This window comes from Melanotaenia boesemani, chromosome 6, assembly GCF_017639745.1.
Source record: "Melanotaenia boesemani isolate fMelBoe1 chromosome 6, fMelBoe1.pri, whole genome shotgun sequence".
Lineage (NCBI taxonomy): Eukaryota > Metazoa > Chordata > Actinopteri > Atheriniformes > Melanotaeniidae > Melanotaenia > Melanotaenia boesemani.
In genome coordinates this window covers 38864322-38936044 of record NC_055687.1, presented here as the reverse complement: position 1 = coordinate 38936044, position 71723 = coordinate 38864322, and the positions used below count along the sequence as shown (strand labels likewise).

At 45.8% G+C, this 71723-nt stretch overlaps 3 protein-coding genes across 10 annotated transcripts in view; 1 reads left to right on the top strand and 2 right to left on the bottom strand.

The window, feature by feature from the left end:
• Positions 1 to 14210: 14210 nt before the first annotated feature.
• rrp15 (ribosomal RNA processing 15 homolog) lies at positions 14211 to 30545 on the bottom strand. The gene is made up of 5 exons (XM_041988199.1): positions 30414 to 30545; positions 27755 to 28026; positions 24147 to 24244; positions 22845 to 23034; positions 14211 to 14867 (listed from the first exon to the last, which is right to left on the bottom strand). The coding sequence occupies exons 1-5, from the start codon at positions 30448 to 30450 to the stop codon at positions 14730 to 14732; spliced, it is 735 nt and encodes a 244-aa protein (XP_041844133.1). The 5' UTR covers positions 30451 to 30545; the 3' UTR covers positions 14211 to 14729.
• A 3443-nt stretch (positions 30546 to 33988) lies between these two features.
• cnot10 (CCR4-NOT transcription complex, subunit 10) lies at positions 33989 to 44483 on the top strand. Of its 3 annotated transcripts, none has more exons than XM_041988159.1 (19): positions 33989 to 34188; positions 34673 to 34761; positions 34845 to 35006; positions 35083 to 35233; positions 37351 to 37490; positions 37615 to 37698; positions 37767 to 37850; positions 40033 to 40150; positions 40248 to 40397; positions 40609 to 40811; positions 40996 to 41117; positions 41267 to 41446; positions 41529 to 41609; positions 41737 to 41850; positions 41931 to 42061; positions 42147 to 42179; positions 42265 to 42389; positions 42588 to 42663; positions 44117 to 44483. In XM_041988159.1, the coding sequence occupies exons 1-19, from the start codon at positions 34173 to 34175 to the stop codon at positions 44275 to 44277; spliced, it is 2220 nt and encodes a 739-aa protein (XP_041844093.1). In that variant the 5' UTR covers positions 33989 to 34172; the 3' UTR covers positions 44278 to 44483. The 3 variants fall into 3 exon arrangements, with proteins under 3 accessions (XP_041844093.1, XP_041844092.1, XP_041844091.1); XM_041988158.1 differs by having other exon boundaries at positions 33990 to 34188; positions 37354 to 37490; positions 42262 to 42389; XM_041988157.1 differs by having other exon boundaries at positions 33990 to 34188; positions 42262 to 42389.
• Positions 44484 to 49588: 5105 nt separating this feature from the next.
• tcaim (T cell activation inhibitor, mitochondrial) overlaps positions 49589 to 71723 on the bottom strand; it is a 48615-nt gene continuing 26480 nt past the window's right edge. For 3 of the 6 annotated variants that reach the window (XM_041988174.1, XM_041988172.1, XM_041988175.1), the window contains exons 7-11: positions 69256 to 69353; positions 69070 to 69161; positions 59363 to 59595; positions 59120 to 59251; positions 49589 to 51681 (exon numbers count right to left, since the gene is read on the bottom strand). In XM_041988174.1, coding sequence (XP_041844108.1) covers positions 51456 to 51681; positions 59120 to 59251; positions 59363 to 59595; positions 69070 to 69161; positions 69256 to 69353 — 781 coding nt within the window. In that variant the 3' untranslated portion in view covers positions 49589 to 51455. Of the gene's footprint in view, positions 51682 to 55795; positions 55906 to 58597; positions 59252 to 59362; positions 59596 to 69069; positions 69162 to 69255; positions 69354 to 71723 lie in introns of those variants that run through there. The other 3 variants (XR_006010799.1, XM_041988177.1, XM_041988176.1) reach the window with 3 other exon arrangements.

Below are 71723 nucleotides of genomic sequence, written 5' to 3'. Positions count from 1 at the left end.
AGAGATGAAAAGTTCAAGGAGCGCTGCCACATTTCAGTCAGAAGCAGGAAATCAAGATTTTTAAAAAGAATGAAATCGTTCAACAAAAAAGTTTTTTAGATGCAGATCGGGCATTAAGGAGAGCCATGTTCAGAGGGGCAGAAGCCTGAATTTTTACAGAGACAGCCCGAGTCAAGGGCTGCAAGAACTGTGGATTAGATCCTTGATTCTCTGGTAATCCACTCACAACGGTAAAACAAGCCCAAGCAAATGAAGAGTTTGGATGAAAACTCTGATAGTAGCAAGGTCTCAGAAATCCAGGCCCTGCATGTCCAGGCAGGAACACGGAAGAAAAACTCTCACCCATGGAAAACGACCGAGCACAGCTGACCATGAATGCATGACGTCGTTTACCGGACACCAGCTCACCTGATCATCACCTAGACACCAGCTCTTTTTCCTCTCCTCCGCGGTCTACGTGGTCCCGAGACGCCAGATGAGAAACCAGGCTCTGGTAGTAGAGAATGGAGAACACCAGCGCATGGAGATGAGGTATCCTTTCAGATCATATAAGATCCAATAGGTAAAAGTGTCAGTTGGTCGTAAACTATAGCAGCAAAAAGCAACTTAGTGGAACTAAGCAATAACAGTAGTGCAGAAAAACAGCAGTACTGCAGTTCTGCAAGACAGAAAGCTGCCGGTAGCGGCAAAGGCGCCATAAATGTCTAGAAGCGACAACAGGTGAGGCATGTTCTAGAGGCGACAACAGGAAGATGTTCTAGAGGCAACAACAGGTGAGAGACGTTCTAGAGGCGACGACAGGTAAGACGTTTTAGAGGCGACAACAGGTGAGAGACATTCTAGAGGCGACGACAGGTAAGACGTTTTAGAGGCGACAACAGGTAAGGCGTTTTAGAGGCGACGACAGATGAGACACGTTCTAGAGTTGACGATATGTGAGACACGTTCTAGAGGTAACAACAGGTAAGACATGTTCTACAGGTGACGACAGGTGAGACACGTTCTTAGACGGCAGGTGAGACATTCTAGATGCGACAACTGGTAAGACATGTTCTAGAGGCGATGACAGGTGAGACCAGTTCTTAGGCGGCAGGTGAGACAAGTTCTAGAGGCGACAACAGGTGAGACAATTTCTTCAGGCGATGACAGGTGAGACACCTTCTAGAGGCAACGATGGGTAAGACGTTTTAGAGGCGACAACAGGTGAGAACATTTCTAGAGGCGACGACAGGTGAGACACGTTCTACAGGTGACAACATGTGAGACACGTTCGAGAGGCAACAACAGGTAAGACGTTTTAGAGGCGACGACAGGTGAGACATTCTGGAGGCGACGACAGGTGAGATGTTTTAGAGGCGACAACAGGTGAGAGACATTCTAGAGGCGACGACAGGTAAGACGTTTTAGAGGTGACAACAGGTAAGGCGTTTTAGAGGCGACGACAGATGAGACACGTTCTAGAGGTAACAACAGGTAAGGTTTTTTTTAACTTGTCCTGTCCAGCATCATAGCAAGCAAAATGATAATCTGGTTGCTGTATCGTGCTGAACAAATTTGCTCTGCCAAGGGGAGGCCTATGGGTAAGGCTCCTCTTGATAATGTGATTCATTTATTTATTTATTTACTTTGAATCACAGAATCTATGTAATCTTGCTGGACCTGACCGGAGGGGACAGAAAAAGATGGAAAATAGCAAAAAAAGAGCAAAAGGGAAAGAAGAAAGGAGACAAAAAGATCACAGACAGAAGGAAAACGACCCTACAATCCACACCATCACCAGACAACAAATTGTTACACCTGCACATGAACACACCAGAAAATTTCCTACAACTTTTACAAAAGCAGAAACACACACACAGAAAAAAAAAATAAATAAATAAAACAACAAAAAAAAAACAGGGCTGCCAGTCATTAAGAGTTTTTAAATAATAACCAAATCAAATCAAAAAGACATAACAGCAACCAGATACTAACTTACAGGAAAAATACAATTTTTTTTTTTTTTTTTTTCCTCTTTTTCCTTTTTTAATAATTATCGCTTAATATTAAAAACCCACTAGACAACACAGTGACTGTGTCAGCATGCAGAGCATGAGAAACAAGGAGTGATCAGTGATGAAGAGTGGTGGGTGAGATCATGCAAATGCGACCTCGCCTCCACGGAGGCCAGAGGCAGACCAGGGCCTGGGCCGGGCCCTCAGCAGCAGACCCGGAGCACCAACTCATGCCACCCCACCACAAAGACGACTCCAGCCCCACCCGAAGGGCAGCAGAGGAGAGCCCCAGCAAGAGCCCCCCACGGTCCCGGGGCACAGGCCCCAGTGGGCCAAGATCAGCAGCCGCCGGCCCCGCCAGGGACCGGCCCACCCAGGACAGCCCAAGCGAAGGGCCCAGGACCCCGGGAGCCCAGAGGTGGCCGTCCCACCCCCCAAAGGCAGAGGGCCCGCAACATGCCTAGGAGGACCAGGCCCCCCCAGACAGCCACCCGGCGTAGGCCAGCACACACCCCGATGTTCCAGCCGCACACCCCGGGAACCAGGGTGCTATCGGCCCAGGTGAGATGTTCTAGAGGCAACAGCAGGTGTGACCATTTCCAGAGGGACACCAGGTGAGACAGGTTCGAGAGGCGATGACAAGTGAGATGTTCTAGAGGCGATGACAGGTACGACGTTCTAGAGGTGACGACAGGTAGGATGTTTTAGAGGTGACGACAGGTAAGGCGTTTTAGAGGCGACAACAGGTGAGAACATTTCTAGAGGCGACAACAGGTGAGGCGTGTTCTAGAGGCGATGACAGGTGAGACTTGTGCTAGAGGTGACGACAGGTAAGACGTTCTAGAGGCGACAACAGGTAAGACGTTTTAGAGGTGACGACAGGTAAGGTGTTTTAGAGGCAAAAACAAGTGAGAACATTTCTAGACGTGACGATAATTGAGACACATTCTACAGGCGACAACATGTGAGACATGTTCGAGAGGCGACAACAGGTAAGACACGTTGTAGAGGCAACGATAGGTGAGATGTTCTAGAGGCGATGACAGCTGAGAGACGTTCTAGAAGCGACGACAGGTGAGATGTTCTAGAGGCGACGACAGCTGAGAGACGTTCTAGAGGCGACGACAGGTAGACGTTCTAGAGGCGACGACAGGTGAGACACGTTCTAGAGGCAACAACAGGTGAGATGTTCTGGAGGCAACAACAGGTAAGACACATTCTAGAGGCAACAACAGGTGAGATGTCTTGAAGCGACAACAGGTGAGACAATTTCTAGAGGCGACAACAGGTGAGGCATGTTCTAGAGGCGACAACAGGTAAGATGTTCTAGAGGCAACAACAGGTGAGAGACGTTCTAGAGGCGACGACAGGTAAGACGTTTTTGAGAGCGACAACAGGTGAGGCAAATTCTAGAGGCGACGACAGATGAGATGTGCTAGAGGTGACAACAGGTAAGACGTTCTAGAGGCGACGACAGGTAAGACGTTTTAGAGGTGACGACAGGTAAGGTGTTCTAGAGGCAACAGCAGGTAAGAACATTTCCAGAGGCGACACCAGGTGAAACAGGTTTGAGAGGCGATGACAAGTGAGATGTTCTAGAGGCGATGACAGGTACGACGTTCTAGAGGTGACGACAGGTAGGATGTTTTAGAGGTGACGACAGGTAAGGCGTTTTAGAGGCGACAACAGGTGAGAACATTTCTAGAGGCGACAACAGGTGAGGCATGTTCTAGAGACGATGACAGGTGAGACTTGTGCTAGAGGTGACGACAGGTAAGACGTTCTAGAGGCGACGACAGGTAAGACGTTTTAGAGGTGACGACAGGTAAGGTGTTTTAGAGGCAAAAACAAGTGAGAACATTTCTAGACGCGACGATAGGTGAGACACATTCTACAGGCGACAACTTGTGAGACACGTTCGAGAGGCGACAACAGGTAAGACACGTTGTAGAGGCAACGATAGGTGAGATGTTCTAGAGGCGATGACAGCTGAGAGACGTTCTAGAAGCGACGACAGGTGAGATGTTCTAGAGGCGACGACAGCTGAGAGACGTTCTAGAGGCGATGACAGGTGAGACACGTTCTAGAGGCTACAACAGGTGAGATGTCTTGAAGCGACAATAGGTGAGACAATTTCTAGAGGCGACAACAGGTGAGGCATGTTGTAGAGGCGACAACAGGTAAGATGTTCTAGAGGCAACAACAGGTGAGAGACGTTCTAGAGGCGACGACAGGTAAGACGTTTTTGAGAGCGACAACAGGTGAGGCAAATTCTAGAGGCAACAACAGATGAGATGTGCTAGAGGTGACAACAGGTAAGACGTTTTAGAGGCGACGACAGGTAAGACGTTTTAGAGGTGACGACAGGTAAGGTGTTTTAGAGGCAACAACAGGTGAGAACATTTCTAGAGGTGACGACAGGTGAGACACATTCTAGAGGCGAAAACAGATGAGACGTTCTAAAGGTAATGACAGGTGAGACACGTTTTAGAGGCGAAAACAGATGAGATGTTCTAAAGGTGATGACAGGCGAGACACGTTCTAGAGGCGACGACAGGTAAGACGTTCTAAAGGCGACAACAGGTGCAACCATTTCTAGAGGTAATGACAGGTGAGACAGATTCTAAAGGCAACGACTGGTGAGACAATTTCCAGAGGCGACAACAGGTGAGACAATTTCCAGAGGCGATGACAGGTGAGATGTTCTAGAGGTGGCGACAGATGAGACACATTCTAGAGGCAACAACAGATGAGACATTCTAAAGGTAATGACAGGCGAGACACGTTCTAGAGGCGACGACAGATAAGACGTTCTAAAGGCGACAACAGGTGCGACCATTTCTAGAGGCAATGACAGGTGAGACAGGTTCTAGAGGCGACGACAGGTGAGACAGGTTCTAAAGGCGACGACTGGTGAGATAAGTTCTAGAGGCGACAACAGGTGAGACAATTTCCAGAGGCGACGACAGGTGAGACGTTTTAGAGGCGATGACAGGTGAGACATTTTAGAGGTGACGACAGGTGGGACATTTTAGAGGCAACAGCAGGTGCGACCATTTCTAGAGGCGACAACAGGTGAGACAGGTTCGAGAGGTGACGACAGGTGAGATGTTCTGGGAATTGATGAAGATAGAGAAAGGACAATTGATAGACTTTTGCGGCTCCTCTTTTCAGAGTAGTCTTGCAAGCTTCTACCTCAGGGTAGACTGCCCTGAGATCAGATCTCCTCACCAAGGATTATTCTGCCTATCGGTAGGAGTGTCTTCATCCGACGATCCCGACTCCCTTGTCTCCTTATTCTGTCGCAAGATATCCTCCAGATTTCTCCCTGCTTCCTCATTAGGAGCACACTGGCTCCAGTGATACCATGTAGAGCCCTTGCCCTGAAGTCTAAAAGCATGAGATGTTCTCTCCAGGACCTTGAAGGGTCCCGGCCACCTGGGTTCTGACCACTTTCTTTTGATGATGCGTAACAACACCCACTCTGCAGGGATGGGTTTGGTTCCTTCCTTAGTTGTTTTCCAGTCTCTCACCTGGCATCCAAACCCTGTAACCAAAGCTCTGAGATTGATACATTGACCTCAGAACTTTCTAACCTTGAGGGCTCCCCTTTGTTGCCACAGTGCTACTTTCTGTGGGGCGTCCCCCTTTTGTGATTCAACAATTGTCTCCTCCAATATAACTGGCCCCATACTCCCTTAATTTACCAACAAACTGATGTATTTTTCTATGTATTTAAATATTTTACATTATCCCAGGTAAGAGTAAAATTATTCATAAAACAGTCAACTTCTGGTACGACTGAACCTTGGAGTTGACTGCTTTGGTATCACCCCTGTGAAAGCAATCATCATCAGTAGTGTGATAACATAAATTAAACAACACAAGCACATATATACTGATAATTCTCTCCACCTGTAAAAGTTTATCCCAAAATGTCATAAGGATCAATATCATGTTTAATTTTGAAATGCACATACATTTTTTTTTTTTATTGATTTGTAATACAAGAAAATAAACACAATTACATGTACTGAACATACATATTTAACCAGTCCCTTACCCCATCTGATGTTACAGTTCTTGATTGGGGATCAGGTTAAAGGTTTAAACTCCATCTTAGTCAATCAAATATACATAGTACATATTTAAAAAGAAACAAAGTGAGCACTGCAGAGGGCTTCTCTTGATACATCTCAGTCTCCTCCATCATACCTGCCAAGTCTGTTCCTGTTACATAGATAATAAATGGGTCCCAGATCTGATGAAAATTGTGTTGCCGATGTTTTATTGTGTAAGTAATTTTCACCAGAGGAAGTGTTGTTGATAACTCAGATATCCATCTGCTCACTGTTGGTCTTTTGACATCTTTCCATGTTAGGGCTATTACTCTTTTGGCCAATAATATACTTAAATCTACAAATATCCGTTGATTCTTTTTCACCCTCAAATTATCTGGATATAAGCCCAAAATAACTAGCTGTGGGATTAAAGGTAGTTGAATGTGTAAGATATTTTGAATGTTTTGTTTCACCTCTTGCCAGAATTTCTGTATTTCTGTGCACTGCCAGATACAATGGAAAAGAGTTCCTTTTTCCTTACCACACTTAGTACCGGTGTCGGGTATGGCTCTGTTATATCTATTAAGTTTTTCAGGGGTAATATACGTTCATATGAGCCAGTTATACTGCAGCAATTTCAGACAGGTATTAGTAGTTCTTAATTGTGACTTACAGACATGGACAAAATTGCTGGTACCCTTCGGTTAATGAAAGTAAAATTCACAATGGTCACAGAAATAACTTGAATCTAACAAAAGTAATAATAAATAAAAATTCTATGAAATTTAACCAATGAAAGTCAGACATTGCTTTTCACCCATGCTTCAACAGAATTATTTAAAAAAATAAATTCATGAAACAGGCCTGGACAAAAATGATGGTACCCCTAGAAAAGACTGAAAATAATGTGACCAAAGGGACATGTTAACTCAAGGTGTGTCCACTAATAAGCATCACAGGTGTGTACAATCTTGTAATCAGTCAGTGGGTCTATATATAGGGCTACAGGTAGTCACTGTGCTGTTCCGTGACAGTGTGTGTATCACACTCAACATGGACCAGAGGAAGCAAAGGAAGGAGTTGTCTCTGGAGATTAGAAAGAAAATTATAGACAAGCATGTTAAAGGTAAAGGCTATAAGAACATTTCCAAGCAGCTTCATGTTCCTGAGACTACAGTTGCACATATTATTCAGAAATTTAAGATCCATTGGACTGTAGCCAACCTCCCTGGACGTGGTCGCAGGAGGAAAATTGATGACAAATCAAAGAGACGGATAATACGAATGGTAACAAAAGAGCCCAGAAAAACTTCTAAAGAGATTAAAGATGCGCTTCAAGCTAAAGGAACATCAGTGTCAGATCGCATCATCTGTCGTTGTTTGAGCCAAAGTGAACTTAATGGGAGACGACCAAGGAGGACACCATTGTTAAAAACAAATCATAAAAAAAGCCAGATTGGAGTTTGCCAAACTACATGTTGACAAGCCACAAAGCTTCTGGGAGAATGTCCTATGGACAGATGAGACAAAAATGGAACTTTTTGCCAAGGCACATCAGCTCTATGTTTCCAGATGGAAAAATGAAGCATATGAAGAAAAGAACACCGTCCCTACTGTGAAACATGGAGGAGGCTCTGTTATGTTCTGGGGCTGCTTTGCTGCATCTGGCACAGGGTGTCTTGAATCTGTGCCGGTACAATGAAATCTCAAGACTATCAAGGGATTCTAGAGAGAAATGTGCTGGCCAGTGTCAGAAAGCTTGGTCTCTGTTGCAGGTCATAGGTCTTGCAACAGGACAATGACCCAAAACACAACTAAAAACACCCAAGAATGGCTAAGAGGAAAACACTGGACTATCCTAAGGTGGTCTTCTTTAAGCTGTGACCTAAATCCTATTGAGCATCTTTGGAAGGAGCTGAAACATGCCGTCTGGAAAAGGCTCCTTCAAACCTGCGACAACTGGAGCAGTTTGCTTATGAGGAGTGGGCCAAAATACCTGCTGAGAGGTGCAGAAGTCTCACTGACAGTTACAGGAATCGTTTGATTGCAGTGGTTGCCTCAAAAGGTTGTGCAACAAAATATTAAGTTAAAGGTACCATCATTTTTGTCCAGGCCTGTTTCATGAGTTTATTTTTTAAAATATTTCTGTTAAAGTGTGGTTAAAAAGCAATGTCTGACTTTCATTGGTTAAATTTAATAAAATTTTTATTTAGTATTACTTTTGTCAGACTGAAGTTATTTTTGTGAACATTGTGAATTTTTCTTTCATTTATTAAAGGGTACCAACAATTTTATCCACATCTGTAGTACATGCCTCCTCCCATTCTTCCATTGAAATGTCCTCATTCAGGTCACTTTTCCACGCCTCCAGTCGCTCTGCAGATGTTTCTGTACATTCACCTACCAAGCATTTATATATTTTGGATATCAGGCCCCTCCCCACACAATTCATATCCATTAGTTTTTCTGTAGTAGAGAGTGAGAGAATGCACAAAGTTTGATTTTGCTGTGTTCTAATAAAGTTTCTCAATTGTAGATACTTAAAAAATGTTTGCGAGGTATGTTAAATTCATCAATTAATTCTTCAAATGTCATTAGCGCCTTCTGTGTGTTGTATAGATCTCCTATTTTTCCCAATCCCTTTTTGGCCCATGATTTAAATCCCCCATCTTCTTTACCTGGAGAGAAGGAGTAATTCCCCCATATTGGGCTGAAGACCGATAGAGAAGAGGTTTCTCTCAGATATTTTTTAACCCCATCCCACACAACAATCATGTTTTTAACTGTAGGATTTTTTTGTTTTCTTTTTAAGATGCTTGGTTTCTGCTGAATACAAATATACAGGAAGAGGTAAATTTAGTCGGAGTTCTTCCATCTTCTTCCAAAGAGGAGTTTCTTTTCCAGTGAAGTAAAACAACAATGTTCTCAACTGTGTTGCCCATGATGTATCTTGATAAGGAGATGTGGAAAAGTTGAACCTCAGGCAAAAATGTCTCTGGACGCTGATTTGAATAATAAAAAGAAGTTTATTACAAAAGTTCAGACATCAAAACAGATTTCTGCAGAAAAATCTGGAGGTCCCAAAACCAGAACGAAGACCCAAAGACCTGATGTAAAGTTCTGTCTTATATATGATTTAAACGAAGAAAATTCCTCAGTCCTGTATCCTCCAATCATAGAGTTTGTATATAGGATGTTCGTGTGCGTAGAAGACATGTTCGTGTGTGAATCCAGTCTATAGGACAGAGAACCTTATATGGTAAATCTTGAGTGTGTATCATAAAATGCTATGCTTAGATCCCTCACCCAGTAGTACAAAGATGGATTGGGACACTTAAGTTCCCCTGTGTCAAAGGGCAAGTACAATAAAGACAATCATGTTCTGGGACGCCTATTATTCCATAAAAATCTAACAAACTGTTTTTTGAGTTGAGCAAACAGGTTACTTGGAGGAGGAAGTGGAAGATTTTGGAACAGGTACAGCAGTTTGGGCATTATGTTCATTTTAAGAACATTTATTTTTCCTATGAGAGACATCGGTATAGATCTCCATCTATAGAGCGACTTTGAGATTTCTTCCATTAAAGGGTCATAATTACTGGTCACAATACATTTAAGTTTCCGGACAGTTTGAATACCCAGATATGGAAAATGTACAGTTTTAAACTGAGTGGCTATTGCAGGGGGACAATTGCTTTCCGATTCGGTTATAAACATTATGGATGATTTAGATCTATTTAACTTATAGCCTGAGATTTTTCTGTATACATGAATAACTTCTAATAGTTCAGGAATGGATTTTTCCACATTTTTGAGAAATATTATGACATCATCTACAAATAAAGCCAGACGGTGTTCCCGTTGTCCAATTGTTATACCTGTAATGTTTTGATGTAAATGGTAAATGGCCTGTACTTATATAACGCTTTTATCCAAAGCGCTTTACATGTACGTCACATTCACCCATTCACACACACATTCACACACTGATGGCGGAAGCTACCATGCAAGGCGCTCAACCATGTGTTCTTATAGCAACTGCCAGTGGTTCTAGTGCCATAATAAACAACAGAGGAGATAAAGGATCTCCTTGTCTACATCCTCTTTGTATCTTAATGGTCTTTGAAATATTACAATTTGTTATTATTTCAGCATAGGGTTGTGTATAAAGTAGTTTTATCCACTTATTAAAATTTTCTCCAAAGCCCAAACGTGTTAGGATCTCAAACAAATAGGACCACTCAACCCTGTCGAATGCTTTCTCAGCGTCTAGCAGCAGAAGAGCAGTATCTGGTGTCCTTCTTTCAAAATTAAGAATATTTAAGACTCTCCTGACGTTATGGTAGCCTTGCCTACCTTGTATGAAGCCATTCTGATCTTTATCAATAATATTCACAATTCACAATTATTCAGTCTCTTGGCTAATATTTTGCTCAAAATTTTTAAATCTACATTCAAGAGACTAATTGGCCTAAGATTTTCGCACTTATTATTTGGCAATAAAGTAATTAGTGCTCCTCTTAAGGATGGTGGAAAGATTCCATTGTTAAAGGACTCTTTGAACATTTCTAATAAAGGTACAATCAGTTTATGTTTGTACATTTTGTAAAACTCAGCAGGTATCCCATCGGCCCCGGAGTTTTCCCTCCTTTAATATTGTCAATGGCCACAGATACTTCCATTACAGTCATATCTTTTTCCAATTCCCTTTTAATTGTATCCGATATTCTGGGAATCTGAATATTGTCTATAAAATGGTCTAAGTCAGATGTGTTTGAGTCCATTTCAGAATTATATAGTTTTTTGTAAAATTTCTTTGGGTCAACTATATTTTCATTATTGTTGTCTAGTAGTGAAGTAATAAGTTTCTCATTCTGCATTTTTTTGATGCGCCATGCCAGCACTTTGCCATGTTTTTCACCTTGGCCGTAGGTCTGTTTTAATCGTAATAGACGTGACACTGCTTTTGTTGCTGATATTTCATTATATTGTGTTCTTGGTAGAAGTATTTCTTGGTGAGTATCTGGAGAGCCTGACTGAAAATATTCTTTGATGGAGATGGTTGTGATAGATTTTCTTTTTTTTAATTGGTGGGTCTCTGCTGACTGTTCTTACGGAGGAGCTGAGTCGAATCAGAGGTGCAGTCTGTAAGGAGTTTTAGGTGTCTCAGCTCAAACAGAGACAGTTGAGAGATGGGCAGAAAAAAGGAGAAAGAGATGGGGTTAATAGTTATCCCACAGAAAGTGTCTGAGAAAGACTGCAAGTGTTTTTTATGTATGTGTGTATCAATCAATCAATCAAAACTTTATTTATAAAGCGCCTTTCGTACAAGATTGTGGCTCAAAGCGCCTTACATTTAAAAACATTCCCGTCCAATCACCCTCACCCCCCAACCCCCATACAGGCACACACACTCCTTCAGCCTAGGATAATTCAAAGTACATGATGCCAGGTGCAGATGGACAAATGAGGAAACCTCATCAGTAGGGGATCCATCTGCACCAAGGGTGGGACAGTATTCTGCCAAGTTTCTGCAACTGCAGGGACACAGGAGCACGGCGGCCCGGGGAGACCTGGCTGAGACACCAGCCCCCACCGCCAAGACGTACGTCCCACCGCATCGATCAGCCACAGCCGGACACCACCCCCAGTACAGACGGACCCCCGTAGAGGAAACACTGGAAGGATCCAGAAACAATAAAAGGCAGTAAAAGAGCATTCAGTGTATAAAACGTCAGAAGTAATAAAACCAAATATTACGAAGCTAATTAAGACTTAAATAACTGAATATCAACTAAAAGCTAAGCTGAATAGATGGGTCTTCAACCGAGTCTTAAAAACATGAATGTATAAGCAAAAAGCGTTCTTCATTGCAAGCAAGTGTCAATTTTTAGAGAAACTTCCCTTTTTTATCACCATGACGAGATGTTCTGATTGACATATCTCATTTCTTTTGAAGTACAAAATCGTTCACTTTTGACAAGTAAAAAAAAAAAACTAAACATATATATATTGTGAGCTTGTGTGTGTGTGTGTGTGTAATTGTCTCCCAACCCGGCCAGTCAGATATCCAGTCATTTTTTTAGTGCTCCAGAACACAAATTAATTAAAAAGCATCCAGTAAAATCAGAGCATTGTGATGAAGGTGTCCATAAGAAAGGAATGAAATGCTTATGAAAATATTTTATAAAGGTTTCATTAGGCAGATTCAACTCAGCTGAGACTCAACAACTATAGTTTTTCACAGACAGACATGGATAACATTTTTTATTTTTATTTTTATAAGTGGACAAGCAGCCTTTACAGCCAGAGAGTGTGTCCTTGTGTATGTATTCAGCATTCTGGAACAAAACATTTCCTCAGATCAGATTATTTTATCTTATCTGGATCGTTTTATGCATAAATTTAGCATCTCCTTCTACTTTAGCCTTTACTGACACAGGTGCCTATTTTAACCTGTTCAACTTTCCAAGACAGCTTCATTAACACCAGCAAGGTGTCCACTCTGTCTCCAGCCACACTCACACTTCTGTTTATTTATCTATTTATTCTCTTTATCTCCTTTTTTACCATATTTTATAGTGCAGTTATTTTATTATTATTAGCATTACTTATTTCTACACTTTCTCACTGCAGTATCTCTTTTATTTTTCCTGATGTGTTTATTTGAGTCTTATGTAGTTTTTCTTATATAGCTTTGTTTTTTCGAGACTACTGATTTAAGTCTTGAAGGAGGAAAATGAAGTATCTTATTCTCAGCATTTCATTATTAGAGTTACTTAAAAATACATAGATTAGGTCTATACTTCATTGCAGCTGTAAGCAAACTGCTGTTTGCCTTAGGATCCGTGTACGGACAGACTTATTGGCTTCTAGGAGCATCTAAACATTGTGTAAAACACACAGTAGATTGTTTCCTTATAGCAGTCTGTCTTAAAGGACTGTACTCTGCACAGGATGTAAACATGAAGTTTGGAGAAGAACACACAAACATCCTATTTGTAAACTTGTGTCTGGTTTATGACGGGAGGATTCAGGACTGAGGAATGTTCTTTGTTTGAAAGCAGCTTAAGAGCGATGCATATCTGTTTACGATGTCACTTTTTCTAATAAACCATCATCATTTTTACATAAAGCTGATGTCCAGAGCTCTTCTTTTACCTCATGTGAGTATTTTTGTCACAACATAATCTTAAAGTAATTTACTACAAAATAGTATGATCCACAGGAGAAGATCTTCATATGATGAAGTCATATCACAGAAATGGCTATGAAGACACCAAAGACACTAAAGGGGAAACAACAGCACGGCACCGAGAAGAGACGAGAAGTTGTCAACCTGACGATGGCTTCACAAAACCACAAAAACACCTGCTTCCACAAAATAAACCCCACCATGGCATCAAGAGTCAGAAAGTACTCCACAACCAGATCAATTCCATTTTCAATCATTTTATTTAGAAGAAAAAATATTACATGAGCAGTTCCCCACAGATATATCTGGAGACTCTAGAAGCAGAAACAAGCGCTACAAGATCCAAGCAGATTCTGAACACTCAGGAAGTGCCATCTTATTTTATACTTCACGCTCTGCCCTAGAAAAACCGGTCTGGCTGTATGTGCTGTTGTGCTGCTTCAGGGCTGAGAGAGAAGTATTCTCACCTGCAGCTGTCCTACTAACTGAAAACAACCTTCATTCCTCCACTCATAAGCCATTATTTATGATTTATATATGAATCCCTCATGTTACCTGACTCCCGTACATGTCACCTGTCCACTGTTTTCCCATCCTCACAGTTTCCACCACCTGCTTCATCTATCACACCAGGATTAAAAAGGTCCGACCCGGTACTAGAAGGCGGACCTGATGAAGAGGACGACCCGGTACTAGAAGGCGGACCTGATGAAGAGGACGACCCGGTACTAGAAGGCGGTCCCGATGAAGAGGACGGCTGTTTTAACATCATCTTGTTAAAAATGTTATTACTGATTACAGATGACTGAATGATGATTAAAGCCGTAGCTCATGAATCTCTAGACAGTGAACACACATCAGGACACACACACACACACATATACACACACCAGTTCATTTAGACTGATGAGATCATTATGACATCACTGAACCATAAAAACTCTTCTTGTTTTTAGGAACTCGGATGAGAACTGAACTTTATTTAAACTGAGCAGACAACAAAAACGTGAAACATGTTTCTTCTTCGTGGGATCATCACTGAAAAAGTCTTCTGTGGTTCTTGTGGACGTTTCTGACTGACAGAGGAAACTGAGGACACTTTTAAAAAAGACGATGAAAAAAAGCTGTTTAAGTGAAAATCCGAGTCAAAGGAGCTCAGAGGAAAACAGAAGCAGGAAACAGGAAGCTCTACAGGAGGAAGGAACATCATCATCCAGGTTTTGAAAGCAGGTCTGGATGACTCAAATGCACCAGAATCCCTGCTGAAGATGCTCCGATAAAGATGGAAAATAAAAATCTGAGATTCACCACATGCCCACTGAACATTCTCAGTCCTGCTGGAACACCAGAACTGACCCATCTCCATGGTTTCATCCCTGGTTTGATCTCAAAACAGGAAGCATCAAGACAGACTGTCCTTCAGGGACAGTCTGGAAACGTGTCTGTTTCCAGACTGTCCCTGAAGGCAACGTGGCTCTGTCAGTCAGAATCGGACTCCAGTCTTCCTCCTCTGTGCTCGTTCCCGTCACTGTCTCTGTCCCAGTCTTTCATGGAGGCTCCCATCATGAAGTCGTCTCTGAGGACGCTCCAGGACGGCTTGTTCTCTGCTGCAGGAGTCTGCGCACACACACAGATACACACACCTATAAAACAGTGGTTTACAATGTGGGGGCCATCAGGGGGTGCTATGGGTTCCTCAGAAACTTAGAGGTAAGCTAAGAAAAAAAATCTAAAAAATAAAGTTCAGCATGATGTTGTCATAATCAGTGTAGACCTGGCGATTATCAGGCTCCTCAAGCTAGCATGTAGCTGCTAGCGCAGAATGGACAGGTTCATGACAACTGGGTCAAAGGAGCAGAGCAACTAAACCAAGACCTCATGGCCGACTAAACCCAGTACATGACAAAACCCAGTACATGACAAAACCCAGTACATGACTAAACCCAGTACATGCCTAAACCCGGTACATGATGACTAAACCCAGTACATGATGACTAAACCCAGTACATGACAAAACCCAGTATATGACAAAACCCAGTACATGCCTAAACCCAGTACATGATGACTAAACCCAGTACCTGACTAAACCCAGTACATGATGACTAAACCCAGTACATGATGACTAAACCCAGTACATGACAAAACCCAGTACATGACAAAACCCAGTACATGCCTAAACCCGGTACATGATGACTAAACCCAGTACATGATGACTAAACCCAGTACATGACAAAACCCAGTATATGACAAAACCCAGTACATGCCTAAACCCAGTACATGATGACTAAACCCAGTACCTGACTAAACCCAGTACATGATGACTAAACCCAGTACATGACTAAACCCAGTACATGACAAAACCCAGTACATGACAAAACCCAGTACATGCCTAAACCCAGTACATGATGACTAAACCCAGTACCTGACTAAACCCAGTACATGCCTAAACCCAGTACATGATGACTAAACCCAGTACCTGACTAAACCCAGTACATGATGACTAAACCCAGTACATGACAAAACCCAGTACATGCCTAAACCCAGTACATGCCTAAACCCAGTACATGATGACTAAACCCAGTACCTGACTAAACCCAGTACATGATGACTTAACCCAGTACATGATGACTAAACCCAGTACCTGACTAAACCCAGTACATGATGACTTAACCCAGTACATGATGACTAAACCCAGTACCTGACTAAACCCAGTACATGATGACTTAACCCAGTACATGATGACTAAACCCAGTACCTGACTGAACCCAGTACATGATGACTAAACCCAGTACATGACAAAACCCAGTACATGCCTAAACCCAGTACATGACAAAACCCAGTACATGCCAAAACCCAGTACTTGCCTAAACCGAGTACATGATGACAAAACCCAGTACCTGACTAAACCCAGTACCTGACTAAACCCAGTACATGATGACTAAACCCAGTACCTGACTAAACCCAGTACATGATGACTAAACGCAGTACATGATGACTAAACCCAGTACATGACTAAACCCAGTACATGACAAAACCCAGTACATGCCTAAACCCAGTACTTGCCTAAACCGATTACATGATGACAAAACCCAGTACCTGACTAAACCCAGTACCTGACTAAACCCAGTACATCATGACTAAACCCAGTACATGACTAAACCCAGTACATGATGACTAAACCCAGTACATGATGACTAAACCCAGTACATGATGACTAAACCCAGTACATGATGACTAAACCCAGTACATGCCTAAACCCAGTACATGACAAAACCCAGTACATCATGACTAAACCCAGTACATGCCTAAACCCAGTACATGACTAAACCCAGTACATCATGCCTAAACCCAGTACATCATGACTAAACCCAGTACATGCCTAAACCCAGTACATGATGACTAAACCCAGTACCTGACTAAACCCAGTACATGATGACTTAACCCAGTACATGATGACTAAACCCAGTACCTGACTGAACCCAGTACATGATGACTAAACCCAGTACATGACAAAACCCAGTACATGCCTAAACCCAGTACATGACAAAACCCAGTACATGCCTAAACCCAGTACTTGCCTAAACCGAGTACATGATGACAAAACCCAGTACCTGACTAAACCCAGTACCTGACTAAACCCAGTACATGATGACTAAACCCAGTACCTGACTAAACCAAGTACATGATGACTAAACGCAGTACATGATGACTAAACCCAGCACATGACTAAACCCAGTACATGACAAAACCCAGTACATGCCTAAACCCAGTACTTGCCTAAACCGATTACATGATGACAAAACCCAGTACCTGACTAAACCCAGTACCTGACTAAACCCAGTACATGATGACTAAACCCAGTACATGACTAAACCCAGTACATGATGACTAAACCCAGTACATGATGACTAAACCCAGTACATGCCTAAACCCAGTACATGACAAAACCCAGTACATCATGACTAAACCCAGTACATGCCTAAACCCAGTACATGACTAAACCCAGTACATCATGCCTAAACCCAGTACATCATGACTAAACCCAGTACATGCCTAAACCCAGTACATGATGACTAAACCCAGTACCTGACTAAACCCAGTACATGATGACTAAACCCAGTACATGACTAAACCCAGTACATGACAAAACCCAGTACATGACAAAACCCAGTACATGCCTAAACCCAGTACATGATGACTAAACCCAGTACCTGACTAAACCCAGTACCTGACTAAACCCAGTACATGATGACTTAACCCAGTACATGATGACTTAACCCAGTACATGATGACTAAACCCAGTACCTGACTGAACCCAGTACATGATGACTAAACCCAGTACATGACAAAACCCAGTACATGCCTAAACCCAGTACATGACAAAACCCAGTACATGCCTAAACCCAGTACTTGCCTAAACCGAGTACATGATGACAAAACCCAGTACCTGACTAAACCCAGTACCTGACTAAACCCAGTACATGATGACTAAACCCAGTACCTGACTAAACCCAGTACATGATGACTAAACGCAGTACATGATGACTAAACCCAGCACATGACTAAACCCAGTACATGACAAAACCCAGTACATGCCTAAACCCAGTACTTGCCTAAACCGATTACATGATGACAAAACCCAGTACCTGACTAAACCCAGTACCTGACTAAACCCAGTACATGATGACTAAACCCAGTACATGACTAAACCCAGTACATGATGACTAAACCCAGTACATGCCTAAACCCAGTAGATGCCTAAACCCAGTACATGACAAAACCCAGTACATCATGACTAAACCCAGTACATGCCTAAACCCAGTACATGACTAAACCCAGTACATCATGCCTAAACCCAGTACATCATGACTAAACCCAGTACATGACTAAACCCAGTACATGATGACTAAACCCAGTACATGATGACTAAACGCAGTACATGCCTAAACCCAGTAGATGCCTAAACCCAGTACATGACAAAACCCAGTACATCATGAGTAAACCCAGTACATGCCTAAACCCAGTACATCATGCCTAAACCCAGTACATCATGACTAAACCCAGTACATGATGACTAAACCCAGTACATGATGACTAAACCCAGTACCTGACTAAACCCAGTACATGATGACTAAACGCAGTATATCATGACTAAACCCAGTACATGACTAAACCCAGTACATGACAAAACCCAGTACATGCCTAAACCCAGTACTTGCCTAAACCGATTACATGATGACAAAACCCAGTACCTGACTAAACCCAGTACCTGACTAAACCCAGTACATGATGACTAAACCCAGTACATGCCTAAACCCAGTACATCATGCCTAAACCCAGTACATCATGACTAAACCCAGTACATGACTAAACCCAGTACATGATGACTAAACCCAGTACATGATGACTAAACCCAGTACATGATGACTAAACCCAGTATATGACTAAACCCAGTACATGACTAAACCCAGTACATGATGACTAAACCCAGTACATGCCTAAACCCAGTACATGCCTAAACCCAGTACATGATGACTAAACCCAGTACATCATGACTAAACCCAGTACATGACTAAACCCAGTACATGATGACTAAACCCAGTACATGCCTAAACCCAGTACATGATGACTAAACCCAGTACATGACTAAACCCAGTACATGATGACTAAACCCAGTACATGCCTAAACCCAGTACATGATGACTAAACCCAGTACATGCCTAAACCCAGTACATGACTAAACCCAGTATATGACTAAACCCAATACATGACAAAACCCAGTATATGACAAAACCCAGTACATGCCTAAACCCAGTACATGATGACTAAACCCAGTACCTGACTAAACCCAGTCCATGACTAAACCCAGTACATGATGACTAAACCCAGTACATGACTAAACCCAGGACATGACTAAACCCAGGACATGCCTAAACCCAGTACATGCCTAAACCCAGTACATGACTAAACCCAGTAGATCATGACTAAACCCAGTACATGCCTAAACCCAGTACATCATGACTAAACCCAGTACATGATGACTAAACCCAGTACATCATGCCTAAACCCAGTACATGACTAAACCCAGTACATGCCTAAACCCAGTACATCATGACTAAACCCAGTACATGCCTAAACCCAGTATATGCCTAAACCCAGTACATCATGACTAAACCCAGTACATGCCTAAACCCAGTACATGATGACTAAACCCAGTACATCATCACTAAACCCAGGACATCACCAAACCCAGTAAATGACTAAACCCAGTACATCATGACTAAACCCAGTACATGATGACTAAACCCAGTACATGCCTAAACCCAGTACATCATGACTAAACCCAGTACATGACTAAACCCAGAACATCATCACTAAACCCAGTACATAATGACTAAACCCAGTACATGACTAAACCCAGTACATGCCTAAACCCAGTACATCATGACTAAACCCAGTACATGATGACTAAACCCAGTACATGCCTAAACCCAGTACATCATGACTAAACCCAGTACATGACTAAACCCAGTACATCATCACTAAACCCAGTACATAATGACTAAACCCAGTACATGACTAAACCCAGTACATGACTAAACCCAGTACATGCCTAAACCCAGTACATCATGACTAAACCCAGTACATCATGACTAAACCCAGTACATCATGACTAAACCCAGTACATCATGACTAAACCCAGTACATGCCTAAACCCAGTACATCATGACTAAACCCAGTACATGATGACTAAACCCAGTACATGACTAAACCCAGTAAATGATGACTAAACCCAGTACATGATGACTAAACCAAGTACAGGCCTAAACCCAGTACATGCCTAAACCCAGTACATGCCTGAACCCAGTACATGACTAAACCCAGTACATCATGACTTAACCTAGTACATGCCTAAACCCAATACATGACTAAACCCAGTACATGACTAAACCCAGTACAACATGACTAAACCCAGTACATGCCTAAACCCAGTACATCATGACTAAACCCAGTATATGATGACTAAACCCAGTAAATCATGCCTAAACCCAGTACATGCCTAAACCCAGTACATCATCACTAAACCCAGTACATCATGACTAAACCCAGTACATGACTAAACCCAGTACATGCCTAAACCCAGTACATGCCTAAACCCAGTACATGACTAAACCCAGTACATCATGATGAAACCCAGTACATGCCTAAACCCAGTACATGCCTAAACCCAGTACATGCCTAAACCCAGTACATGACTAAACCCAGTACATGACTAAACCCAGTACATGACTAAACCCAGTACATGCCTAAACCCAGTACATGTCTAAACCCAGTACATGACTAAACCCAGTACATCATGGCTAAACCCAGTACATGACTAAACCCAGTACATAATGACTAAACCCAGTACATGTCTAAACCCAGTACATGATGACTAAACCCAGTACCTGACGAAACCCAGTACATGATGACTAAACCCAGTAAATAATGACTAAACCCAGTATATGATGACTAAACCCAGTACATGACTAAACCCAGTACATGATGACTAAACCCAGTACATCATGACTAAACCCAGTACATGACTAAACCCAGTACATGATGACTAAACCCAGTACATGCCTAAACCCAGTACATGACTAAACCCAGTACATCATGACTAAACCCAGTTTATCATGACTAAACCCAGTACATGACTAAACCCAGTACATCTTGACTAAACCCAGTAAATCATGCCTAAACCCAGTACATGCCTAAACCCAGTACATGCCTAAACCCAATACATGACTTAACCTAGTACATGACAAAACCCAGTACATGACTAAACCCAGTACAACATGACTAAACCCAGTACATGCCTAAACCCAGTACATGATGACTAAACCCAGTAAATCATGCCTAAACCCAGTTCATGCCTAAACCCAGTACATGCCTAAACTCAGTACATGCCTAAACCCAGTACATCATGACTAAACCCAGTACATGACTAAACCCAGTACATGCCTAAACCCAGTACATGACTAAACCCAGTACATGACTAAACCCAATACATGCCTAAACCCAGTACATGACTAAACCCAGTACATCATGATGAAACCCAGTACATGACTAAACCCAGTACATGCCTAAACCCAGTACATGACTAAACCCAGTACATGCCTAAACCCAGTACATGACTAAACCCAGTACATGACTAAACCCAGTACATGACTAAACCCAGTACATGCCGAAACCCAGTACATGACTAAACCCAGTACATCATGACTAAACCCAGTACATGCCTAAACCCAGTACATGCCTAAACCCAGTACATCATGACTAAACCCAGTACATCATGACTAAACCCAGTACATGCCTAAACCCAGTACATGATGACTAAACCCAGTACCTGACGAAACCCAGTACATGATGACTAAACCCAGTACCTGACGAAACCCAGTACATGATGACTAAACCCAGTACATGATGACTAAACCCAGTACATGATGACTAAACCCAGTACATGATGACTAAACCAAGTACATGACTAAACCCAGTACATCATGACTAAACCCAGTACATCATGACTAAACCCAGTACATGACTAAACCCAGTACATGCCTAAACCCAGTATATCATGACTAAACCCAGTACATCATCACTAAACCCATGACATCACTAAACCCAGTACAAGACTAAACCCAGTACATCATGACTAAACCCAGTACATGATGACTAAACCCAGTACATGCCTAAACCCAGTACATGCCTAAACCCAGTATAGCATGACTAAACCCAGTACATCATCACTAAACCCAGTACATGCCTAAACCCAGTACATGCCTAAACCCAGTACATCATGACTAAACCCAGTACATGATGACTAAACCCAGTACATGCCTAAACCCAGTACATCATGACTAAACCCAGTACATGATGACTAAACCCAGTACATGACTAAACCCAGTACATGACTAAACCCAGTACATGACTAAACCCAGTACATCATGACTAAACCCAGTACATGACTAAACCCAGTACATGCCTAAACCCAGTACATGCCTAAACCCAGTACATCATGACTAAACCCAGTACATGATGACTAAACCCAGTACATGCCTAAACCCAGTACATCATGACTAAACCCAGTACATGATGACTAAACCCAGTACATGACTAAACCCAGTACATGACTAAACCCAGTACATGACTAAACCCAGTACATCATGACTAAACCCAGTACATGATGACTAAACCCAGTACATGACTAAACCCAGTACATCATGACTAAACCCAGTACATCATGACTAAACCCAGTACATGCCTAAACCCAGTACATCATGACTAAACCCAGTACATGACTAAACCCAGTACATGACTAAACCCAGTACATTAACAACATGTTTTTTTTTAAATGCAGACATTAAAATATGTGATATTTGTGGATTTGTAGGGGTTTCTGAAGGTGTATCGGTTGGAAAACAGCAGAGCCTCAGACCGTTTTTTTTCATTTTTATTTTACATGATTACCTCCCTGGTAATTTGTTTTTCCAAATCTCTGATTGTCAGGAAAAAAAAAAAAAAAGAAGAAAGAAAGAAAGATGGTGGACTTACAGCTTCATCCTGAGCGGCACCCCAGGTTTTGCCGGCTCTGTCCTCCCTCCTCAGGGCCGAGATGAAGTCTTTCTTGGAGAAAGAAGACAAAATCTTGGCCTTCTTCCTCTCAGATCCACCAGCATCTTTCACCACCTCGTCCACCGTTTTCTGATGTTTCCTCACGGCATTGAACAGCTGAACCACACCCCTGAACACACCACACAAGAGCCACATCAGAAACATGCCCCTGAACACACCACACAAGAACCACATCAGAAACATGCCCCTGAACACACCACACAAGAACCACATCAGAAACATGCCCCTGAACGCACCACACCAGAACCACATGACAACTAGGGCCCTGAACACACCATGTCACAACCATGCCCCTAAAAGCGCCAAAACAGAGACACATCAAAAACACACGAAAACCAGGCCTCTGGAAGAACCAAACCAGAAATACGAGAACCATGTCACTGAAAGCACCACGCCAGAAACACGAGATACGGCCCCTGAAAGCACCACACCAGAAACAAATCAGAAACATGCCCCTGAAAGCACCACACCAGAAACAAATCAGAAACATGCCCCTGAATGCACCACACCAGAAACGCGTCAGAAACACGTTCCTGACATTTCCACACTAGAAACATGTCCATGAACGCACCACACCAGAAACAAAATAGAACCAGGTCCCTAAACGCACCGCACCAGAAACACATCCGAAGCATGTCCCTGAAAGCACCACACCAGAAACACATCCGAAGCATGTCCCTGAATGCACCACATCAGAAACACATCAGAACCATGTCCCTGAATACACCACACCAGAAACACATCAGAACCATGTCCCTGAATGCACCACACCAGAAACACATCAGAACCATGTCCCTGAATACACCACACCAGAAACACATCAGAACCACGTCCCTGAAAGCACCACACCAGAAACACATCAGAGTCACGTCCCTGAAAGCACCACACCAGAAACACATCAGAGTCACGTCCCTGAAAGCACCACACCAGAAACACATCAGAATCACGTCCCTGAAAGCACCACACCAGAAACTCATCAGAATCACGTCCCTGAAAGCACCACACCAGAAACACATCAGAATCACGTCCCTGAAAGCACCACACCAGAAACACGTGAGAAACAGTTCCCTGAAAGCACCACACCAGAAACACGTGAGAAACAGTTCCCTGAAAGCACCAAACCTGAACCACAACCCTAAACACACTACACATAAACACATGAGAACCACGTCCCTGAATGCACCAAACCAGTAACACATAAAAACCACTCTGAACACTCACCTGGTGGCGATTCTCTGAAGAGCCTTTTCAGTCTCACGATCTTTGATGACGTCTGGTTTGTCTCTAAACATCATCTCCCACCTTTGCCGCTTGTCGACCTTTTGGACACAAACAGACCGTTACACAGGGACTGTCCTGCTGGTTTCCACGGAGATAAAGGAGGTTTTATAGTAATGGGTTCCAATCATAGACTATCTCTGGCTTCTTTCTGGATCCTTATGGTTCTAAGGTGAATGTGGGGCTATCTCTGAATCCTCCTGACTCTGACCATTGATAGAGGCGCCCATCATCATCATCATCATTGGCCGATAGCTTACTGAGATATTTACCTGCATAAGACCTCTATTAAACACCTGGAAACCTTCTCAGGTTCACTTTTACCTTCTACTGTAGAACAGGTCCTCTTCAGATATTACTTTACTCATTCCTACGACTACACAACTCATTCCTTTGATTACTTTAGTCATTCTTAGGATTACTTTACTAATCCCAGGATTACTTTGCTCATTAGTAGGGTTACTTTACTTATTACTAGGATTACTGTTTTGAAAGGTATCTGGTTGAGTGAACGCTGGAGTTTGTCGCTGCTACTCACCGGTAAAAATATCAAATTATTTTCCGACAAATTCCTACCTAAACTCCTACCTGGGACCTCTGGCTCGCTTTTCTCTTTACCAGAAGCGATGTGGATTCATCAGACCAAACGCTGGTTTGCTGTCGGCTGGCTCCTTGTGTCTCTTGTCCACCTGCAAGCAGGCGAACTCCTCCAGTATCCTGCTGCTGAACTTAAAACTTCGGCGCCACACCTGCACTCCACAGCCACCACATGGTCTTGACATCCACCCGGACATCGCCTTTCAGCCCCGATGGAGATACATTCACCGTGGATTATGCGGTAAGCTCCATTACAGTGACTCTTACTCCATAAAATCGACTTGGTCCACTACTCGCCGTCATCCCCACACTGCAGGCCGCGGTGTTAATCACAGTGTCCTGGCCAGCCTGCCGAGGTTTGATAACCCTGCGGCCAAGAACAATTCCGCCACCGTCAGCTTCGGCCTCCTTAACATCCGCTCTCTCATCAGCAAAGGGATCTGATCCAAGAAGTTCTTGTGGATGGAAAGCTAGACTTCTTGTGCCTGACTGAAACTTGGCAGCAGCTCCGCCGGGTTTGTTTACACCTGCCTGCCTCGGCGTGGGCCGGGCGGAGGTCTCGCCATGTTACACCGCGGTGTTGGAAAGTCGTGCCTGCTGCTCCCGTGTTCTCCTCCTTCCAGAACTCTGCCTCACTGCTGCCTGGACCCTCTCCTACGATTGTTGCTACCATCGACCGTCCTCCAAAACACAATAAGGACTTTTTAAAATGACTTCTCCAATCTCCTTACACTTTTCTCATCTCTGATGTCAAACACAATTATTCTTGGTGACTTTAATATTCATATGGACAATAACATAATGCTCTCTCCAAAAACTTATCATCTTGTCTAGAAAGTTTTGGTTTGCAACAATACATTACTTTCCCATCTCGCTGTAAAGGTCATATCTTGGATTTAGTCTGCTGTTCTGGCATCACTCCCTTCGACTGTAAAACTCATATGCTCCCGTACACTGACCATAGACTCATTACTTTCAATGTCAACCTCCTTCTGTCCAGAATCATTCTCCCCCGGACCGTCTCATCCCGTAGAGTTAAGGACATCAACATTGAGACTTTTTCTTATGAAATTATCAATTTTCCCAGTCCACATGCCAACTGCTCACCTGAAGACCTGGTTTCCCACTACAACAACAATCTCCATACTCTTCTGAATACTCATGCTCCACTGAAAACCAGATCCGTCTCCTCCACCCGCTCTGCACCCTGGTTCACTCCTGCCCTCCGTTGGCTCAAATCCCAAAGACGACAATTGGAACGACTCTACAACAAAACTGGACTCACTATACACAAAGAAATGTACAATAACTATGTAATGCTATACAGGGACAGTCTCTCCTTAGCAAAATCTGCTTACTACTCTTACTACCTCAAAATCTCCAACGACCTTCTCATAGCTTCAGATTCAGGTTTATTATCCATTCTCCTCCTTCTTGACCTCACTGCAGCATTCTCCTTGACAGACTATCATCCATCGGCATCACTCACACCCCGCTCGCCTGGTTCACTTCTTACCTTTCTGGCCGCACACAATTCATTCGACTAAAATCCCAACAATCAAACTCTTTCCTGTCTCTGCTGGTGTGCCCCAGGGCTCAGTCCTGGGACCCCTCCTCTTCATTATCTACATTCTTCTGCTTGGTTACATCCTTCGCAAACACAATATTAATTTTCATTGTTACGAGGACGACACTCAGCTCTACCTCTCTACCAAACCATCCTCTTCACTTCCACCAACCTTCCTCACCACCTGTCTACAAGAAATTCATTCTTGGTTTTCATCCAACTTTCTCAAACTCAACAGTTCTAAAACAGAAGTCCTCTTGGTAGGCACGACCCCCACTCTCTCCAAATCTAACAGTTATCCAATTTCCATAAACAATTCAACTGTCCTTCCCTCCCCTCAGGTAAAGAGTCTGGGTGTCGTCCTCAACAGCACACTCTCTTTTCACTCCCACATTAACAGTATCACCCGGTCTGCATATTTTCACTTGAGAAACATTTCTTGTCTCCGTCCCTCTCTCACCCCCCACACCACTGCCATCCTCGTCCACAGTCTTGTTACTTCCCGGATTGACTATTGCAACTCACTTCTCTTTGGTCTCCCCACTAAATCCCTCCAGAAACTGCATCATTACACGGACCCCTACTACTCACCACATCACCCCCATCTTACAACAACTTCACTGGCTCCCCGTAAAACAAAGAATTAACTATAAAATTCTCCTCATTACATTCAAAGCACTCCACAATCTGGCTCCTCCATATATATCTGATCTCCTGCACATTGCCACTCCGATCCGTTCACTTCGCTCCTCCTCTTCTCTCCAGCTTCTTGTCCCCCCTGCTTGTCTCGTCACTATGGGGAGCCGAGCATTCAGCCGCTCTGCTCCCCATTTCTGGAACTCTCTTCCCCCTGACATCCGTACCATAGACTCTCTTCCTCTCTTCAAATCACAACTCAAAACGCATTTGTTCAGACACGTACGTCTTCTAGTCACCTCTAGTCTACTTTTTTTTTTTTTTTTTTTTTTACTATTTTAATGTTCCTTTGTACAGTGTCCTTGGGTGTTTTGAAAGGCGCTTTTAAATAAAATGTATTATTATTATTATTATTACTTCACTCATTTCTAGGACTACTTTACTCATTCCCAGATGAAGTGGGCTCCTAGTTTCTGTTTTCCACTGGAAGTAATGTGGTTCTCTTTTAGGAGCAAGAAACATTTCCACTTCCTACTGTGTCCCAGCTTAATTTACTGAGACACAGTAACATGTATGTTGATTATGACACGTCTGTAGTAATCGCTCATGTCTCAGCTTTCTGCAGAGACCAGGATTACACACATAGCCCTGCTAGTTCTGAAGATAAAGTTAATTTATTTTGGGATGTCCAATCAGATAGGAGGCTTCATGAAGACAACCCCTCACTGAAGGAAACAGGTGTGTTTTCTACCTGTTTCTGTCTTTTCTCTTGCTCCTGTCTCTCGGCTGCCTTCATCTTCTCCACCTCTTTGCTCTTCACCAGGATGTTGCTCCCGCCTGTCAAGTTTTTTTTCCCCAGGATCTTTGCCATGGCATCGGCCCATCCATCCATGGTTCCACCTCCTCCATCTTCGTCTTTTCCCTCCTCCCTCCATCCAGCAGCATCTCTGCTGCTTCCTCCTCCATCATCGCTTCCTTCCTCAGACTCATGGCTGTCCTCAGACTGAGGGACCGTGGTGTCTCCTGGATCACAAACAGATTAATCTTATAACATCTCTGAACTGGAACCAACATACCTAGATAATGTGGTTGAAGGTTAAATACCTCCTGCATGTAATAACACTAAAATGATTAATGGATTAGATTTCTGTAGAACTTTTCCAGTGGATCCTGTCCTCACTCATAGCCAGTTGGTGGTGGTAAGATATATGTGGAAAACAGCTGTCCTGGAGCAGACTGATGGACACGTGGCAGTTGTTGTGATTGTGGTCGCTCTGTGAAGTTTTTAAAGTTGCTTCGACGTTAGCTGCACAGTTAAGAGCTGGTCTCCTTGTCTCAGCAGACCCCTCCTAACTGTAGTCAGAACTGGAACTGTCAAGACTTCTATTCTTTTCTTTAGCTGAATGTTAGATTTACACATATTACACTTTAAAAATATTTTCCTAGTGAATATGAAATGAAATGCATGATTTTACTTAAGGGACCAATGAAGGAACCCGGGCCCTCGTGGAACGGTGAACAGCCAATCAGAGCCTTTCCACCAGCCACCGCAGACGATGTCAACGCAGATGGTGGTGAGCTTTACTTTAGGTTGTGTGTCAGTGGGCTTGAAGCACTTTTGACCTTTAAAATGATGAATATGTTGCAGAAACAGTTAGTTTTATATGTTGTTGTTAGCCGGCCTGGCAGCTAATCTGGTTGATTATATTCACTTATTCTGTTTACATGTTCCTCACATTCTTTTTTCCAGCCAATAGTGAAAGCTGCGTTCACAAGCTCAGTCATGTTCATGTTGAAATAATCTTTCAGGCACTTCGGGAATCTCCGTCGGGCAGAGGAGGCTGGTGCAGCAGCCCTCAGCAGGGGTATCCACCGTCTTCCAGCAGAAAGAACCCAGATGGAGGACTAAGGTCCTGCTTGGACATGGCTGATCGTCGTAGGACCAGCGCGTCATGCACCGAGTCTGGATTACACATCCAGGAAGGCTCGCTCGGTATCACACACACCTGCTTTATGATGGAGGAAGTTTTCTGTTCATGGAACTTCTCTTTTGTGGCTCTGCAGGAGGAAGAATTCAGATATGACATCCATCAATGGCACCAACAGCACAGCGGATCCCCTCGTGGCCAGCAAGGCCTGCAGATCCTGGTCCCACCTCCTCCAGCTCTCCTGCCTGAGAAGATGAAGGACTCTGTGGTGGATGGTCATCATTTCCTCCACTACACTGTGGGCGATCCTGCAGACAGCGGCAGTCGTCGTTGCAAACATGTCTGCAGCTGCCCTGCAGAGGCCCCACAGGCAGGCCAGGAAACGGTGACCAGGACTCGGTCTCATGGCTCCATCCATGTGGTTTTTCTGGGGCAACATTTGGACCAACATGTCTGTCTAGGACCAGCCAGTCCTAGACAGCCTGAAAACCAGTTTTAGGTCAGCTCCATAAAGAGTCCAGTGGGCTCTTGCTCCTGTAGGAAGGAAAGTGGGGTTGGGGAAACTTGGACTAATTTTTTAAGTTAAAAGACAAATTTATTTAATCTGGTTTTTCCACATTGCAGTGCAACCTAAGAATGTAACTAGCCTGGAGATTTTCTTCTGGCTGGTGTAAGACGTGTATTCATGCTTTTGTGTTAAAATTATTTAATTAAAGTGTTCTTGTTCACTACTACAGGAAGGTAACAGTATTGGAAGTTTTTCTAATCCATCTAAAGCACTGATGATCTGAGATGCAGTTCTCAGCAGGTATAGGGGGCGATGAGCTTACCTGCAGAGCAGAAAAGGTGTGACATGTCTGACACGTCTTTTAACTGGTCACTTTTCAACTTTCTTAAATAAACTTAAAGCAATTATCAGAAGGTATCAAAGCATATTATACACATATTTATTATCCCTGCTTAGACAGCTTCCCCCACAAGTCAACCCTGGATAAGCAGCAGAAAATGGATGGATGGATATTATATACAAACACTAAATTACTTTTCACTGCTTACTTTTATTCTACATATCAAATCTTAATCAAATCTAGCTCGTTGCTCCTGGATCTCAGTGAAGAGGAGGAGCTCTCGCTGCTTCCTCATGATACCTGCCCCGGTATCAGCTCGCTCCATTTTCACCGTTTCAGCAAACGTTTGTGTGTGTATGTGTGTTTGTTTCCAGCGTCTTTGACGTCATCAAGTCATCAATTACGTTCCAAATTTACAATGAGCGTGCTGACGTCCACTAAAGTTTGTACTTCTGACAAGTCCACCAACACGTTGAGCGCACCGGGAACGGCCCGGTTTCTTTCTGTCCCCGCTGACTCTGGGGTCAGGCTAACTTCCAGACTAACTGGGTGAACTGGATTACATCTCGCGGCACGTGCTCTTCTCCGAAAAACATAATAATCGCATGACCAAACAACAACATATAAAACTCACCTATGAGCTCTGCCTCGCGCATTTTCCTCACAGCCATCGTGGACGTTACTGAAAACGGTCCGTGGAGAACGCAGGATGCTGAACAAAGGTTCCGCGTGTCAGCAGCGTTCTTCTTCTGCAGTTTCTTGGCGGTTGGCAAACAACGTACAGATACGCATTACCGCTACCAACTGGTAAGGAGTGTGGGAGAGGACAGAAAAATGTATTCTCTTAATCAGCCTGTTTTAGATAGAAAATAAATTGTGATCAGGTGCGTAGCATCTCCAGACCTTTTATTGTCCTGAGTTTATGTACCTTCTTCACCAAGACAGACCGATGCAGAGTCCGCATCACTGCAGACGCCGCACCGATCCGCCTGTTGATCTCCTGCTCCATCCTTCCCTCACTCCTGAACAAGACCCCGAGATACGTGAACTCCTCCACTTGGGGCAGGTTCCTATTGCAGACCCGGAGAAAGCACTCCACCCTTTTCCGGCTGAGGACCATGATCTCGGATTTGGAGGTGCTGATTCTCATTCCAGCAGCTTCACACTCGGTTGCAAATCGCTCCAGTGAGAGCTGAAGATCACGGCCCAATGAAGCAAACAGAACCACATCATCCGCAAAGAGCAGAGACCCAATCCTGAGGCCACCGAACCGGATCCCCTCAACACCTCGGCTGTACCTAGAAATTCTGTCCATAAAGGTTATGAACAGAATCGTTGACAAAGGGCAGCCTTGGTGGAGTCCAACCCGCACTGGAAAAGACTGATTTACTGCCGGTGATGCGGACCAAGCTCTGGCACCGGTCGTACAGGAACCGGACAGCTTATACAAGCGGGTCCGGCACTCCATACTCCAGGAGTACTCCCCACAGGAGTCCCCGGGGGACACGGTCAAACGCCTTCTCCAAGTCCACAAAGAACATGTAGATTGGTTCAGCAAACTCCCATGCCCCCTCAAAGACCCTGAAGAGGGTGTAGAGCTGGTCCACTGTTCCACGACCGGGACAAAAACCACACTGCTCCTCCTCAATCCGAGGTTCGACTATCCAACAGACCCTCCCCTCCAGCACCCCTGAATAGACCTTACCGGGGAGGCTGAGGAGTGTGATCCCCTGTAGTTGGAGCACACCCTCCAGTCCCCCTTTTTGAAGAGGGGGACCACCAGTCCAGGGGAACTGTCCCCGATGTCCACGCGATGCTACAGAGGCGTATCAGCCAAGACAGCCCTACAGCATCCAGAGCCTTAAGGAACTCTGGGCGGACCTCATCCACCCCCGGGGCCTTGCCACCGAGGAGCTTTTTAACCACCTCAGCAACCTCAGCCCCAGAGATAGGAGAACCAGCACCAGCTACCCCAGACTCTGCTTCCTCATCGGAAGATGTGTTGGTGGGATTGAGAAGGTCTTCGAAGTATTCCCTCCACCGCCTCACAACGCCCCGAGTCGAGGTCAGCAGCCCCCCATCCCCACTGTATACAGTGTTAACAGAGCACTGCTTTCCCCTCCTGAGCCGCCGGATGGTGGAACAAAATCTCCTCAAAGCCGTCCAGAGTCATTCTCCATGGCCTCTCCAAACTCTGGCCATGCCCGAGTTTTTGCCTTAGCGACCGCCGAAGCTGCGCTTCGCTTAGCTCGCCGATACCCATCAGCTGCCTCTGGAGTCCCACAGGCCAAAAAGGCTCAATAGGACTCCTTTTTCAGCTTGACGGCATCCCTTGCTGCCGGCGTCCACCAACGAGATCGGGGGTTACCACCACGACAGGCATCCTGGCCTTATTGTTTAAAATTACCTGCTGCAATTACCTGCTGCTGACATGTAAATAAGTTTTATTTCTACAATTTCATTGAGAGACCTGAAAGAATGTCAACGAAACGAAAAACTACCAACCATATATAAGATACTATAAAAATAAAGTGTACATTTGTTTCTATAAAAGTTAACAAAACAAAGCTAAAGTCACAATCTCTCTTAAAATAACAGTTTCCAGTGAAACAGAAGGGATGGTCATTTGTTTGCTAATGACGGGATGCTGCCATCTGCTGGTTGTTTTCAGAATAACAGCTCTGCTGCTCAGCAAGGAAAGTAGCTGCACTGCTTGTGAAGGTGCTGCAGACTTTCATAGAAAAGAAACTGCAAATATGAGCCCTTCAATGGTCCTTGAAGAAGAAAACTTGCTCTTCTATCTAGCATGCCAAAGTGAAAACAAACAAACAAAAGAAAAGATCAATTTCTCTTTGATCTTTTAAAAATAATTTATTTTTTATTTTTCATTTTATACATTTTTTTAAATCTCTAATTATAACAAAAAAACTACAAGTGAAACTGCCTACAACCGATGGTATTACAGCCCGCAACCCCAATAATAATAATAATAATAACAACAATAATTAAAGCCGCATCCATCGGGTCCGAGCGTCCTGGACCCCGCCACCCGATGTTGCCATGACAACAGGTGTTGTAATGCGTTAAGGACCCAACAAGTATGAATAGTGTGACCTTTGGTGCAGATCCCATGTATTTCTATGGAGATATGAGCAAACCGTGTTTCATGGCGAGAAGGCGTTTTTCCGTCAGTTGCCACGGTAACACGCTTTCTGCTATTAGAAAGATTTGAATAGCGTTTGGTCCCCAACTTGTCAGGAAGCTTCCCACCAAGTTTGGAGTCAGTCGCACGAATCCCCTCAGACTAGTTCGTTCAAATACGATGTATGTAAAGTGCAAAAAATGGCCGCACACGCCAAGATGGCGGGCGCCCCGTTGCCAGGGCAACATGTGTTCGATTGACTTTTTTGCTCGACTTGGGGTGTTACACGTGTGTGCCGAGTTTCGTGTTCCTACGTCGAAGTAGACGTTGGGGTCCCCATTCATTTTGGGGTATTTTTTTTTCTAGGTGGCGCTGTTGAGCCAATTTTGCATTGATGTGTATGCGGACCTTAGAATATCGAAATTTTCGCCAGGCTTGACGTGTGTGCCAAGTTTCACAACTTTTCATGGGTGTTTAGGGGGTCAAATTTGGGCTCAAAGTTCTTAGAAGGAGGAGAACAATAAACATTTCAACCACAATAGGGTATGGAAGGACCCTAATTAACTGATGACACTGCCAGCAGGTGATGGTGTTACAACTGCAACCCCACGATTTACAATGTAATGGCTTCAACCAGAGTCCTCAGCCAATGGGAGTAATCTGTGTTAACTAGTTAACATTGGATGCTTCCATTACATTTCACAATCTTAACCACTTAATCCAACCAGTTAACCATCCCATCAGATCTCTCAGAGCACTCTTGGTACTTACTCGTATCTTTAAAATCATTCACTCTTCTGGTTTCAGTAAGTTGATCTTGATTAAGATTTTTTTTTATTTATTTTATCTGCCTAAGAGAGTTTTAAGCCTTTCTTTTTTATATTTTCTGTACATGAATTCTTTTTTTATTACTTTGTATTCCTGATGATGAACAAACTGTATTTAATTATTTCTTCGCTAAAGAATTTAAACACGGGCTATTTGTGTTGCGCCGGTTCTTTCGCGCATGCGCAGCTTCGCAGCGGCCGTGGCTCCGCTGTGATAGGGGGCGCTGTTGTGCTGCAGTTGGTTGCTTCCAGTAAAGAAGAGTGTGCTGGAGCGGAGCACACAGCTAAGTTAGCCACTTTGTGTGTGAAATTGTGGATATCAGGTGTTTTCTAGGTTTTGGACTGCTTCGCCAACCAGAGGGCTCTAATCTGGCCGTATTGTACCGACTCTGCGGGCTCTGGAATCTTCTTCACATGCTTAGAAATGGCAGAAAATCCAGGTGAGTTGTCGGTTAGTGCTAGCTGAGTAGCTAGCTACCCGAGCTAGTATGAAGTGTTTAACGGGTGGAATTGGTGAAGTTTGTTGATTTAAAACCTGGAGAAGTCCAGTAAAGGGTCTAGATTAGGTCTGAGACCAGCGTGAAGCCACGATTCACAGGTCCGTGATCCAGCTGGAGGAAGGCCAGCTAGCTGGGGCAGCTAGCAGAGATCCTCATCGGCTCCTGTAGCTCAGAGAAACTCATCAGAGGCTCTCTAGCTATTTGTTGTGAAGCTGGTTCCGTTTGGTGTCAGCCTCCTGCTCTCCTGGACGTTCAGGTTGTTTGTCTGGTTCTCTCGTGAACAGATAAATCTTTCAGGCCAGGTCAGGGGAGGAGCTCTGCTCAGCGTCATGAAGACTTCATCCCCATCACACACTCATATCTGATTGGAGATCTGTGGTGTGAAAAGTGACTTTATTCTACTCTCTTTTTTCATTTTGACCAGAAGTGAATGAGACAAAGCATGAGAGCTCATCCAGCGGGACGACGGACCAAGAGAAGGAGACGGCAGCCAGCGCATACCAGGCTTTTTCTGTAAATACATCTTAACATGCCTGCATTGTTGTGCGAGAACTTTGGTTATCAGGTATCAGTAAGGGTACTTTGTGTTCCTACAGGCTGGGAGGTACGATGAGTCTCTGAAGCATCTCGACACCCTGCAAGAACTCAACAAGGAGGACTACAAGATCGCTCTGAACAAAGCTGTAGTAGACTTCTATAAGAGTGGTCAGAGCACCACGGGGACACTGAAGCAGACTCTGATGGTGCTGAAGAACCGGGTAACTCCAGAGGTTCCTAAGCAGTTACACCAGCACGGTGCTGCGTTTGCTGATGTCCTGAACGTTTGTGTTTCAGCTCCACACATCAGCAGAGGATGCTGACGGGCTGGACGATGTGGAGAACAACCTGCTGTACTACAATCAGGCCATCATCCACTACCACACCAGGCAGTACTCTGAGGCCATCTCCATCGGAGAGAAGCTCTACCAGTTCCTGGAGCCGTTCGGTATGTTGACACTCTGCTGCAGCTTTGATGTAGGTTTCATGTGAGTTTATTATTCTGCGAAGACAAGAACAGCCAGCGTGTGTTTTACGTGAAGTTCATGATTAATTTGACAGAATCGGGACTGTTGGGTCATTTAATAAGAGTTACCATGAAAATAAACTATAAGCCAGTTCTAAACAATTGGGACACCAGACCAAAACCAGAATACAATAATTTAGAATTCTAATCTTTTATCCCCAGTAGAAGATAAAAAACATATCAGATGATGAAACTGAGACGTTTCACCATGTGATGAAAATATGAGCTGATAGGGAATCTGATGGAAAAAGTTGGAACAGCAGCAACAAAAGGCTGGAAAAGTACCTGGTACAAACCAGAAACACCTGGAGGAGCATTTAACAACTAACCAGGTTACCTGGCAACAGGTCAGTAACATGACTGGTATAAAAGGAGCATTTCAGAGAGGCAGAGTCTCTCAGATGGAAAGATGGACAGAGCTTCACCAATCTGAGACAAATTGGATCTAAAACTGGAACAATTTCAGAAAAATGTTCCTCAGACTTTGAAGATCCTCCATCTACAGTGTAGAATATCATTAGAAGATTCAGAGAATCAGGAGGAATCTCTGTGTGCTGGGGACAAGGCTGGATGCTGTTGATCTTCTGCATTAAAAGCAGACATGATTCTCTACTGGAAACCACTGCATGGACTCAGGAAAACTTCCAGAAACCACTGTCTGTGAACACAGTTCACCCTGAAACCCACAAATGCAGGTTAAAGCTCCATCATGCAGAGAAGAAGCCAGATGTGAACAGGATCCAGAACCAGCTTCTTCCATCTTCTCTGGACCAAAGCTCATTAAAAATGTTCTGAGGCAAAGTGGAAACCTGGATGAAGATGTGAACTAGTTTGTGGAAAGCATGGACGGCGTGTCCTGCAGACTAAAGAGGAGAGGGAGCATCCAGCTTGTTATCAGTGGACAGGTGAAAAGCTGCATCTCTGTTCACACACAGTCAACCGTCTGCCAACCACCAGGGGGCGAACGCGAGGCCAAGGCTTCATGAAGCTGCCTAAAGAACAAGGGCGCGCACCTTTTACAGATGGCAGCGAGTTGTGTTGCCAACTTAGTGACTTTGTCGCTATATTTAGCGGGTTTTCACTCACCTCTAGCAACTTATTTTCAAAAAAGCAACTAGCGACAAATCTAGTGACTTTTTCTGGTGACATTGGAGACTTTTGGAGACTGACGTAAAGAGCGTAGAGTTTACTCTTCAATGGGGAGGGGTGCTGAAGACCCTCCCTCAGAAGAGGCTTGTTCCTCACGCAGCAGCTGCATTCAGAGCAGGAGACGATGTGGTTCATGAGCAGCCCGAAAACGAAACGTACAAAGCTGCTGGTGGATGATCCCGCGCTGGCTTACCGTCAGATATTAATGTTTATTAATGAAGAGTGTGGATATATATATTTAAAAAGTTCAAAGTGTTGACATGTTGCACTTAATAAAATTAAACTTAAATAACAAATATTGACTGAAGAATTAAATTTTAATTTTTTTTGCTGTTCTAAACTTTTATAGGTTGTGTTTTCATAAATGATTGCCTTCCTCTCCCCAGCAGCATCCATTACAACTATATATACTAGTGATGGGATGTTCGGCTCTTTATTTTTGGCTCCCAAACGGCTCTTAATTTAGCATCTTTTGTAGACACATAATTTACATTAATGTTTCAAAAATGAATGGTAAATGTATTTTTTTTGCATTATTTATCATCTATTCTATGTAAAAGTTTAATTTTTCTCTAAGAATTGTTACCACATAGTTTGTTTATTATTGGTGCAATAAAAATGCATGTTTTTCTAAACACGGTGAATAATCGTGATTATTATTTTGGTCATAATCGTGCAGCCGCAATCAGATTCACTATCAGCTCATATTTTCCATCACACGGTGAAATGTCTCCGTTTCATCATCTGACATGTTGTTTATCTTCTACTGGGAGTAAAATACGAGATGATGCGAAACAGGTAACAGCACAGCTTCTTCACCTGCTGGTGTGTGTGTAGGACACACTGCTGTGTGTGTGTGTGTGGTGGAGTCATTGTGTTATTTGTCCTAGAAGAGAAGTTTGCTCAGGCCGTGTGCTTCCTGCTGGTGGACCTCTACCTGCTCACCTTCCAGCCTGAGAAAGCTCTGCACCTGCTGGCTGTGCTGGACAAGCTCTCCGTACAAGGAGGCAACAAGAACGGCAAAGCAGAGGTATCGGCCCGCTGCCGTCAGAATCCAGAATCAACGTCACCTTGCAGCTGGGAGGGTGTCTGCTTGTTGTCACCCAACTTTATTTAAAAAAGAATTGTTAACAGTTGATCCTGTTTGTTTCCAGAGCAACAGTTCAAACAAAGATGCATCCAATCAGAGGGCAGAGTTTGCAGCCATGATTGAAGCAGCTAAATCTAAAATGCACCAGGTGAGAGTCAAACTTCTGACATCACTTTCTGTTTGGCCGCTTGCTCTGACTTCCTGTTTCTGCTCCAGTACAAAGTAAGAGCCTACATCCAGATGAAGTCCTCCAAGGCGTGTAAGAGAGAGATCAAGTCTGTGATGAACACGGCGGGGAACGTGAGTCAACGTCTAACACGCATGCACACGCACACATGTACAGTTTTAGTGATTGATGTGGATTTACCTGTCTGCCGTCGGAGCATTCTTCGGAGAAGCTCGGGCTTCCAGAGTAGTGTGTTCTGACTGGTTAAATGTGGCTGTGTGGAGGGAGGGATGGAGGTCATGGAGTGTGGAACACGGTTTTTAAGTGTCAACATGGAAAAAGAGGAAAACTTCTAGACTACAGCTCTAAATAAAATACAAAGGTCTGCTTCATCTGATCACAAATTAGGTACACGGCAGCATAAAAAAACAAGCTTTTCAAATATCTGATATTTGAAGTAAAAAAAAAGTTAAACAATGTGCATTTGCTTGTGTAGCAGCAACAAATTAAGGTTTAAAAAAGGGAAAAGTGCAATAAGTATACTGTAACATGATCCGTGTGCATCTAACAGCAATTCACACAGAGCAGGTTTGACATCAAAGGTCAGAGCACTACACACACCCACACACATACACACACACATGCACACACCCACACAGCCACATGCACACACCCACACACATGCACACACCCACACAGCCACATGCACACACCCACACACACACTTGCTCTTTGTCAAGTGGTGCTTTTTTAAACGTCTGATTAAATTAGTGGCGTTGTACGTTGCCAAGGCAGGTTCCACCTCTCAGAACAACTGCTTAGCAAACTTTGTATGTTGCTGTCTTGCTTTGGGGGGGTTGACTGAAAAATATTTTTTCTTTGTTGGAGCATCGTTCTTGGTCCTGAAGAGTAGAATGTCCTCCTAGAGCAAAAGTCAGTAAACCGAAAAGTCTGCCGTGATCTGACTATCCGGGAGGCAAAGTATCCGGTACTGAGGGTCCATCCGTAATGAGACACCAAAGATAGCTTTCCTGCCACTCATTATCATCTATAGTAACACCAAGATCATCCACCCACGCTTGCTTTGTACCTTGTGAAGTAAGAGAGGAGGTAGAGTTCAGGGCTCTGTAAAAAGCAGACACGCATTTTTTACTGAGCCATAAAGACGAGGCTTCTCCTCACATAACATAGTCTTTACTCACTAAGGCGGTGTCTTTAACTTTAAATTGTCTGATTTGTAAATATTTATAGAAATCACCTTGATTAAATAAACCAAACTGCTGAAATGATCACCTGTTTTCTTCAGCCCTTGGTAGTTCCACACCTTAAAGCCCTGGTCTCTCCGGCCTAGCAGGAAGTCAGGCTTATCAAGAATAGAAGTGAGGAGATGTTAGCTCGGCCTTCTATGGAACAGATGAATCTTCAGGCTCTGATAGTACTGAGAGTAATGAGGTTAAAGCTGAGCTTTCTGACAGGTTCAGGGTTGTTCAAAAAAAAAATATTCAACAGGAGATACTTTGACTGAGAAGATTCTACCTCATACCAAATTGAAGATGAGTCACGGTTGCGGCAGCTTGCAATCATCCACAGGTGAGATGCAAGCTGGAAAAATCTGAGATCCGGTACATCTAACCCTCCATCACAGCCTGTCATTTGAAGTTTGGACATCTTCAGATGGGGCCTCCTTTCACTCCCAATGAAGGAGCTCAGCCAGCCTTCTTGGATAATGAAATGGGGATCATTTGTAGAAGGTATAACAGAGAGAGGAGTTAAGATTAGACTGTTACTGATTGGAGAGATCTCAGAGTTCACGTAGGGTGGAGGTAAGGCAGGTTATTTCTACATTTCATGTCCAGGACAAGTCAGTGTGCTTCACATAAAACATTAGCTGCATCACATATGGAGCAAAGAAAGCTTTCAGAAGCAGAAATCCCAGTTGGAGGCAGAAGGTACGCTCCGTAGAGCAGCAGGTGGACTGCAACAGTGATAGGGGGTGCAACGTCGGGAAAATCTGCTAGTTCTGTAGAATGTCTTAACTCCTTTAAATGCTGGTTATGTTATAGTCAGGGGACCACCAGGGGGCGCTGAGTGTGGGAAATAATTCAGATTAATAAAACGTTGATTAGGAAGTTATTTAAACACAGAAAATAAAATCTGGGCGGTGACCAGTCAGGAAAACGTGACCATATAAGCAAATCCAGGAACAATGAGGTGATGATGACCAGGATCAATAAGAGTCCAGTCGTGCATCGATGTGTACGCTGGTTGTGTGTGTGTGTGTGTGTGTGAGATTGATGGGAACTGTCCTCTCCTCAGTCTGCACCATCACTCTTCCTTAAGAGTAACTTTGAGTACCTGAGAGGAAACTACCGGAAGGCCGTGAAGCTGCTGAACAGCACCAACATCGCAGAACATCCTGGACCCATCAGGACAGGTCAGACCCCCCCCCCCCCCCCCCCCCCCCCCACCCGCCCCAGGAGCAGTAAGTTCTGGATGATGAGTTGTTCTCTAACCCGACGTGTCTCATTCAGGTGAATGTGTCCGATGTATGTTCTGGAACAATCTGGGCTGCATCCACTTCGCCATGGGGAAACACAACCTCGGCATTTTCTACTTCAAGAAGGCTCTGCAGGAGAACGACCACACGTGTGCACAGCTGGGCGACGGCGGCAACGGCCAGAGTAGGTTTCTGTAGACATCCTTCTCATCGCTGCTTCCTCCAAGTTCAGCTCAGTAAAACCTAGATTTTACTCACCACGTTACAACCAATGTGTTCCTCTGTATCAATCCAATCCACTTTGTTTTTAAAATGTACTTTAGAAATAAAGAAAAATCTCCAATGTGCTGCACTTCGAGTCCGTTGTAACGAGTCCATTTCTGTTCCTTGTCCAGCTAAGAAGTTCGCAGGGATCCCCATGTGTGCGTTACTGGCCAACAAGCGCTACGAGCTGCTGTACAACTGCGGCATCCAGCTGCTGCACATCGGCCGGCCTCTGGCAGCGTTTGAGTGTCTGATGGAGGCTGTGCAGGTTTACCACTCCAACCCACGGCTGTGGCTGCGGCTCGCAGAGTGCTGCATCTCTGCCAACAAGGGCGTAGGTTTTACAGCCGGATGCTGCCTGAGCATCTCCTTACTTTTTATAGAAGCATTAATTCTTACACATATCCAGGAACTGGGTTTGGTTCCCAGTAAAGGATACATAAATGTATGTTTCCTGTTCCTTAATGCGTTTCTAATAAAGGTGTGTGTATGAAGATGGTTGTTTGTGTGTGTTTTAGGGCTCAGAGCAGGAAAGCAAAGGTTTACCCTGTAAAAAAGGCATCGTTCAGTCTGTCATCGGGCAGGGCTACCATCGGAAGATCGTCCTGGCCTCTCAGTCTGCACAGAACACCAACTACAGGTCAGAGAGCCAGAACCCAGACCGGGAAGCTGCAGACTCACCTCCAGCTCAGCAGCTGTTGGTGACAGATGCAGCTCGGTCTGTTTGGCCGGGCTTACATCAGCTCCTAAGCTGAGTATTTCTCAGAGCCTTGTATTTGTGTCCTCCAGTGAGGGCCAGTCGGCTGCCATCCCAGTAGCCAGCATGGAGTTTGCAGCCATCTGCCTGAGGAACGCTCTGCTGCTGCTGCCGGACCACCAGCAGCAGGACGCCAAGATGGAGAACGGATCCAAGAGCTCCAGCCAGTCGGGAAGCACGGAGAGTGGCAGCGAGAACAGTGACGCCTGCAGGTGAAACACCTGAATTACATGCCATGCATGTATGAGCTGAGGTGTGTGTGTGTTATCATGCGTCTGTTACTGTGTTTTCCAGTGGAAAAGGTCCAGAAGCTGATAAGTTCCTGCCTGCTGCTCCGTCATCTCCGCTCAGGAAGCAGGAGGTGGAAAACCTCAGGTATGCCTCCTCTGGTCACAGGACCTTCTAGGTTGCTTCAGATGCATGTGATGTTTGACATATGTCCTGTGGCGTGTCCCGTGGCGTGTCCTGTGGCGTGTCCCGTGACTTATCTTGTTGTGTGCAGGTGCTCCATCTTGGCCTGCAGTGCATATGTGGCACTGGCGCTGGGAGACAATCTGATGGCTCTGAACCACGCTGAGAAGCTGCTTCAGCAGACCAAGGTGTCTGGATCCTTGAAGTAAGTTTAGAGTGTGATGGTGGTCTGGATGGATCTAAAAGGAAGTAGTAAGGTTTATTGTTCTTCCCCCGTGTGCTCAGGTTCCTGGGTCACCTGTATGCTGCTGAAGCCCTCATCTCATTGGACAGGATCTCTGATGCAATCACTCACCTGAACCCGGAGAATGTCAGTGACGTGTCGGTGGGAGTCCTGAGCAGTGAACCAGACCAGGGTCTGAGCTTTTTTTCCACTTTTCTGTAAAAGAAAAAAAAGAAGCTTTTCTGAAGCGCTAACAGCTGCTCTGTTTCCGTTAACAGGACCCGATAAAGGAGACGAGCCCGTCGAGCCCTGTGAGTCCTGCGATTCATTCAAAGTGATTCACAATGACGTAAAGGAATTAAAATATGTTAAAGATGTTCCGTGTGTGTGCAGCAGGGAAGAAGACGCCTCTGTGTTACCCTAGCAGTGTGGCTTCAGCCCGGGCCATGATGCTCTTCAACCTGGGCAGTGCCTACTGCTTACGGAGCGAGTACGACAAGGCCCGCAAGTGTTTGCACCAGGTACCCGCCGGCATGGGACTGAGATGGGGGAAGAAGTGGGTCAGGTTCAGAGATCAGATATACAGGAGCCAGCACAGACAGAAACCACAGAACTTTCTGCAGCTTCATCTCATGTCAACATGATGACAGATTTACCCGAGGGAAGGCTGCTGTGCGAGCTGGAGAACTGCAATAATGTTGGTGGTTTGTGTCCATCAGGCTGCGTCCATGGTCAACACTAAAGAGATTCCACCTGAAGCCATCCTGCTGGGAGTTTATCTGGAACTGCAAAATGGTGTGTCCTCCGTCCAACACACATTGATGTCCACAACTCTGTTTTTTACGTCTGTGTCTCGTTTCCTAGAAAACGCTCAGTTGTCCCCATGTTTACGTCTGTCTCGTTTCCTAGGAAACGCTCAGCTGTCCCCATGTTTACCTCTATGTCTCGTTTCCTAGGAAACGCTCAGTTGTCCCCATGTTTACGTCTATGTCTCGTTTCCTAGGAAACGCTCAGTTGTCCCCATGTTTACGCCTATGTCTCGTTTCCTAGGAAACGCTCAGTTGTCCCCATGTTTACGTCTATGTCTCGTTTCCTAGGAAACGCTCAGTTGTCCCCATGTTTACGCCTATGTCTCGTTTCCTAGGAAACGCTCAGTTGTCCCCATGTTTACGTCTGTCTCGTTTCCTAGGAAACGCTCAGTTGTCCCCATGTTTTCGTCTATGTCTTGTTTCCTAGGAAAAGCTCAGTTGTCCCCATGTTTACGTCTGTCTCGTTTCCTAGGAAACGCTCAGTTGTCCCCATGTTTACGTCTATGTCTTGTTTCCTAGGAAACGCTCAGTTGACCCCATGTTTACGTCTGTCTCGTTTCCTAGGAAACGCTCAGCTGTCCCCATGTTTACCTTTGTCTCGTTTCCTAGGAAACGCTCAGTTGTCCCCATGTTTACGCCTATGTCTTGTTTCCTAGGAAACGCTCAGTTGTCCCCATGTTTACGTCTATGTCTCGTTTCCTAGGAAACGCTCAGTTGTCCCCATGTTTTCGTCTATGTCTTGTTTCCTAGGAAATGCTCAGTTGTCCCCATGTTTACGTCTGTCTCATTTCCTAGGAAACGCTCAGTTGTCCCCATGTTTACGTCTGTCTCGTTTCCTAGGAAACGCTCAGTTGTCCCCATGTTTACGTCTGTCTCGTTTCCTAGGAAACGCTCAGTTGTCCCCATGTTTACGTCTGTCTCGTTTCCTAGGAAACGCTCAGCTGTCCCCATGTTTACGTCTATGTCTCGTTTCCTAGGAAACGCTCAGTTGTCCCCATGTTTACGTCTATGTCTTGTTTCCTAGGAAAAGCTCAGTTGTCCCCATGTTTACGTCTATGTCTCGTTTCCTAGAAAACGCTCAGTTGTCCCCATGTTTACGTCTATGTCTCGTTTCCTAGGAAACGCTCAGTTGTCCCCATGTTTTCGTCTATGTCTTGTTTCCTAGGAAACGCTCAGGTGTCCCCATGTTTACGTCTGTCTCGTTTCCTAGGAAACGCTCAGTTGTCCCCATGTTTTCGTCTGTCTTGTTTCCTAGGAAACGCTCAGGTGTCCCCATGTTTACGTCTGTCTCGTTTCCTAGGAAACGCTCAGGTGTCCCCATGTTTACGTCTATGTCTCGTTTCCTAGGAAACGCTCAGCTGTCCCCATGTTTACGTCTATGTCTTGTTTCCTAGGAAAAGCTAAGTTGTCCCCATGTTTACGTCTGTCTCGTTTCCTAGGTAACACCCAGCTGGCTCTGCAGATCATCAAACGAAACCAGCTGACGCCCACAGCTCTCCACAGGGTCTCCCCAGACTCCAGGAAGAAACCCACCCAGTCTTTCCAGCCTGTCCAGCCCATCCAGCTTCCCTCATCCTTCACACAGGTTCAGCGTAAATGAGTCTCAAACCAGCCCCCCCCACATACACCTGGCAGACCTGAGGACCCCCACCCCCTTCATTAGAAACTGTGTGAACTGCAGCTGTGGTTTCAGGTTTGCTGGGATCCTCTGACTGAGACTGGCTGGATTTTATTTTAAATTTCACTCATGAACTTGTGTTTTCTGAAGGATGAAAATAAATTTTATTTACTGTATGAAATGCAGAATGCCTAAATGCTTGTTTATATGTGTGTGTGGTCTACACACACACCAGGTCTGATAGACCTGGACGTCAGAGCGGGGGCTTCCGATTGGCTCATGTTAAATCGCATGGACATCACGCTGCAGGTGAGTCTGGGGTTTCGTTAGTTTGTGCCTTTACATCTCCTCGCCTGCCTGTAAAGCAGAGATCCTCCTCAGGTCAGTATCTAGAAGCTGCGGGAGAGGAGGATGCAGATGGCTGCATCTCCATGGCAACTGTCACTTTTAAAGATGGTGGTGTTCAATCATGATGACGACAAATCATGGACCAGGGTTTCCCTTGCCTGGACGTGGGTCACCAGGGCCCCGCTTTGGAGCCAGGCCTGAATGTGGGGCACAGAGGCGAGCGCTTGGTGGCCAGGCCTTTGCCCATGGGGCCCAGTCGGGTTCAGCCCGAAAGGGTGACATGGGCCTCTCCTCCCGTGGGCTCACCACCTGCAGGAGGGGCCATAGGGGTCGGGTGCAGTGTGAGCTGGGCAGCTGCCAGAGGCGGGGACCCTGGCGGTCTGATCCTCGGCTGCACAAGCTACCTCTAGGGATGTGGAACGTCACCTCCCTGGAAGGAGCCTGAGCTGGTGCACGAGATTTACCGGTTCCAGCTAGATATAGTGCTACTCACCTCGACACATGACTTGGACTCTGGAACCACTGTCCTCAAGAGGGGCTGGACCCCCTTCCATTCTGGAGTTGCTCCAGGTGAGAAGCACCAAACACAAGAAACACAACACACAAACAACACCTGGGGGGCATGGCATGCGGTGCATGGCGGGCGGGGCCACTTAGGTGGCCCGGCTCGCGGCTCATTGCAGTCACTGCCCCTCAATTTTAATTGCACACAACACACACTACATAAACAGTCAGGAGCGGGGAGGGAGAGGGTATTGGGGACCTCTTACGCCCTGCTCCTCCTGTGGGTGGCTGGGGGCGGGCAGGGGCGGGGGTTGCCCCGGGGCAGGGTCCCGGGATGGCTGCGCTGGTGGGCTGCTGGCTCTATGGGGGTTGGGGCCCGCTGTCCGCTGGTCCGCCTGGGGTGTCCCCCACGGGGCATGGTGGGTGGGTTGTGTGTGGCGTGATTGTGTGGTGGTGAGCGATTGTGGGTGCGGCACGGGGGAGGGTGTGAGTGTGGGGTTATATGGGATGCAGGTTGAAGTAGATGGGGAGTGGGGGGAGGGGGCCGATAGCACCCTGGTTCCCGGGGTGTGCGGCTGGAACATTGGGGTGTGTGCTGGCCTGTTCCGGGTGGCTGTCTGGGGGGGCCTGGGCCTCCTGGGCATGTTGCGGGCCCTCTGCCTTTGGGGGGTGGGGCGGCCGCCTCTGGGCTCCTGGGGCCCTGGGCCCTTCGCTTGGGCTGCCCTGGGTGGGCCGGTCCCTGGTGGGGCCGGCGGCTGCTGATCTTGGCCCACTGGGGCCTGTGCCCCGGGACCGTGGGGGGCTCTTGCTGGGGCTCTCCTCTGCCGCCCTTCGGGTGGGGCTGGAGTCGTCTTTGTGGTGGGGTGGCATGGGTTGGTGCTCCGGGTCTGCTGCTGAGGGCCCGGCCCAGGCCCTGGTCTGCCTCTGGCCTCCATGGAGACGTGGTCGCATTTGCATGATCTCACTCATCACTCTTCATCACTGATCACTCCTTGTTTCTCATGCTCTGCATGCTGACACAGTCACTGAGTTGTCTAGTGGGTTTTTAATATTAAGCGATAATTATTAAAAAAAAAAAGAATAAAAAAAAAAAAAAAAAAAAATTTATTTTTCCTGTGAGTTAGTATCTGGTCGCTGTTATGTCTTTTTGATTTGATTTGGTTATTATTTAAAAACTCTTAATGACTGGCAGCCCTGTTTTTTTTTTTTTTGTTTTTTTTTGTTTTTGTTTTTGTTTTTTTTGTTTTTTCTGTGTGTGTGTTTCTGCTTTTGTAAAAGTTGTAGGAATTTTCTGGTGTGTTCATGTACAGGTGTAACAGTTTGTTGTCTGGTGATGGTGTGGATTGAAGGGTCGTTTCCTTCTGTCTGTGATCTTTTTGTCTCCTTTCTTCTTTCCCTTTTGCTCTTTTTACTATTTTCCATCTTTTTCTGTCCCCTCCGGTCAGGTCCAGCAAGATTACATAGATTCTGTGATTCAAAGTAAATAAATAAATAAATGAATCAGATTATCAAGAGGAGCCTTACCCATAGGCCTCCCCTTGGCAGAGCAAATTTGTTCAGCACGATACAGCAACCAGATTATCATTTTGCTGCTATGATGCTGGACAGGACAAGTTTAAAAAAAAAAAAAAAAAAAAAAAGAGAAGCACCAAGCAGGTGTGGGCATGCTAACTCCCCCCCCGACTTTACATTGGGGTTTACCCTGGTGGACGAAAGAGTAGCCTCCCTCCGTGTTTTGTTGCTGGACTTCTGTGCTTGTCATGGACTGTCCATAACGAACACCTTGTTCAGACATAAGAGTGTCCACATGTTCACTTGGCACCAGGACACTCTAGGCTGCAGTTCGATGATCAACTTCGTAGTCGTATCGTCGGACTTGCGGCCGCATGTCCTGGACACTCGGGTGAAGAGAGGGGCAGAGCTGTAAACTGATCACCACCTGGTGGTGAGTTGGCTCAGATGGTGGGGGAGGATTCCGGTCAGGTCTGGCAGACCCAAACGTGTTATGAGGGTCTGCTGGGAACGTCTGGCAGAGTCCCCTGTCAGAAAGAGTTTCAACTCCCATCTCTGGCAGAGCTTCAACCATGTCCCAGGTGAGGGGGGGGACATTGAGTCAGAATGGACTGTTCTGTGCCTCTATTGTTGAGGCAACCAACCGGAGCTGTGGCCGCAAGGTCGTCAGTGCCTGTCGTGGCGGTAACCCCCAAACTCGTTGGTGGACACCGGCAGGTAGGGCTTTTACTGATTGTCCTTTACTGTTAACCACAAGATCGTCATCCTCAGCATCAAGCATCTCTTTATTCGTGTTGGATACAAACTCAACAAGTCTGTGTTTATGCACTTCCTGTTGCTGGGATAATAAACCATATAAGCTGGACTATTCTTGTCTTATCCAACAAAAATGCCTTCCGTACATCTAGAGTCCAACTTCCCTCTGTGATGTTTATAGGCATAACATACTTTAGTGAGATTGTTACAGCACCTGCTCCTCACCACTGTAGCTGTCTGGGCAGCGTAGGTCCACAACATCTTTGGCAGCCCGCTCTCTATGAGCATACAGCGGCCGTATCAAACAAAGTCCTCTTGTTTCTCTCAGCTGTACCGTTTTGGTGTGGAGAATATGGGGATGATGTCTCATGCATAATACCGCTCCTACTCATTAGTGCTCGAGACTTCACCTGTGTACTCTGTCACATTGTCAGATCTCATGCATTTTATGTTACCGTAGGGAGTCATATCAGCTATAAACCTCTCAGTGGCTTGTACTGTCACTCTTATTCTTTAAAAAATACACAAATACAGCACTAGAATAACCATCTGTAAAAGACAGTGCATACCTATGTCCATCATGTGATATTGGGTCTATGGGACCTGCAAGATCGGTGTGCACCATCGGCGGCGCCAGACCCCATTTATACTTTTCCACAATAAATATTTATTATACATTAATTCAGATCATTCAGATGGGAAAAGATATATATTTCTGTCCCTGCACATCACCGTGCATGAGCAGCAGGTGAGGCAGTTATTCTTTTCTCATGTAACTTGGTATAGTTGTGGTCAAGGAGTTGCTGAATGCATGCAGTGACATTTCTCTGCATAGAATAATTTCTATCATGATGTTTTTCACTGTGATTAAAAAAAGCAATTAGGTGAGGATAAAATGTAATTTTTCCCTTTGGTTTTTCTCAGTTTGCTCAGCCACAATGTGTCTGACACTGGGACTATATTTTGTGAGGTATTAGTTATACATTGAGACCAAGATTATGTATGTTGACCTGACCAGAGGACCAGGGTGTGTTGTATGTATCTGACAATATGAAGCCACTTGGGACGCCTCATCCTGAACACAAAGGAAAACCTGATGATTACTTTAGAAATATACTACTTGCCTGTCGTGTGTAGCAGATGTTTTACTAAAGCAGCATCCGTCTCACTGAAAGCTCAACTCACCTGAAGTAGTTGGCAGCGTTTCCTCGTTTAAAACACCTCACACTTTAACTCCTTCTGCCACTGATATGGATTTAACTAGCCCTGACCCAGACAATTTCACGGTACATTTCTTCGAACGTTCTTTAGTAAGCATTTGGTAGAACGTGGTAGTGGCATCAGAGGCTTTCCATTGTTGCTGATGAAAAGGGGGCCTTGCAGAAAAAGTTGGGGAACCACTGATTAAATCAAACCAAGAATCAGCTTCCTTCCGTTCACTCATTCTCTATCAGATTGTAATATAATCTACAGAACTGCCTCCAAAACCTGGATGTTATCTCACACTGTTTTGTCACTGCTTCCCCCTTCTAACACCTTCTCTGATGCCTCTTGGCCAGCTTCTCATTGCAAATGAGTTAGTTCTCAACATAAGGTAGAAAAATCATCATTTTCATCTTTGAGCTGTTTGCAGGTGTTTTTATGAGACAGCTTCTCTGGATCAGAACCTCAGAGGAGGTTGCACACACATACCAAGAAGACATAAGATCCATTTTTATTAAATTATCACATTTATTCACCATCAGTTCACATTCAGAGAAAACCAGCTTAGCCCACCTCCAGCAGATTAATGATCCCAGTTTCTTTTAGAACCAAAGCAGGTCGGATCCTATTCAAACAGGGTCCTTGGTGAGTCCATGTTCAGGACTTTTACACTGCTTGGACTGAACACTCAAAATTCTGAATATTGACTTTATCGACAATTTTAACCTGTTCTGGAACCATTTTTTAGATCCGATGATTTGCACCCAAATCTATTTGCTGCGTGTACTAGCATCCAACCTAAAATGCGCTTTGCAAACAGCTCTTCATGGCCGAGTGTCATGGGGGGCATGGCTCAGCAAGGTAGAGCGGTCGTCTCGTAACCCAAGGGTTGTCGGTTCGATCCTCGGCCAAGTCGAGTTCATGTCGAGGTGTCCTTGGGCAAGACACCGAACCCCTACTTGCTCCTTATGGGTCGTGGTTGAGCGCCTTGCATGGCAGCTTCCACCATCAGTGTGTGAATGTGATGTATGATGTAAAGCACTTTGGGTATCGTTCCAGGTAAAGAAAAGTGCTGTATAAATACGGACCATTTACATCACACCCCATTCTTCCTCTGCACAACCGCAGCCAGTACACCCCCCCACTACTCCCTAGCCCCTCGCTTTCTATCTGGTCCACAACCTTATCAACAGCCACCACCACACCAGCACATGATGGACAATCTCTGGCCGGCTTCATTCATCCCATCATAACTACATTCAGGAAGACCAACAAATGGACCACCAGAATAAACCGGACTCTAAAATCTGTTCACTTACTGGAACAAAACTCCCCTCAAACCCTGGAACATGGCTTTTTAAACTGTGAGATCGCGTTTAAACGGCATGTTTACTAATGATCGGATTTTAGAGAACAGCCTAGACAGCATGTTTTAGTAAGTAAGTAAATGTTTACTTATACAGCACCTTTTTAAAAGAGATCATGGAGTCCACAGATCTCAGGCTGACAGGATGGAGCTCCAAAGGGAAGGTGCCTCTGCTGCGAAGGCTCTGTCATCCTTGGTTTTCAGTCGTGTTGGTTTAACAACCAGCAGATCTTGATCACTTGATCTCAGGGACCTGCTGGGCATGTAGGGCTGCAGAAGGTCTTTGATATAATCAGGTGCTTGGTCATGAAGGGCTCGATAAGTTAAAACCAGAATTTTAAAATGCACTCTGTAATAAATGGGAAGCCAGTGCAGCTGGATCAGTAATAACATGAGTGAATTTGGAGGATTTTTATCAGCCTTGCAGCAGCGTTAAGAACAACTTGGAATGTTGGAACTACAATAATCTAGTCTGGATGAGATGAAGGCATGGACGATCATCTCCATCTCAGATCATGAAACAACTGGACTCAGCTTGGCAACGTTTCTGAGATGATAAAAACAAGAGCGAACAAGTGATTTTATATGAGCATCTAAACACAGTGCAGGGTCAAGGGTTACACCAAGGTTCCTAACCGAGGGCTTAATGCATGAGGCAAATGGGCCGAGACTCTCGACTATCTCAGGGAAAAATCTGTCAGGGGCACAAACAAGGACCTCAGTTTTTACATCATTAAGTAGAAGAAAGTTGTCATTTATCCAGCTCCTCACAGCATCCAAACACCAAAGCAAGATCTGAAACTTAAAAACATCCTGAGGTTTAAAAGAAATAAAAAGCTGAATATCATCAGCATAACAATGATAAGAAATATCTTTAAAATATCCCATAATGTGCTGCAGAGGCAGCAAATATAAAATAAATAATAAAGGACCCAGAACAGATCCCTGTGGAACACCAAAATCAAGAGATGAAGACGAGGATTTGAACGTTGCTGCAGCCACAGAAACTAATCTCCCAGAGAGATGAGAGGAGAACCATTTAAGAGCAGATCCTGAAACCCCAACCCAGCATCTCAGCCTGTCCAGAAGGACATGACGATCTAAAAGCTGAGGTCAGGTCCAGTAACAACACAGACCTGCATCGCTCTGCATCAGGATGTCATTGGAGACTCTGAGCAGGGCTGTTTCAGTGGAGTGAGCCCTGCGAAAGCCAGGCTGATCCAGGATATGATGCGTCTCTAAAGCAGCTGCTTAGCAACATTGTTTTCTAAAATCGTAGAGATAAATGGCAAATGTGAAATAGGTCTGTAGCTGCTAAAAAGAGAGGGATTAAGTTTGGGTTTTTTAAGAGTGGATGAATGAAAATAAATCATGCCGTGGGTTTCCTTCCTTCTGAATCTTCATCAGTGCGAGGATGAAGATCTTCCCGTCTGAACTCCCTCCGACATCCGGTAGACCAGGTCCCCACAGTTCAGCTCTTCCAGTCCCAAGGGACACAGAGGTCCCCGTCCTGCATGACGGAGTAGAAGTGGGACACACAGAGGTGGAGGCCCTGCAGGAGGGGGGGGCGCTGCTCCATCAGCCGGGTGCAGCACTGGATCATGTGGGCGGAGCCGACGCTGGGGTCTTTGGACAGGCTGCTCAGAGACAGACTGTGGAGACAAGAACGCACCACCGAGTCCTCCTCCACCTGCAGCCTGCAAACACACACACAAACAGAGGGTTATTTATTAGAAGATGCTGGAAGCATGGTACCAGACCCAGGAACCAGTTCTGGTTCTGATGTGTGAGATCAGCTGATGGATTGGACCTGAAACACCCACCCACTCTGACCCTGTGATCTGCAGCCACATCCGAGTGTTTCAGGCGTAAGCTGCAGAAAACATCTGTTTAGGTTTTTCTATCTCTCCTCAGTCCGGTTCAGTCCAGTCCAGTCCAGTCTGGTCCAGTCCAGTGGTTATAAGAAAAACTGGCAAGAAACACTGTTGTTTTTAAGAAATAAAAACTAAAATAAAACAATAAATCATTGCATTGAAGACTGAAGTGGAGCCTGGTATCTGAAAGGCTCGTCTTGGCAGAGTAAATTTGTTCGGCCCAACACGGCAGCCAGACCAGGACAGGTCAAAGAGAAGCCGGTACCGACTCTCTGACAGATACGAGGTCCAGTAGAAGAGGTGGGCCTTCTCACTCAGACAGAAGCTGGTACCAGATGAAAGTATGATATGATGTAGAGGGGTGGCAGTGTGGAAGAAATTTTACTTATTATGCCTCATTGCTTCATTAAGGGTTCATTTATCCCATCATCTCTTTCATTATATATTCATTCATTTATTCACTGATTGTCACTATTTTACACTTTTTACATGGTACATTTTTACTCATCATGCTTTAATTCATTTTTAAGGTTTCTTCTCTTCATATAAGATGACCTTCATCTGGTCCTTCCTCAGACCCTCAGACTGGTTCTGGTAGAGACACTATGTGAGGTTGTTTTGACGCCAGCTCTTGGAGTTGTGTGTCCACCCAAGGTCTTCAGGGAGGATTCTTTCTACAGAAATGTAGAACTGTTGTTTTTCCTCTTGCCTCCCCAAAGTCTCTCCTGACTTCATGCGAGTCGGGACGACCACTCTCATTACTTTCAAGTAATTTGTCTGTGTTCATTTTCCTTTAATAAATTTTGTTATACTTTTACTCATTCCAGACTCTTGGTAATTCTTCTACAGCAGCAGCCATAAAACTTAGTAAATATCTGAGACTGGTTTCGTTTTCCTAACCAGAAAAACTCACCTACACGATCTAATCATTACTTTCCACTTTAATCTATTTCATTAACAAATAGTGTTAATATTTGTTAATGAAAATATCTCACAAATAGTCTATAAAAGGGTTAACCCTGGAAAAATTACTTTTCATTTGAATAAAACTAGCAAACACATTTGTTTAGGGCTGTCAAATGATTAAAATTGGAATCAGATTAATCACAGCTTACAAATTAATCATGATTAATCACCATTCTCAACTTTGCCTGAAATCTGCCCATTTTTACTGCATTGTTACAACAGAACGAGCTGATTATTACAAATATTTAGTGTTAACTGACCTTTTCTCGGGTAAACGAAAGGATTAGATTCGTGCCAAAAGAATCGAGAAAGACTTTCAGAATATCAAACAAAAATTAAGAAATTGAGAGAAAAAAAAAACTGTGAAAAAAGAAAGAAGTCTTTTCAAAAGTAAAACTTACTATCTGCAAGTCTTTTTCTTTTCTTGGTGTGACAGTAAATATTTGATCTTTTTATCTCTCTCCTTTGCGCTTCCTGACTTTTTGTTTGCACTTCTGGCACAAACCTCTCGGGTGGGCGGGTCTTCTGAGAAGTCATTTCCCATTGGTCAGTGATTTTTGGATTGACAGTTCAGTGACCCGGAACGTACACAGCGTTAGCTGACAGAGTCTCCAGGGCTAGTGGAGACAAAGACTACACAGTTCTAAGAATTTGATTGCAGATAGTAAGTTTTACTTTTGAAAAGACTTTTTTAACTAATGTTTTTCTCTCTCAATTTCTTAATTTTTGTTTCATATTCTGAAAGTCTTTCTCAATCCTTTTGGCACAAATCTAATCCCATAGTAAACATCAGATGTCCAATGGTCAGTAAATGCAGCATGTAATGTACATCTATCGGTGTGTCCCAGTTCAGGGTCTGCACACTTCAAAGTGTGGATTTGTCGGCTACATATGTCATCACGGTGCGTGAATATATGTTTATATATATATATATATATATATATATATATATCTCCATCCATCCATCCATTTTCTGCCGCTTATCCGGAGTTGGGTCGCGGGGGCAGCTGCCTAAGCAGGGAAACCCAGACTTCCCTCTCCCCGGCCACATTCACCAGCTCATCCGGAGGGATCCCGAGGTGTTCCCAGGCCAGTCGAGAGATGTAGTCCATCCAGCGTGTCCTGGGTCTTCCCCGGGGCCTCTTTCCGGTGGGACGTGCCCGGAACACCTCACCAGGGAGGCGTCCAGGAGGCATCCTAACCAGATGCCCGAGCCACCTCATCTGGCTCCTCTCGATGTGGAGGAGCAGCAGCTCTACTCTGAGCCCCTCCCAGATCACCGAGCTTCTCACCCTATCACTAAGGGAGAGCCCGACCACCCTGCGGAGAAAACTCATTTCGGCCGCTTGTATTCGCAATCTTGTTCTTTCGGTCACTACCCACAGCTCGTGACCATAGGTGAGGGTAGGAACGTAGATCGACCGGTAAATTGAGAGCTTTGCCTTTTGGCTCAGCTCCTTCTTCACCACAACAGACCGATGCAGAGTCCGCATCACTGCAGACGCCGCACCGATCCGCCTGTTGATCTCCCGCTCCATCCTTCCCTCACTTGTGAACAAGACCCCGAGATACGTGAACTCCTCCACTTGGGGCAGGACCCTATTGCAGACCCGGAGAAAGCACTCCACCCTTTTCAGGCTGAGGACCATGGTCTCGGACTTGGAGGTGCTGATTCTCATCCCAGCCGCTTCACACTCGGCTGCAAATCGCTCCAGTAAGAGCTGAAGATCACGGCTCGATGAAGCCAACAGAACCACATCATCCGCAAAGAGCAGAGACCCAATCCTGAGGCCACCAAACCGGATCCCCTCAACACCTCGGCTGCGCCTAGAAATTCTGTCCATAAAGGTTATGAACAGAATCGGTGACAGAGGTCAGCCTTGGCGGAGTCCAACCCGCACTGGACACGATTCTGATTTACTGCCGGCAATGCAGACCAAGCTCTGACACCGGTCGTACAGGGACCGGACAGCTCGTACAAGCGGGTCCGGCACTCCATACTCCCGGAGTACTCCCCACAGGAGTCCCCGGGGAACGCGGTCAAATGCCTTCTCCTCATCCACCCCCGGGACCTTGCCACCGAGGAGCTTTTTAAACACCTAAGTGACCTCAGCCCCAGAGATAGGAGAGCCAGCACCAGCTACCCCAGTCTCTGCTTCCTCATCGGAAGACGTGTTGGTGGGATTTAGAAGATCTTCGAAGTATTCCCTCCACCGCCTCACAACGTCCCGAGTCGAGGTCAGCAGCCCCCCTTCCCCACTGTACACAGTGTTGACGGAGCACTGCTTTCATCTCCTGAGCCGCCGGATGGTGGACCAGAATCTCCTCAAAGCTGTCCCCTGGTAGGGTCACCCATGGCAAACAGGTGTCTAGGGGAGGGACCAGACGAAGTGAGGCTCAAATCACCCCTATGATATATATTACATTAAAAACATGTTTGTTAAATGGTGACATTAAAATTCTGAAATATTTGATATTCATGGATTTTTAAGGGATTAATGAAGTGTGTACCGGAAAAACAACAGAGCCTCAGACCAGGTCTTTTTTTTTTCTTTACTCTCGGTGTCATCGATCAGTGTTAACGTCCACTGATCCTATGAATAATGTCATAATAATGTTTAAGTGATTCAACATCCTGTGTTGTTGCTATGGGAACTTCTTGTTGGCTAGGTAGGCTGTCCCATTTCACAAACGTTTCCCAAACACAACTCCAAAGTGTGTAGACTACAGAGGACACTGTAGCCTACGTAGTCTGCACACTTTGGAGACCAAGCAGCAACCTCTGCCTGTAAAATGTGAAGCCTATGCAGAAGTACAAATAAACTGCAGGTCCCCCTTCATCCACTAGGGGCTCCAAAACAGAGTAAATCCCCATAGACTCCCATGTTAAAAAGACCAACTTCACAGCAAAAATAAACATGTTTAAAGCCTGGTACAAAAATCCATTTTAGGATTAATAGGTCAAGTTTACCTTCATGACAACTTGGATTCAAACCATCATATCTCTGGTTTTATCTGGTTCATCAACGTGAAGTAGGAGCTGGGAGGCCGGACCTAAACCGACAGCAGCTCCACGTAAACCTGATTTATTACGCCTGATCCAATCAGAACACTGAAGAGGGAATAAACATTAGAAATACAAACTTTATTTTAACATCTGCTTGTTAAAGGATCCAAACAGCTCTTTTTACAAGATGGCGCCATCCTAGGCATCCTGTTGTACCAGCTCTGGGTATTTTCTTTCGATTTAGTATTTTTCTTATATTTTTAATTTATTTATTGTGCTTGTTGTTTGCTTTTTATTTCTTATTCTTCTGTAAGTACAAGTGTTTACACTTGTAAGGTACAAGTGCTTACAGAGCACAGGTGCTCTGGAAAACATCCTGCCTGGTCCCAGTGCCCCAAAGAGGACATCCTGCTGGAGGATTACAGGCCAGTGGTACTGACCTCTCACATCATGGTCATGGAGAAACGGGCTCACCTCAGACCGCTGGTGCGTCCATCGCAGTTTGTCTATCAGCTTCATGTTGGAGTTGATGGTGCAATCATCCACCTGCTGCAGAAGGCTTAGCCCTCCCTGGACAGACCGACATCTCAATCCGCATCATGTTCTTGGACTTTTCCAGCGCCTTCAACACCATTCAGCCCAGACTGCCGAAGGCCAGCCTGGAGAACATGCGGGTGAGCACTCCCCTCATTGCTTGGGTCCAGGACTATCTGGCAGGCAGACCACAGTTTGTGAGATTACGGGGCTGTTACTGGTCGACTCATCAGTAACCCCCAGGGTTCTGTGCTGCCTCCTTCCTCTTCATCACATACACGTCAGACTTCATGTTCTGCACGGAGTCGTCATCTATAGAAACTCTCTGATGACTCGGCCATTGTGGGGTGTGTGGAGGGAGGGAGGCTGAGTACAGGGACCTAGTAGACCGCTTTGTGAAGTGGTGCGGGTAGAACCACCTGGAAGTAACACGGGACAATAAGTTGGGCTGGGGAAGGTGGTTGCCCTGGGGCCGGGTCCCGAGGTGGCTGCGCTGGTGGGCTGCTGGCTCTGTGGGTGTTGGGTCAAGGGGGGGTGCTTGGGGCTCGCTGTCCTCTGGTCCGCCTGGTGTGTCCCCCACGGGGCATGGTGGGTGGGTTGTGTGTGGCGTGACTGTGTGGCGGTGAGTGATTGTGGGTGCGGCGTGGGGGAGGGTGTGAGTGTGGGGTTATATAGGGTGCGGATTGGAGTAGGTGGGGAGTGGGCTGATAGCACCCTGGTTCCCCGGGTGTGCGGCTGGAACATTGGGGTGTGTGCTGGCCTGTTCCGGGTGGCTGTCTGGGGGGGCCTGGTCCTCCTAGGCATGTTGCGGCCCCTCTGCCTTTGGGGGGTGGGGCAGCCGCCTCTGGGCTCCTGGGGCCCTGGGCCCTTCGCTTGGGCTGCCCTGGGTGGCCGGTCCCTGGCGGGGCCGGCAGCTGCTGATCGGGACCGTGGGGGACTCTTGCTGGGGCTCTCCTCTGCCGCCCTTCTGGTGGGGCTGGAGTCGTCTTTGTGATGGGGTGGCTTGGGTTGGTGCTCCGGATCTGCTGCTGAGGGCCCGGCCCAGGCCCTGGTCTGCCTCTGGCCTCTGTGGAGGCGTGGTCGCATTTGCATGATCTCACTCATCACTCTTTATCACTGATCACTCCTTGTTTCTGTATGCTGACACAGTCACTGAGTTGTCCAGTGGGTTTTAATAGGAAGCGATAATTATTTATTTTATTTTTCCTGTGAGTTAGTATCTGGTCGCTGTTATGTCTTTGATTTGGTTATTATTTGAAAACTCTTAATAACTAGTTTTTTCTGTGTGTGTGTTTGTTTCTGCTTTTGTAAAACTTTCTGGTGTGTTCATGTACAGGTGTAACAGTTTGTTGTCTGGTGATGGTGTGGATTGTAGGGTCGTTTCCTTCTGTCTGTGATCTTTTTGTCTCCTTTCTTCTTTCCCTTTTGCTCTTTTTACTATTTTCCATCTTTTTCTGTCCCCTCCGGTCAGGTCCAGCAAGATTACATAGATTCTGTGATTCAAAGTAAATAAATAAATAAATGAATCAGATTATCAAGAGGAGCCTTACCCATAGGCCTCCCCTTGGCAGAGCAAATTTGTTCAGCATGATACAGCAACCAGATTATCATTTTGCTGCTATGATGCTGGACAGGACAGGTTAAAAAAAAAACAAAAAAAAAAAAAACAAGAAGGACAGAGCCGGTTTTACTTCCTGAGGAGCTCATGTCGTTTCATGTCTGCAACCAGATGCTGCAGATGTTTTATCTAGCTGTTGTGGCGAGCATCTTCTCTGCTGCGGTGTCCTGAGGTGCAGGCATCGAGGTCAAGGACGCCAGCAGACTGGACAAGCTGATCTGGAAGGATCAGTCTGTTGCTGAATGTAAACTGATCACCATGGAGGAGGCGGTGGAGGAGAGGCTGCTGACAAAGCTGCTGGCAGTCATGGACGATCCCTCTCACCCCCTCCACACACCATTGGACAAGCTCAAGAGCAGCTTCAGACTCATTCACCTGCTGCTCTAAGAACGATGCAGGAAATCTTCCTGCCTGCTGCAGTCACACTTTACACACCATCACACAGTTATGTTTCCTTGCATACGCTGCACATGTTAAATATAGGTACATATGGGAAAAAAAATATTATTATGTGTGTATATATATTTATATATATACCATTATTTTTATTAATATTATTATCACTAGTATTATAATAATTACTATTAATATTATTTATTATTACTTTTGCTATTATGTTATTATTATTAGTGTTATTATTATCATATACCGTTGCTGCTACAATCATATACTGTTATTATTACACTGTTACTTTTATATTATCATATCTCACAAGTGTCCTTAAGTGTATTTATTCTAGTTTTCTGCTTCATCTTATTGGACTTTTTGTGTATTTTGTGTACTATACCAGACTGCTAGGAAGACTTAATTTCCCCTTGAGGATGAATTAAGTTATCTGTCTGTCCGTTCAGCAGCTATTTGGTTCAGAAGAAACTGAGAAGGATGCTGGAAACATGGAGAGATGTTAGCTCCAGATCACCTGGACCACCTGGACCTGGTCTACAACACATAAGCCAGCTCAGCTGGACCAGGTCTAGAACATATGTGGTGCAGGTGATGGTTTCCACCAGATCAACAACTGTCCTTCCACAAAAGACAAAGTATGAACCAGTTCAAAAGCTGGGATGACTTCTTGTGTCACCTGGTGCTCATTCAATAAAATGATCTGGACCTTGTGGGTAGGGCTGAAAACTCACTTTTTTCTGCGGAGGCTGCGGTGTCTGGCCTCAGGGGCGTGGCTCTGGAGGAACAACTGCAGCTTAGGGGGGTCACAGTTTGTGGGGATGATGAAATATCCCATCTCATGAAGACTGGGGGTGGAGCGGTCGCTGTGACACAGAGAAACAAAGCCAGACGTGACTAAAACATCTAGACACCAGGGGAGAAACAGTTTTAACTCTGCAGAGTGTGTGTGTGTGTGTGTATGTCGGTGGGGCTACTTTTCCAGCATCATGGTTAGGCCATGCAGACTTCTTGGGTGCAGGTGCAGCCGTTGGGTCATCAGGCTTTTATGGAAGGTGCTGAGGGTTCTGTAGTTCTCTGTCAAGGGTTGGACCGGTCCAAGCCGCTCTACGTGGACCACCTGGGTTCCTCCCAGAAGAAGGCTGATCCTCTCCTTCAGCCAGTCCGTCTGCTGCTGGAGGCTCTGATAGCCGGGAAGCTGCTGGAAGAGCTGAGACACCAGAGAGAACCAGGATGAGCAATCACAACCACAGCTTATAGTAGGTAAATATTAGACACAGGCTGGCTGGAGCCTCCAGAGATGAGATGCGGATACACATCTAACATCCACCTTCATCCATCTTCTTTCACAACATACACATACATCCACCTTAATCTATCACACCCACCTTCATCTACCGCATCTACCTTCGTTCTCCATATCATCCCTCATCCACCACATCCTCCATGCTACACATACACCTTTGTCTATCACATCCACCTTATCCACCTTCATCTACTGCATCCACATTCATCTAGCACATCCACCTTCATCCTCCTTCATCCTCCCTCATCCACCACCATCCACCACAACCTCCATTATGTTTCTTTGATGTTCTTGTCAACATAACGTCCCACATAACCATCAAAGAGCAAAGCTGTGGACCGGACATTGAACTGTGTGCTGGTGGTCTCAGACCATATTATCTGCCTAGGGAGTTTTTCCGTGTCGTCCTAGTGGTGGTTTGTGTCCCTCCTTCTGCCAACCCCACTGCTGCATGTGACACAGTTCATGCTACCATCACCCGGTTACAGACTCAACACCCGAGTGCTGCCATTGTGATCTTCATTGTGACTTCAAGTATGTCACCATGGACACTACACTGTCAAACGTTGTGCAGTACGTGGACTGTCCCACCAGAGAGGAGAGAACTTTAGATCAGCTGTATGCAAACACTAAGGATGCCTACAGTTCCTCCCCCTCCACCGCTGGGGAGATCAGACCACAACCTCATCCATCTGTCTTCATGCTATGTGCCTGTTTTGAAGAGGCAGCCAGTGACCTGGAGCTCGCTGAGTGTATCTCACACTACATAGATTTCTGTACTGATAGCATTGGCACAACACAAACAGTCTATTGTTACCCAAATAACAAGCCATGGGAGACAAACGACATCAGCCCTCCTCACCGACAAGAAGAGGCTTCCAGGGCTGGAGACAGAGAGGAGGTGAGAACGATCCAGAGCTTACCGAGAGTCAAGATCAGGGAGGCTAAGGACAATTACAGGATGAAGCTGGAGGGGAAACTCCAGCAGAACAACATGAGAGAGGTTTGGAGCGGTACGAAGACCATCACTGGTTTCAGGCCATCCAGCAGTGGAGGAGCTGAGGGCGATGAGGACAGGGCCAACGAGCTGAACATGGTTTTTAACTGGACTCTGCAGCGAAGCTCAGCCCCCTTCTAACTGGTCAGGAACAAGCCTGAAACCCCCGCCACACCACAGCTCCTGCAGAGACCTGCTGCCTTCAGAAGGTTCTGATGACTCTGCTGTAGCTGGATGTATCAGGGAGATGAGGTGGAATATCCAGCTGCTGTGGACTTCTTTGTCACATGGTGTGAGCAGAATCATCTGCAGCCTAATGTGACAAAGACTCAGGAACTGATGGTGGATTTTAGGAGATCCAGAACACCAGCGACACCTGTTTCAATACAGGTGTCAATGTGGAAGTGGTGAAGGATTACAGATACCTTGGAGTGCATGTTGCCAATAAACTGGACTGGGTTAAAAACACTGCTGCACTGTACAAGAAGGGCCAGAACGTCTGTATTTGTTGAGGCAGCTAAGGTGGTTTAACATCTGCCAAACGCTGCTCAGGATGTTTTATGAGTCTGTGGTGGCCAGTGCTATCCTCTATGCTGCTGCATGCTGCAGCAGGCTGAGGGTTGCAGACAAACACACTGAACACACTGATCCACAAAGCTGATCTATGTTGTCGGGGGCTTTATGCCCCTGGTAGGGTCACCCATGGATAACAGGTGTCTAGGGGAGGGACCAGACAAAGCGCGGTTTAAATCACCCCTATGATGACGACAAATCGTGGACCCAAGTTTCCCTTGCCCAGACGTGGGTCACCGGGGCCCCCCTCTGAAGCCAGGCCTGGAGGTGGGGCACGGAGGTGAGCGCTAGGTGGCTGGGTGTTTTGTTGCTGGACTTCTGTGCTCGTCATGGACTGCCCATAACAAACACCTTGTTCAGACACAAGAGTGCCCATATGTGCACTTGGCACCAGGACACTCTAGGCTGCACTTCGATGATTGACTTTGTAGTCGTATCGACGGACTTGCGGCTGCATGTCTTGGACACTCGGGTGAAGAGAGGGGTGGAGCTGTAAACTGATCACCACCTGGTGGTGAGTTGGCTCAGATGGTGGGGGAGGATGCCGGTCAGGCCTGGCAGACCCAAGCGTGTTGTGAGGGTCTGATGGGAACGTCTGGCGGAGTCCCCTGTCAGAAAGAGTTTACTCCCATCTCCGGTAGAGCTTCAACCATGTCCCGAGTGAGGCGGGGGACATTGAGTCCGAGTGGGTTGTGTTCCATGCCTCTATTGATGAGGCAACCAACCCGAGCTGTGGCCGCAAGGTTGTCAGTGCCTGTCGTGGCGGTAACCCCCAAACTCGTTGGTGGACACCGGTAGTAAGGGATGACATCACGCTGAAGAAGGAGTCCTATCGGACCTTTTTGGCCTGTGGGACTCCAGAGGAAGCTGATGGGTATCGGAAGGCTAAGCGGAACATATCTTCGGCGATCGCTAAGGCAAAAAATCGGGCATGGGAGGAGTTTGGAGAGGCCATGGAGAATGACTTCTGGACGGCTTCAAGGAGATTCTGGTCCACCATCCGGCGACTCAGGAGGGGAAAGCAGTGCTCCATCAATACTGTGTACAGTGGGGAAGGGGGGCTGCTGACCTTGACTCGGGACGTTGTGAGGCGGTGGAGGAAATACTTCGAAGACGTCCTCACTCCCACCAACATGTCTTCCAATGAGGAAGCAGAGTCTGGGGTAGCTGGTGCTGGCTCACCTATCTCTGGGGCTGAGGTCGCTTAGGTGGTTAAAAAGCTCCTTGGTGGCAAGGCCCCGGGGGTGGATGAGGTCCGCACAGAGTTCCTTAAGGCTCTGGATGCTGTAGGGCTGTCTTGGCTTACACACCTCTGCAGCATCGCATGGACATTGGGGACAGTTCCCCTGGACTGGCAGACTGGGGTGGTGGTCCCCCTCTTCAAAAAGGGGGACCGGAGGGTGTGCTCCAACTACAGGGGGATCACACTCCTCAGCCTCCCCTGTAAGGTCTATTCAGGGGTGCTGGAGAGGATGGTCTGTAGGATAGTCGAACCTCGGATTGAGGAGGAGCAGTGTGGTTTTCGTCCCGGTCGTGAAACAGTGGACCAGCTCTACACCCTCTTCACAGTCCTTGAGGGGGCATGGGAGTTCACTGAACCAGTCTACATGTGCTTTGTGGACTTGGAGAAGGCGTTTGACCGCGTTCCCCGGGGACTCCTGTGGGGGGTACTCCGGGAGTATGGAGTGCCGGACCCGCTTGTACGAGCTGTCCGGTCCCTGTACGACCGGTGTCAGAGCTTGGTCCGCATCGCCGGCAGTAAATCAGAATCGTTTCCGGTGAGGGTTGGACTCCACCAAGGCTTCCCTTTGTCAACGATTCTGTTCATAACTTTTATGGACAGAATTTCTAGGCACAGCCAAGGTGTTGAGGGGATCCAATTTGGTGGCCTCAGGATTGGGTCCCTGGTCTTTGCGGATGATGTGGTTCTGTTGGCTTCATCGGGCCGTGATCTTCAGCTCTTACTGGAGCGATTCGCAGCCGAGTGTGAAGCTGCTGGGATGAGAATCAGCACCTCCAAATCTGAGACCATGGAAAAGGGTGGAGTGCTTTCTACAGGTCTGGAATGAGGTCCTGCCCCAAGTGGAGGAGTTCACGTATCTCGGGAGGGAAGGATGGAGCGGGAGATGGACAGGCGGATCGGTGCGGTGTCTGCAGTGATGCGGACTCTGCATCGGTCTGTCGTGGTGAAGAAGGAGCTGAGCCAAAAGGCAAAGCTCTTGATTTACCGGTCGATCTACGTTCCCATTCTCACCTTGCAGGCTACAAACTCGAGCTACCAGCGCCGCCACATGTGCTGCAAGTAAGCTAGCATCTTTTGCCCATCAGGGCAAAGTCCCTAGACAGAATCCATAACACGGGATCACTTGACCACAAAATTTACAAAACACAAGGCCTCGTTGAAGGAGACCGTTTCATCCACAATCCAAGAATCCATTAATTCGTTACAAGCATCACTGGACACTTTACAAACCACAGTTTATTCTTCCAAAAAAAAATTCTTTCACCTCTGTGGAGTTTACAGCCGGCACAATCCAGTTACTGTTGAGAGTTTATGCTGACATAACAATGAAAGGCTTTCTGGTTACCATCACTGTTTCAGGTCTAAAATATATGTCCACAGAAATGAAAGTGTAAATCCACCCACTACTTGTTGCATAACTCCACCCACTGCCGAATTTGAAAAATGCCAGAAACTGCAAAGGTTGGGGTGGGAGGTGTGGGGTGATCAGGGGGGCGGAGAGTGGGTGGGTCGGGATACAAAGGCTGAAATGATTGACAGACAGCAGTTCAGCTCACTGGTAAGATGCAAAGCAAGACTGACAAAAGTGTTCAGCTACACACGAACCAGGTGGTCCTGAACGTATCAGCGTGAGCCGTTAGCGCTGTTAGCTGCCTGTCAGCAGCTCCAGCAGCTCTGGAAAGCTGTGGAGACTCATGGCAGGTTGCAGCAGCTGCAGGAAGTTGCTGCTGGAAGTTGCTGCTGCTATGGTTTGAGCTGCTGTCTGTCACCAGATGAGGATCAGCAGGTAAAGAATAAAGTCTGATGTTACTTTTACACCCTCAGAAGCACAAATCCATCCCACTGCAGGAATATTTAATCAGAAACTCTGAAAGAATAGAAGTCTGAAACTAGCAGATCTAAACCAGATAGGTTCACATCCCTTTATATTTGTTGGTGGGCGTGGCTTATATGCCTGCAAGGCGAGGACCCGCCTACCTGCATTTGAAGGGAGGGGCTGTGAGTTTTTTAAATTTTTTTCATGACATAGAGAAGCACCAGTACAGCTCTACATCACAAAAATAAAAAAACTTGATTTTACCCTGTAGAGGGAATTATGAGCCATTTTTTACCCACAAAATACAGTTTTAAAAGAAATTGAAAAAATTATAAATTTCATCAACAGTATATGTGGTTTTCATCACAATTAATTTAGTACTAAAAAAAAGTCCAGTTCAGTGCTACCACCATTGTATCAGATCCACAAGGTGATGCTGTCCGGGACTGTCTATGATAACCCTGTTGTTTTGGTATATGTATATGACCCGACTGGAATGAGATACTTATGATAAAAATAACCTCATATATACCATACTTGAACTCTCATAAACTGAACTTTGGAGGTAATCTGCACTGTGTAACTGACCCAATACTTCAAATCCTACATGTACAAAAACGCATAGAACGGCTAGATCACCATCAGCTTTTATGGAGCAAATAGGTGGTATTGGTCAATGGCACACTTTATCCCCACAAGGCCAGTATGCTGGCTATAATAAGCTGTTATTAATGCTACCAGCAGCTGAGATTGAGGCTAGCAGTGGATAGGGCTGGGTATCGATTCAAATTTCAAGAATCGATTATCATGATTCGATCCGATATGCTCTGATCTGATATCGATTTGGTTGAGTGTTATTGCAACAGTTCTTGTGATTTTTAGCTATTATCTCAGTTATATTACTTTGTAGTTATGCAACAATATATTACATTAAACTGCAATTTAATGAAGGATTTTCTAGTACAACCTGTCTAAGAGTAGGCAACAACATATAAACATAAACAGGATCATGGAGACTGTGGCAGCAGCAGCTGGGCAGCGCGCCATTTTCACAGATGGAAAGATAAAATTCCCAATCACACCAGCTGCTAGCCCTAATTTCAGCCGCTGCTAGCCCCAATCACAGTCTCTGCTAACCCCAATCTCACCCATTGCTAGCCCCAGTCTCAGCTGCTGCTAACCGAATCTCAGCTGCTGCTAGCCCCAATCACAGTCTCTCCTAGCCCCAATTTCAGCCGGTGCTAGCCCCAATCACAGTCTCTCCTAGCCCCAATTTCAGCCGCTGCTAGCCCCAATCACAGTCTCTCCTAGCCCCAATTTCAGCCGCTGCTAACCCCAATCACAGTCTCTGCTAAACCCAATCTCAGCCACTGCTATCCCCAATCTCAGCCGCTGCTAACCCCAATCAAAGTCTCTGCTAGCCCCAATCTCAGCCGCTGCTAACCCCAATCACAGTCTCGCATAGCCCCAATCTCAGCCACTGGTAGCCTTAATCTCAGTCGCTGATAGCCTCAATCCCAGCCGCTGCTAACCCCAAACACAGTCTTTCCTAGCACCAATCTCAGCCGCTGCTAGCCCCAATTTCAGCCGCTGCTAGCCCCAGTCTCAGCCGTAGCTAGCCCCAATCTCAGCCACTGCTAGCCCAATCTCAGCTGCTGCTAACTCCAATCACAGTCTCTCCTAGCCCCAATTTCAGCTGCTGCTAACCCCAATCACAGTTTCTCCTAGCCTCAATCTCAGCCGCTGCTAGTTCAATCTTTGCTGCTACTAACCCCAATCACAGTCTCTGCTAATCTCAATCTCAGCCACTGCTAGCCCCAATCTCAGCTAATGCTAGCCCCAATATCAGCTGCTGCTAGCCTCAATCTCAGTTGCTGATAGCCTCAGTCTCAGCTGCTGCTAGCCCAATCCCAGCCACTGCTAGCCCCAATCACACTCTCTCCTAGCCCCAATCTCAGCTGCTGCTAACCCCAATCACAGTCTCTGCTAACCCCAATCTCAGCCACTGCTAACCCCAAACACAGTCTTTCCTAGCCCCAATCTCAGCCGCTGCTAGCCCCAGTCTCAGCCGCTGCTAGCCCCAATCTCAGCCACTGCTAGCCCAATCTCAGCTGCTGCTAACCCCAATCACAGTCTCTCCTAGCCCCAATTTCAGCTGCTGCTAACCCCAATTACAGTTTCTCCTAGCCTCAATCTCAGCTGCTGCTAGCTCAATCTTTGCTGCTACTAACCCCAATCACAGTCTCTCCTAACCCTAATTTCAGCCACTGCTAACCCCAATCACAGTCTCTGCTAGCCACAATCTCAGCCACTGCTAGCCCCAATCTTAGCAACTGCTAGCCCCAATCTCAGCCGCTGATAGCCTCAATCCCAGCCGCTACTATCCCCAATCTCAGCCGCTGCTAACCCCAAAGTCTCTGCTAGCCCTAATCCCAGCCACTGCTATCCCTAATCTCAGCCGCTGCTAACCCCAAAGTCTCTGCTAGCCCCAATCTCAGCCGCAGCTAACCCCAAAGTCTCTGCTAGCCCCAATCTTAGCCGCTGCTAGCCCCAGTCTCAACCGCTGCTAGCCCAATCTCAGCTGCTGCTAACCGTAATCACAGTCTCTCCTAGCCCCAATTTCAGCTGCTGCTAACGCCAATAACAGTCTCTGCTATCCCCAATCTCAGCCGCTGCTAACCCGAATCACAGTCTCTGCTATCCCCAATCTCAGCCACTGCTAACCCCAATCCAAGTCTCTCCTAGCCCCAGTCTCAGCCGTAGCTAGCCCCAATCTCAGCCACTGCTAGCCCAATCTCAGCTGCTGCTAACTCCAATCACAGTCTCTCCTAGCCCTAATTTCAGCTGCTGCTAACCCCAATTACAGTTTCTCCTAGCCTCAATCTCAGCTGCTGCTAGCTCAATCTTTGCTGCTACTAACCCCAATCACAGTCTCTCCTAACCCTAATTTCAGCCACTGCTAACCCCAATCACAGTCTCTGCTAGCCACAATCTCAGCCACTGCTAGCCCCAATCTTAGCAACTGCTAGCCCCAATCTCAGCCGCTGATAGCCTCAATCCCAGCCGCTACTATCCCCAATCTCAGCCGCTGCTAACCCCAAAGTCTCTGCTAGCCCTAATCCCAGCCACTGCTATCCCTAATCTCAGCCGCTGCTAACCCCAAAGTCTCTGCTAGCCTCAATCTCAGCTGCAGCTAACCCCAAAGTCTCTGCTAGCCCCAATCTCAGCCGCTGCTAGCCCCAGTCTCAACCGCTGCTAGCCCAATCTCAGCTGCTGCTAACCGCAATCACAGTCTCTCCTAGCCCCAATTTCAGCTGCTGCTAACGCCAATAACAGTCTCTGCTATCCCCAATCTCAGCCACTGCTAACCCCAATCCAAGTCTCTCCTAGCCCCAGTCTCAGCCGTAGCTAGCCCCAATCTCAGCCACTGCTAGCCCAATCTCAGCTGCTGCTAACTCCAATCACAGTCTCTCCTAGCCCCAATTTCAGCTGCTGCTAACCCCAATCACAGTTTCTCCTAGCCTCAATCTCAGCCGCTGCTAGTTCAATCTTTGCTGCTACTAACCCCAATCACAGTCTCTGCTAATCTCAATCTCAGCCACTGCTAGCCCCAATCTCAGCTAATGCTAGCCCCAATATCAGCTGCTGCTAGCCTCAATCTCAGTTGCTGATAGCCTCAGTCTCAGCTGCTGCTAGCCCAATCCCAGCCACTGCTAGCCCCAATCACACTCTCTCCTAGCCCCAATCTCAGCTGCTGCTAACCCCAATCACAGTCTCTGCTAACCCCAATCTCAGCCACTGCTAGCCCCAATCTCAGCAGCGGTTAGCCTTAATCTCAGCCGCTGATAGCCTCAATCCCAGCCGCTGCTAACCTCAATCAAAGTCTCTGCTAGCCCCAATCTCAGCCGCTGCTAGCCCCAGTCTCAGCAGCTGCTAGTCCCAATCTTAGCAGCGGTTAGCCTTAATCTCAGCCGCTGATAGCCTCAATCCCAGCAGCTGCTATCTCCAATCTCAGCCGCTGCTAGCCCTAATCTCAGTCTCTGCTAGCCCCAATCTAAACCGCTGCTAGCCCCAATATCAGCTGCTGCTAGCCTCAATCTCAGTTGCTGATAGCCTCAGTCTCAGCTGCTGCTAGCCCAATCCCAGCCACTGCTAGCCCCAATCACACTCTCTCCTAGCCCCAATCTCAGCCACTGCTAGCCCAATCTCAGCAGCGGTCAGCCTTAATCTCAGCCACTGATAGCCTCAATCCCAGCCACTGCTAACCCCAATCAAAGTCTCTGCTAGCCCCAATCTCTGCCGCTGCTAGCCCCAGTCTCAGCCGCTGCTAGCCCCAATATCAGCCGCTGCTAGCCCCAATAACAGTCTCTGCTAGCAGCGGCTGAGATTGAGGCTAGCAGAGACTGTGATTGGGGCTAGCAGCAGCTGAGACTGGGCTAGCAGCGGCTGAGATTGAGACTAGCAGTGGCTGAGACTGAGGCTAGCAGCGGTTGAGATTGAGGCTAGCAGCGGTTGAGATTGAGGCTAGCAACTGCTTAGATTGAGGCTAGCAGCGGCAGAGATTGAGGCTAGCAGATGCTGTGATTGGGGCTAGCAGAGGCTGTGATTGAGACTAGCAGCGGCTGAGATTGGGGCTAGCAGCGGTTGAGATTGGGGCTAGCACCAGCTGAGATTAAGACTGGCAGTGGCTGAAATTGAGGCTATCACCAGCCCTGAGACAGAACGGGTCAGAACACTGCAGTTACTTACTTTAGTCCACTGATGATGGACGTCCATGGTTCCCAGCATCACATGTCCGGAGGCGTTTATCCCTGACTGGTCAGCAAACACAACAGTCTGTCCTGGTGGAAGGGGTGACAGAATATAAAGGGGGGGGCGTTTGTTGTTTTGTTGCAGAACAATGAAAAAAAGAGGTTCAGAACAAAGACTGCTCACCTTCCAGGTTGATCAGTGATTCAGGGTTCTGTTGGGCCAGCCGGCCCAGACTCTGGAGCTGACAGCACCGATGAGTGACTCCCCAGCTGCGCTGCCACCTAGAACCACACAGAGAGGATGTGTTTTTATAAATCCATACCAACACATCATCGTCATCTGATGTAGCCATGATGGACACCAGGAAATGGGTCAGAACCAGGCTACCATATTTTACTCTTGACCAGCTTACTTTATTATACTGTACATTATTCTTGTACACCCTGTTTTATATCCTCTTTATGATATAACACGACACTACTGTATTAGTACATGATATGCAATGTTAGTATAAGATTTGCTTTCTGCTTCTGTCCCCTGCTGATGCTTCGCTGATTCGCTATCTCCTCTACTTGCATTTTTCTGTCAATATTCTTATTTTTCTACTTTAGAAATTTACGAGAAACTGCTCCTGGATCCTCATTAACCACCGGGACTGTATTTTGTGGTAGATTTCTTTGGATACTACTATTTTTAAGACTCTTACAATCTTGTCAGTGTCACGTCAGTGTGGCCTACAAATAGCAGAAGCCTTATCTAGTTACTCAGGAGCTAAAACCAACTAGCTGCAACAGTCCTCCCTTCTCTACAGATGACTATTACAACCTTCTACAGAAGATCAACATGCTGGAAACAAAGGTCCAACGGCTCAAGGTGAACGTGGAAATGAATGGATTGTGTGGAAACAGTTTGCAATGTTTGTATGCTTAACCTTTCCACTGCTGGTTGGTTTTCATCACTTTTTCCTTACAGAACATGTGTTTCCTGAGAGTCATAACATGGATAAACTCAGCTCTTGGTTTCATTCCACCTGTCAGACAATTTGAGATGTTGTGGCTCCTCTTAAGCCCAGGGTTCCTAAACTCCAGGTGTCGTTCCAGATTTTAAAGGACTGCTGGCATCATTACCAAAAAACTGTAAGAGATGTAAGAAGAAAATATCTTTCTGATGTTGTGTCAAATCGCCATGAGCCTCGGGTTTTATTTAAAACAATACATTGTGCTCTTAATGTTCCTCAAACTGTTGGCATTGATCCCTCAATTGAGGCATGTGAAAACTTTTCAAATGTCTTTGTAGATAAGGTGACTTCTGTCAGGGCTCAGATACCGTCCTCGGTCTTCGACCCATCAGTCTCTATTTCCTGTTCTGCTGCTTTTTACCAGTTTGAACCTGTCTCTTGGCTTTTCTCTGCGAGATTGTTGGTGATCTGAAGCCCTCGGGTTCCCCTACAGAAGCTCTCCCACCACAACTATTCAAAGAGCTTATTTCCACTCTAGGACCATCGATTTACAGCAGCATTAACAGCAGACTGTCCTCTAGTTTGGTTCCTAATAAATATAAGCATGCTATAGTACAACCTCTGCCCAACAAATCCAGCCTGGATTCCACCGTTCTGTCATTTCCCACCAATTTCCAAACTTCCTTTCATTTACAAAATGTTAGAGAGGATTGGTTACACACAGATAAAAGAGTTTTTAGAGGTAAATAATGTTTTTGAGGTCTTTCAGTCTGGTTTTAAGTCTCTTCACAGCAGCGAGTCGGCTCTACTAAGGGTTTTTAATGATCTTCTATTAGCTACAGATTCTGGTGTCCATGTGATCTTGGTTTTATTGGATTTAACAGCAGACTTTGACACAGTGGATCACAACATTTTAATTACATGTCTGGAGCTCTGAGTTGGCATTTGTGGTTCTGCCCTGGAATGGTTCAGGTCCTACTTGTCTGAGAGGGCATTCTCTGTTAAACTGGACCATTTCCAGTCATCACCTGCTCCTCTATCATGTGGGGTAACACTAACTCTAACCCTGCTAAAAAGGGACAAGCTAGACAAGACACAAATGAGCAACTACAGACCGATCTCAGATCTTCTGTTTCTAGAAAGATAATTTAAAAAAAAAAAATTTTCATCAACTAAATGACTTTTTAACACAAACAACTGCTACAATGTCTTTCACTCAGGTTTTAGACAGCCCCACAGCACTGAGATGCTCTGACCAAAGTCATTAATGACATATGTTTGAACACAGACGATGGAAAAATGTCAGTCTTAGTCTTACTGGACCTCAGTGCTGCATTTGATACAGTCGACCACAATATATTACTTAAACGACTGGAGAACTGGGTGGGCCTCTCTGGTGCTGCACTGGTTTAAATCTTATTTAGAGAACAGGAAGTACTTTATGTCAATAGGTAACTTTACATTTGAGCAGACAAGAATTACATGTGGAGTTCCCCAAGGTTCCATCCTGGGGCCTCTTCTGTTTAACATCTACATGCTCCCAATGGCACAGGTCATAAAAAACAACATTAGTTACCATAGCTATGCAGATGACACACAGATATATATTACAATGTCACCAGGAGATCGAGGCCCCGTACAGGCTCTTGGTGAATGTATTTAGGAGATTAATGACTGGATGTGTCTGAACTTT

What these genes read in the sequence shown, in the direction of transcription:
- rrp15 (XM_041988199.1), bottom strand. Translation starts at nt 30,450, where the DNA reads ATGGCTGTGAGGAAAATGCGCGAGGCAGAGCTCATAG. An exon ending in CTTCAGAGAATCGCCACCAG is followed by an intron (nt 23,035 to 24,146) that starts GTGAGTGTTCAG and finishes TGGTGTGTTCAG; the next exon opens with GGGTGTGGTTCAGCTGTTCA. An exon ending in GTGCCGCTCAGGATGAAGCT is followed by an intron (nt 14,868 to 22,844) that starts GTAAGTCCACCA and finishes GTGTGTGCGCAG; the next exon opens with ACTCCTGCAGCAGAGAACAA.
- cnot10 (XM_041988157.1), top strand. An exon ending in CCAGTTCCTGGAGCCGTTCG is followed by an intron (nt 35,234 to 37,350) that starts GTATGTTGACAC and finishes TATTTGTCCTAG; the next exon opens with AAGAGAAGTTTGCTCAGGCC. An exon ending in AGACGAGCCCGTCGAGCCCT is followed by an intron (nt 42,180 to 42,261) that starts GTGAGTCCTGCG and finishes GTGTGTGTGCAG; the next exon opens with CAGGGAAGAAGACGCCTCTG.